Genomic DNA, 72,089 nt, shown 5'->3' on the forward strand with positions numbered 1-72,089 from the left:
ACCTTTCCATAACTGTGCTAAAAAAATCCACGCGTTATGGTGCTGTGTAGTCAATACACATCTCAAAATAAGGGATTTAATATTGGAAAAATATGAATATTCATAGCTAATCGCTTATGTTTATTATATTTTATATCAAAAGTGATAATAATTGTAATTTAATTGCTGAAAACATGAAAAAACCATCGGCAGATGCTAAAAAAACGTGCGAGAAGTCCATATCTAACGACGGCCCACGACCAACTGGCTGCCGGGCGGCTGGCACAACAGGAGCTGGATGGGCACTTGACGCACACACGCAGCTATGCGGTCGTAGGTATCGATGGTCTAAATCAAAATACAACTGCGGACGTGTGAATTTCTCATGTTCCCGCATAGCGAACTAAAGCGGGACATCAATAGCGTGTCATTTCCTCGCACACTCTTTGCATAGCAGTGTCACATGGTTGATTGTAATTGAATTTGAAAACTATGTAAAATATTATTTTTTAATTCAGTGCATAAATGTATAACGGAGGAATAGGTACCTAAAATCTGAACCCAGAATTTATTATATTTATAGAGTTATTAAAGTTATTAGAAGCAATGTGTAGTAAATACACACCACAGATGAGGAAAGGTTAACAAAAAAACCAAAAAAAAACGAAAAAAACCAACCATTTGTTAAAGTCAAAAATTTTACTCACATGCTAGAAAAATATTTAAAAAAAGAAAAGAAAATGTTAAGATACATCAGTTCAGATGTTACAGCAAGTAAATGTTTGTATCAATGGTATTTATCCAAGACTTCATTACATTTTTGTATTTTTTGTAGGAGGATTTATTTTTACATTCAATTTCTGTAGTCTTATAGAGAGCATTATACATTTTTAGTGTTATAAAATACGCATGTTTTTGCGCAAGTCTGGTTTTACACAGAGGAACTTAAAAAACATTATTTAACCTATTACTAAATCGGTTTTCATTTGTGGTCTCGACTTGCCTGAAGATAATCGAGACATAAGCACTGGATCGTCTGATATTATTTTTCCGAGGAACTGGCTATTTTTGGAACCAGTTCCTTTTGGATTTTATAAAATTTGTAAATTTAAACTGTGCCATTCCGCGGTTGCGAATAACCTGACAATATTTGAAAATCTCTTACTACACTACACAGTAAGCGGAAAATGTTGCTTGTGTTGTTATGGAGGACTTAGCCAGCCGAGGAATTAAACACACTACTCCTGGGTGGGATCCAAACGCGATGTCAATTCAGCCACAGATAGGTCATTGCGGCTGTACATACAAAGAGCCAAAACTCCACCATTTAAAACTTTACTGAATTGGGTAAAGCCCAACAAAAACTACTTTACTAAACCACAAAGAGCAGCTTATTCATTTCCGTATGTTCGGACGCGTGATTTATGAAATGAGCGCGGCAGTATCTAAAACCAGAAATCTCTATCGCTCAAGGGTTTTTTTTTATTTACTAAGTAAACTATCGTTCTGGAGACAATCAATATCATTTACGTCAATATAGGTCATCGATAGACAATTGATGACTGATCGTTTACAGAGTCAATTGAGCGATTGTCATTTACGACGTTGAATTTTAGGTAATAATTGTGATTAAAATTAGTTTTACAAAATATATTATGATAAAACTATACTAACAGACCGAACGATTATTCATAATAGACCCGATATAGTTTTACATGACAACATTGAAAAAATAACTTGTATCATTGATGTCGCTATTCCAAATTCCTGTAATATTCAAAAATTTGTTAATGAAAAAATAAGAAAATATACAGATTTAGGAAATGAGATAAAAAGTATTTGGCATTCTCGGACTATAAAAATATTACCATTTGTTATTTCGGCTACTGGCATTATACCTAGCTCTCTCACTCAAAATTTAGGCGTATTAGATCTATGTATCAACAAATTTGTATTTAAAAATGCAAAAATCAGTCATATTAAATACATGTAGGATAACGAAAGATTTTTTAAATATTTATGTTGAGGGATCAGTAGGATTTATAGGCCCTGTTAGGAGTTCTACCGAGCCAAACCCTCTGATATGAAAATATCTGGAGTCGGTGAATTATTTTCCCATTTGATATCTGGTGAGTTGACGTGTTGTTCTTGTATTGTTTTGTATTTATTTTACTTATATAATGCACTTACATAATGTTGATTGACTAGATGATCATTTGTGGAAAGTGTGTGGAAGGGTTTAGTTTTTCCTATGGGGAAGATTTAACCCGGACTTAAAGTTGGAAATATATAACCCAACCAAACCTGTAGTGTTAATTTAATTAAATATTATATTAAACATAAAACACAGTAAAAAATGGCAATTTAGTTTTTATGACAAATTTGTGTTCCAATGTAAATCAGTTGATTATAATTTAGATCTATGCCAGTCAAAATAATTTTTTTAAATATTTTTTATTTTATACTCGCCTACATATATCCGACGCTGCTTGGGGATTTATGAGTGGTTTGGGGTAATGTTTTGAGATTTTTAAGGTACACAATTCCGTAGTACGTTATTTTGATGTGCAAAAAAATTAGTTGGAAGATGATACTGTAAATATGACGCTTCATAAATAGGTCCCAATGGTTGAGTACTTTAAGACACCTCTCCCGGTAAGACAAGATACTAAAAATTGATAACGTAAACACAGAAAGGGTGAATAGTGTTAAATATCTGGGTGTAATATTAGATGAAAAATTAAAATTTGATGAACACTTAGAATACTTAACAAAGAAAATTGCTAAAAAAGTTGGATTCCTAAAAAGGATCAGAAATAACTTGGATCTAAAGACAACGCGCCTTGTTTACAATAATTCTATTGTTACTCCGCATTTAAATTATTGTTCTAGTGTTTTATTCTTATGTAACGAAGCCCAAAATAATAAACTACAGGTTATACAAAATAGGGGGATGAGGATGATTTTAAAATGCAACATTTTTACTAGAGTTAAAATTATGTTACAAAATATAAATATGATGACAACCAAACAACATATAATATATAATACGTTAACAATGATGTATAAACTTCAAAATAATATGCTCCCAAATTATCTGCAAAGAAATGTTATGTACCATGAAAATGTTCACAATAGGCCACTTGCATCATATTTTTTAATTTTTTTTTCCGGTTAAGGAAAATATTCTAAGACATTCTGTATTATTATTATTTTTTTAATCGTATTTTTGAAACCCTGGGGATTTTTTGAAAATTTCAATCCGAAAAATCAGACCTTTTTTTATAAACCGGAAAGACGGGACATAATTTTATAGGTGAGAAAAAACAATGATTACATAGCCGAAAATCATTTTAAAAAAAAGAACGTTTTCCACACGAATGACACAGAAGAATAAGAATAACGAGGCATACCAAAAATATTACATCTCATAAATATTTTTTTCCTTGATCCATCTTATTGATCATAAATCATTATAATGTACAACGTCTATATTAATAAATCCAATGTAATATACTTGTACTTGTAAATTATAATAATAATAAGAATACTATAAAATTTGATTTTAATAAAATCAGCACCATAACCATTATACCTCTAAAACACGTACCGACATCTAAATTGTACGGGGTTCTCTTCACATCTGTCAAAAATTCAAACCAAATGAAAAGTTCGCAGAGAACAAACAATAAATCTAGTGAACGAATTCAAAAATTCGCCTGAAATCAAAGTGATGCCATATAAAAAAATTAAATCAGTGTGGAATTTTACAAAATTAATAGGAACATTTTCAGTAGACGGGACATTTTCATGTAGTGACGACACGAGCCCAAATAATGGATTTATTTATTTAAAAATAAAAATAAATGTACATTTCTACAAAATTTTACTAACATTTTCGTAATCTTAGTAAAAAGATCTATCCACACGATTTTTTCCAAGTCGTTATGAAATCCATGCAAGTGGCCTATTATCCTACGAGAAGACGCAGAGATTTTAGGCTTCCCAAAACTAAACTTTCATGCTTTCATTTCTGATGTATGAAAAAATTTGCGTACAAAAGATTCAAAAACAAAAAACAAGAGATCCTGGGTTCGATTCCTAGTTGTGACGAAGATAATGATATTTTTATTTTTTTTTGTCTAATGTTTCATTTAGACGAATTAGTATTTTCTTTTTCTTCAATTAAATTTTTAATCGATGAAGAGAATATACAACAGAATAAGATTCGGTCGCATCTAGGATTTGAACCCAGGACCATTTCCTTGCCGGGGAAGTGCTCTGACCACTGAGCTAAATCGACCATATCATATTTAATTGTATTATACTTCAACTGAGGGCTACCAACATTATCTCCATTTGGTTGATTCATATTTTTTGGCTGGTACAGTTTGTTGCTACATTACATAGAATATTGTGTTACAAAATGACATAGTTGAAGTCCTTCGTGGTGGAGGGATAAGTCTCCGTTTGAGTTTGTTTCCAGGTCCCGTGTCATCCAGGCCTGTGTCGTCTTTGGTGATGCTGTGCGGAGGGTCGTTCATAAACCTCACCCCGTGGCCCCGGGCATCCCTGCTAAGTCACCAAACGTAGCAAACCACTGAGGGTGAACTATGGCAGGGGTGTTGGGTATCCAATAAATGGTTTCCGGGGCGGCGGTTATGGATATTGGATATTGAACACAAGAAGGCAAACTTCCAATACTTTGTTCAGTACCTATCCATAATTCCATTTAACTATTGTGCTGTATTCACAAGTTTTGTTTATTTGTATTTAAAATCGGGAAATGGGCAGTTTATCCGTGTGTAGTACATCCAAAATAAAACTAATTATGGATTTCCTCCTTGTAACTGTTCTTCTAATAAGAAAGATTAAAATTTATTAGTAGATTATATAAAAACAATATATTGCTCCTAATAAGAAAATTATTAGAAGATTTTATAAAAACAATATATTGCTCCCAATAAGAAATATTGAAATTTATGAGAAGATTATATAAAAACAATATATTGCTCCTAATAATAAATTTATTAGAAGATTTTATAAAAACAATATATTGCTCCTAATAAGAAAATTATTAGAAGATTTTATAAAAACAATATATTGCTCCCAATAAGAAATATTGAAATTTATGAGAAGATTATATAAAAACAATATATTGCTCCTAATAATAAATTTATTAGAAGATTTTATAAAAACAATATATTGCCCATAATAAGAAATATTGAAATTTGTGAGAAGATTATATAAAACAATATATTGCTCCTAATAAGAAATTTATGAAAAGATTATATAAAACAATATATTGCTCCTAATAAGAAATTTATTATAAGATTTTATAAAAACAATATATTGCTCCTAATAAGAAATATTGAAATTTTTGAGAAAATTAAATAAAACCAAAATATTGCTTGTTAAAGTAAGAAAAACAATTATTTCATAGAGTTTATTAATTAGTATCCACTTACTGTGAGAAGTCAGTGCATTTTTTTGTTCAGTTTCCAAATTTTGCTCTCATAAAGTGTCCAAGTGTAAATATGTACTTTTCCTGTTTATAAAATCGTTAATGAAACAGTTCTATTTTATTTTTCTAATTGCTTTATTCACGCCTCGAAGGATTTTACATGCGTACATTATTACAGGTAAGTTGTACAAAATACATATGTAATTCTACTATTGAAAATATGGTTTATAAAATGTGGAACACTACTTCACATATATCATAAAATTGAATAGTTGAAATTGTATGAAAGCTCCTACAATCACAGAAGGACTTAATCAAATAACCAGGAATGAGGCAATCTAAAATACTCCTAAACGGATCAGACCCAAGGCAAACCAGACAACTACTCTATATGGACAGAAACTCACTGAGAGAACAATCTCAAGAGACACATGCAGTTGTTGGAAGTGGAAAACACCAACAGATGCAAGAAATGTGTAAAGGATGAAGAGACTCCAATTCACCTATGGTGCCAATGTCCTGCTCTGGTGGGAACTAGGTTCAGATACCTGGAGAGACATACAGTAGAACCAGAAGACATAGTCACATATACAATGACAACCCTGGTGAACTTTATAAAAGCGACCGGATTACTATTAACCCATTGGCCTCAAACGACGCCGTCCAGGCGTGTGTACGGCGATGTGTCTTAAAATCAAACGACGCCGTCCCGGCAGGTCTGATGTCTGTCGACTTAAAAACAAAAAAGGGATACATTATTGACATCTGTGTTTAAAATTTTAAATGCCAATCGCTCTGTAGATAACTAAGCATTTATTTCGTAGTAATTAGCAGGACTCCGTTGGTACAATTTTTTCCTGATATTTATGATTGAAATTTTGTTATATTTCAGCTTCATTGAATTTTTTCAAAATGGCGTGTGGTTTGGGATTGACAAGCTTGTTCGTAAAACGCATGGTGGGCTGCTAACAAGAGCCCCAATGGCTAAAAATATATATTATGGTAATAAGTATGATAAATGTACAACTTTTCTTAAACCAATTATAAAAAAATGAAGAAAAAAAATTGGTTTTTGAAAAAAAAAAATTTTCATATCCTTGTTTAATCATATTATTATTTTTTTTTAAACAATTTATATATTTTTTACATACCTTGATTCAATGCACAAGTAAATTAAAAAAAGATTGTTTCGTTTGCATGTTTAGTTTAAAAGTTATGTAAGATTTAGAACACCACTGCACTTAAAACTTTTGGTACAAAATTAATTCGGATGTGAAGGACAATTTTTTAGCCAAACAATTCGGAGGCCAATGGGTTAAAGGAATGAGGTAAAATGGAGAATCACTATTTGATTATTGTTTGATGGTTATAATAATAATATAATATCGATATATCAACTGCTAGATATGGCGTAACTTACAAATTCGGTCGAATAATTCGGCCCACCGATGAGTAATTTCATAACCAAACTCCCCATCTAATTTCGCCGCCTCGCTTGGAAAGCATAACATCTTGAGAGATCGTTGCCATTTGTCGTTGTCACACGTCCAGTCTAGACTTTGTTGGTCGATGATTATAACTAAATATCGGGACAGACAATCTATCGTAAAGTTACTTAATCTAAATTAATAATGCTTTCGAAATGAAGAAATCTTAAGTAAACTGTAATTGGTGTTTGAAAGAGAGAGTACGAAAACAGTGTGCAATATAGTTGTTGCTGAGGAATACTTGGAGCAGGTGGATGAGTTTGTGTATTTAGGAAGTATGTTCTAGAGAGATGGGAAGGCTGACAGAGATATTGAAACAAGGGGAAATGCAGGTAACTCCATTCATGGAGGACTGAACGCAGTTGGCGCTAACAAAAAATTGTGAAAAGAAGCGAAGTTAGCAGTCCACAATGAAGTGCTGGTACCTCCCCTGATGTATGGAAGTGAGGCATGGAACTGGCAGAGGAAGATGCAAGTAGACTGAATGCTGTAGAAATCAGATCACTGAGAATGCAAGGCCGATCGAAGCGTAATGAGTAAGATTAAGAAAGGAACGCTTAGATGATTTGGGCATGTATAGCGAATGAATGAAGAAAGGAGAATATATGACACAAATGTGAACGGTAGCAGAAGTCGGGGACGCTCGATGAAGACATACATACGTTAGAGACCATTGACAAATTAATATTAAAATAAAATGTGCACATTAAAAAAAATAGATCTGTTTTAAATATTGTAAGAGACTGAATTTTAGTTTGGACATTTGGTGGCGGCAGTAAACATAGATCAAACTATACTTATTACCAAGTCTGTGTAAAGAAATCCCAAATGCGTGCTTTACATGTGTTATTGCGCTCAGTCATTGAGACTTGGGTTTTGTTAATTAACCTTTCCCTTACTGTGCTAAAAAAATCCACGCGCTCCAGTGCTGTGTAGTCAATACACATCTCAAAATAAGCGATTTAATATCGGAAATATATGAATATTCATAGCTAATCGCTTATGTTTATTATATTTTATATCAAAAGTGATAATAATTGTAATTTAATTGCTGAAAACACGAAAAATCATCGGCAGATGCTAAAGAAACGTGCGAGGGGTCCACATCTAACTACGGTCCGCGACCGACTGGCTGGCGGCTGGCACACACATAGCTATGCGGTCGTAGGTATCGATGGTCATGACGTGTGGATTTCTCATGTTCCCGCATAGCGAACTAAAGCGGGACATCAATGGCGTGTCATTTCCTCGTACACTCTTCGCGTATTAGTATCACACGGTTGATTGTATTGGTGTATTTGTTCACGATTTTTAACAAAAAACTCTGATTTTTAATTGAATTTGAAAACTATTTAAAATATTATTTTTTAATTCAGTGCATAAATGTATAACGGAGGAATAGCTAAAATCTGAACCCAGAATTTATTATGTTTATAGAGTTATTAAAGTTATTAGAAGCAATGTGTAGTAAATACACACCACAGATAAGGAAAGGTTAACAATACAAAACTAGGGGATCTTGGGCATTTCCGACTTATTCCACCATTCACTACTGTATACCACAATGTTACCGTCAAACAATTACTTTCATCGACTTTAACATCTCCAGCGTTTGAGGGTCATATATGACCGGGGGTCCATATTTTATAAAAGTATTTTTATCTCTTTTTCTATCACAAGGAAATACTTAATTTTTTGACGTTAGAAAGAGAAATAATAATACTTTTCATTTTGCCCCAAATATTTATACTGGAATCCATTAATAAAGTACTAAAAATAGGCAAAATGAATAATTCATATTTCGCGCCGCTATCGTTTAACTTTAAAAATTATTTCTTATTATATGAAGGAGATAAAAGTGAAGTTACAGTTTTCTTACAAATTCCCCAAACAAAATGAATGTGTTTTCAAAATATAGAGTTCTAAACTTTTCTATGATAGGAGTAAAGATTTAAGTAAATAAGTTGTTTAAATTTTTCGCATTTGATATTAAAATTTAATTATTTAGAAACAGTAATGTTTATTTTGAATGCATAGAAGATGTGTACAATGCTTTTGAAATACACAGAAAACTTTGTACAAAAGTGATAAAAGTTCTGAAGGCTTAATTCGAATCCGTATCTCGTTCCAGTGCAGAGATATTAAGTATTTCTCGGGCGTCCCCGACATTTTCTACCATTCAAACCCATCTCTTAACACTCCTGGCACTAATAAGAACATAGTGTAAAATTTTCAGCGATATCGGTCAACTACTTTTCGAGTTTTGCAAGCACAAACATAAGCAGACAAAATACAAACATACAAAATGTATTAAGATGATCATAAATGATTTTACGACGTCATACATATGTAAAGGTATGTCTATACACAAGAAATTGTGTCGAAACATACGTAGGAGTTACATAAACACATTATACATACATAAATACTAAGGTTAAATACAATAATTACACATAATTTCAACAAGGTTTTTTTTCCTATTTTTTTTCCATATATTTTAAATATTTCTATATTAATATTTATATTTCTATATGTTAAGCTGCAATTAAGCAGTTTGTATACAGGATGTTCAATTGCAACGTAAATAAAATTATACATAAAAGTATTGAAAATCATAAATGCACAGATTATTAACATACACAATATACTAAAAAATAAAACCACACAAAATTTCACTTCTTAAAGACAATATTACATTACAATACCATAACTTGCTTGATGTTGTTTTTTAGTGTTTTATTTTGCTTAAAAAGTTTATTTCCATTCTTATTTCATTAGTAACTAGCAGTACCACGCAACGCGTTGCTGTGGCTAAAGCTGTCTGTGCAGATAGAGAAACAGGCGCTGTTTAAAAAAACATGTTTTTACTTATCACAGCGGACATTTTTATAATTTAGATATATAAAAAAACACGCTATTCGAATGCAACAATGTGTCAAAATTTCGAATTTCGAAGCAACCGTTTAGAACTTTCGGGGATTTATGATTTTAAACAAATGAACGTTAACATTTTTGTTTATATATAGATTTTTTATATTACCCATGCACAGGCAGTGCCTTTGTGGGGTTCCTTAACTTACGTTAAGCGTAAAAAAATAAGGGGAAAAATACGAGATCCACATGTTGCATTGAATATTATGACAAAAATTGATTGACATAAACGTCTAGTATAAATAATTTCTATTGATCCATTTTATCAACAAATATTTGAATCTAGTTTATAATTCAAAATTCTTTATATCATTTGGTAACAAATTTTAAATTATATTGTGCACGGTATAATCCAGTGATTGTTGTCCGTATTTATTGTCCTATTATGGTACAAGCATGCCTTCATTCTCTGTGACAGAACGAGAATTGTGGGTAAATCCTATAAATAAGAATTATTTTACAAATGTATTAAAGAAAATATGAATTAAAATAATACTATAATATGGAAGTTAAGTTTTACGATATTATGTGTATAGCTATTGTAGTGGTTTGGTTGTATGTAAACTGATATTCACATATACGTACATGTTTTACAATTGTTTGCAATAGTGGGACGATCTATTTTAACAATCCAATTTTTCATTTCGTGTTAGAAATAAATTACGTTTTTCTCGACTTTGGCACATGAAAAAGGTTTTACTTAAGAATATACAAGCATGTGACGTTTTAAAGTTTCCTTTAGAGAACATAAATAACTGCAGTAAGAACATGCAAAAGGTTTTCATCCCCAGTGTGTCAAAATGTTGATATAAGGTGATCCTTGCGAAAAGAGTTTTAGTCAGAACATGAAAAAGGTTATTCGCCACTGTGAGTCCGCATGTGAATATTCAAATAGTCTCTTCGAGAACATGAATAATTGCAGTCCAAACATGAAAATGGTTTAACTCCACTGTGTGTCCGCAAATGTCTTATCAAAGTACCCCATTGAGAGTATGAAGAGTCGCAGTAGGTACACGAAAAATGTTTTTCACCACTGTGAGTCAGCTTGTGTCTTTTCAAATCTCCCTTTCGACGACATGAATAGTTGCAGTCGGAACATGAAAAAGGTTTTTTTTCACTGTGAGTCAGCATGTGATTCCTCAAATCTTCCTTTCGAGGACATGAATAATTGCAGTCGGAACATGAAAAAGGTTTTTCTCCACTGTGACTCGCCATGTGTCTCGTCAAATTGCTCATATATGAACATGAATAGTTGCAGTCGGGACATGAAAAAGGTTTTTCACCACTGTGAGTCCGCATGTGAATCTTTAAATAGTCTCTTCGAGAACATGAATAGTTGCAGTCCGAACATGAAAAAGATTTATCTCCACTGTGAGTCAGCAAATGTCTTGCCAAAGTCCCCCATTGAGAGTATGAAGTGTCACAGTAGGAACATGAAAAAGGTTTTTCTCCACTGTGAGTCCGCATGTGTGTCTTTAAATCTCCCTTTCGAGAACACGAAAAGTTGCAGTCGGAACAATAAATAAGTTTTTTTTCTCTGTGAGTCAGCATGTGTTTCTTCAAATCTTTCTTTTGATCATAAGAATAGTCGCAGTCGGAACATGTAAAACATTTTTCTCTAATGTGAATCAGCATGTGTCTCGTCAATTTTCCCTTTTGAAAGGATGAATAGTTACAGTCGGAACAAGAAAAAGGTTTTTTTCCACTGTGACTCAGCATATGGATCGTCAAATAGTGTCTTCGAGAACACGAATAATTGCACTCAGAACATGAGAAAGGTTTTTCTCCAGTGTGTGTCAGCATATGATTCTTCAAATATCCCATCTGAGAACACGAATAGTTGCAATCGGAACACGAAAAAGGTTTTTCACGACTGTGAGTCAGCTTATGTCTTGCCAAATCTCCCTTTCGACGACCTGAATAGTTGCAGTCTGAACATGAAAAAGGTTTTTTTCCACTGTGACTCACCATGTGTTTCGTCAAATATTCCAATATAGAACATGAATAACTGCAGTCGGGACATGAAAAACGTTTTTCTACACTATGAGTCCGAGCATGTCTATTCAAATCTCTCTTATTATAAGATGAATAGTTGCAATCGGAACATAAAAAAGGTTTTATTCCGCTGTGAGTCAGCATGTGTTTCATCAAACTTTTTTTATGACCATATGAAACTTTGCAGTGGGAGCATATAAAAGCTTTTTCAGTATGAGTGCGCAAGTGTCGTTCGAACTTTGACTTAGGAGAGCAGAAGTAGTTACAATGGGGACAGGAGAATTGTTTTTCCACAGGATGCGTCTTCAGATCTGTCAATATGTATGAAAAAGATTATGGATAAAGAAAGCTAATTAAGATTAGCTAAGCAGAGATAATCGACAAAAACGTACAAAATAGAATAGCAGTATATTATATGCTCATTCTAACAAATGATATTCGAAAATCAAGGAAATGTTGAAGGAGTTAAATATCTTATAATCAGTTTTACCTGTTCTTTCGGTAATTCTTTCGGAGCATTCCTTTTTAACATCCGGCAGGTCTACGTCTATTTCCACATTACGAATTCCAGTTTCATCTTTTTCTTTGAGTTCAGGTTCCGCCTTCATGGTAACTTGATGGTTAATGCTACCTGGAAAATCAAACAAAATACGTATGTTGATTATTTATACGCCGAGAAGAACAACGTTCTACAATACAAATTATGGTCGTCGATCTCAGAGTGTGCACAAGAAAACGTGTAAGAAAAAATATTGTTGAAGAAGAAGAAAATACTAACAAATCTAAGCAAATCATGAAACAGAACAAGACACAGAAAATAAAAAGACAACGGTCTCAACTGGGAATCGAACACAAGATCTCTGCCTTACCGGGACAACGACTTTATTCACTCGACCATTGGTTGATAGGTTGTGTTCATGTTCAAATTTCTTTCTATATTCAGGGTCAGATTTATGCTGAATCAATATTTTATGCTATAATGAGGCTTGTACAGGCAAGATAGTTAAAGTCCGATAAAGCAATGATATATGTTTCATCTCCGTGAATTTTTTTGGAACTAGTAACTTAATCACCGATTTTCGTACTGATTGTAGGTAATTTTAATTCGTTTTATCACCAAATCGTAAAGTTGTTCTCCGAGCTGTAAGTATTTTTTTAAATATTCACAGGAACGAAAAACTTCTCTATCACCCTTAGCCCTTTAATAACCATAAATTTTGATAACGTAATCATTTAGCAGTTCAATGATACAGGGCTACTACAGGGCTGCAAAATGTTTTGATGAGTTGCATTGTTATGAGACATTATTTAATCATACGACCATTGTATTAGGGACATCAAGTCTTATTGCATACATTTAACAGAAATTGATCAGATCATCAGATTTGACAAGAGCCGTGTCGTAACACTCATTTTTATAATATTTTTACAATGATATGTCTATTAAATAATTATATTTTAAACATATTTAGCAGGTTTCCTCTTATTCCAATTGCTTCTAAGATTTTTGTGGTTCAACTGTGTCAAACGCTTTGAAATTATCGACAAATAATACTAAACATGCATTTAATCCCATTATACCTAGCTCTCTCATTAAAAATTTAGGCGTATTAGATCTATCAAAAAAATTATATATAAAAATGCAAAAATCAGTCATTTTAAATACATGTAGGATAACGAAAGATTTTTTAAATATTTATGTTGAGGGAACAGTAGGATTTATAGGCCCTGTTAGGAGTTCTACCGAGCCGAACCCTCTGATATGAAAATATCTGGAGTCGGTGAATTATTTTCCCATTTGATCTCTGGTGAGTTGACGTGTTGTTCTTGTATTGTTTTGTATTTATTTTGCTTATATAATGCACTTGCATAATGTTGATTGACTAGATGATCATTTGTGGAAAAGTGTGTGGAAGGGTTTAGTTTTTCCTATGGGGAAGATTTAACCCGGACATAAAATCGTAAAATAATTCCTCTTTTATGAGAAAAATTATTTGATTTCAATTTTTATGTCGTACATTCTAATGTGGTCCATTTTTTAAGATTTGGAATTATTAATTTTTTTAACAATATTTATTTATATAAGTGAGAGTTGCCTTGGGTAAAAACGTGTTAAGGTAATCATTAAGGCCCCGTAGAAAGCGTTCATGGATGGCTTGAAAAGGAGATGTGTAAATACGAATGTAAGAGGGAGCGCGCTAATATTAAAAAACGATAATAATTAAGTGAAAATATTCAATAAAACCGACTCGTTTGAAATACAGCAAAAATATCTCGACGAATACTTAAGTTGCATTTAAAGATACACCGTGAATTTTTTTTGCCTAAAATATATAAAATAACAGAAAAAAACGTGCTTTTAATAATTTTCGGAGCTTACTTTGCGATTTTTTTCTATCGAGGGAATATCATATAATAACGTTTCGGCATAAAAATAACACATATTTATTTTGGAACTTATAAACTTAAAGAGTTAACGAGAATCTTGTTATAAATTGGTAGATACTGGGTATGCGGGGGCCTAAAAAAGCACTCCTAAACATCTTCAGTACGGAGATTTATTGTTTATAGCAAGAGAAATAATGTTTTGTTTACTTGAATATTACACGAATTTTAAATGCTGGGTTTTCCAATAAGAGGTGTTATTTTGATATTCAAAGAAACTTTTCCCGTAAAAGATCAATGGTTTCGTTGCTTGTGTGGCACGTAGCGCCGTCTTATTGAAAGTAAACGTTGTCAAGATCAATACCATCCTATTCCGGCCATAAAAAATCATAAATCATCTCTCGATAGCGCAATCCATTCACCGTAACTGTTGCTCCAGCCTCATTTTCGAAAAAGTAAGGTCCGATGACTCCGCCGGACCATAAACCGCACCAAAAAGTCACACGTTGAAGATAAAGAGGCTTTTCAACAATAATTCCTGGGTTTTCCGAGCACCAGATGCGAAAATTGTGCATGTTGACGAAGCCAACGAGGTGGAAATGGGCCTCATCAGTCAAGATGATTTGCATTTGATTCACTCAAGTGAATTTTAATAATTTCAATGCGTTGTTGAAGCGTGTATCGTTCCATTTTTATTAATGGCGTAGTTTTTACTTGACAAATGTCAAAAAATGACAGCTTCTAAAGTAAAATCTACCGAAATAGCGGGATATTCAAAATAACACCTCTTATTGGAAAACCCTATTGCTTAGATCATGTCCCAAATAAGAAGATATTGAAACTTGAGGAATCGGGAACTTTTGTAAGAACTATAATTTTAACTAATTGTTTTTTGACTAATTTTAAATAATTCTGTATTTTGGCATTTTTATGTAAACCTACATTTTACGGTTAATACCAAAGTAGCTTGAGGACGTTTTGAACAAGCATATTCCCTGTCTGCGATACGTTACAATTCAGTTTCCAAACATCTGAATTAAACATTCTACTTTTAAAAAATAAACAACGCAACTTACCGTCTGTCTGTGTACTCTCAGCATACTGCAAACATTCCACCTTTACAATTGGGATTTCGAAATATACATCCGTATGCGGCATTTGATCTCCGCCTTCTTCCAAGAGCCCTGGTTCCGTTTTGATGAAAACAGTCTCTAGATTTACTAGATCCATGGCACGGCTGTTAACGTTACGTTCGGTAATTAGTTAAAGCCCTAAAAAATCAAATAATATAATATAAAAAAAATATATAAATAATATAAAGCCTGGATTTTGATTTATAATTTTTTAATTTTTATTTTATTTAATATATATAAGTGGGTACAGGATATAATATGAGTACATAAAAAATATATTTACATAACAAAGTATATTTATGTTCGCAATCTCACCAATGAAGAAAATGGTTCTTGTGCTTGGTGAGAGAGTTACACTAATTATAAGAAAAATAGAATATCATTATGCTATAATTAAGTATATATATGATAGGAACAATATATAAAGAGACAAAATCTAAATACAGTGGAGATGAGTATAGACTGATAATAAATATCAATGAATGAAAAAACAGGCAATTATTTAGTTAATTATTTCTGAAAGATTAACTTCAGTTTTAGTTTAAGTATGTTAATATGCTTTAATTTCTTTATTTCAATCAGAAGGTGGTTGGGGGTTTCAAATTTGAATATGTATAATTTATTTAAATCATCCATTTTGGTTGCTAGTTTTTAAATCGATTATTAATAATTATTTTCAAAATTTTAAACCTAATTTCTAACAAGGGTCATGCGTGTAAAGCTCTTGGTTGCTTTTTTCTAGGTTGGCAGTACCTACCTGCATATCAAACCTCACGTCGATCAACTTCACTAACTTAATATGAAGAATTTAATAATATAGACACCAAATACAGATTGAAACAGAATCCACTCAACTGAACAAAAACAGCTTGTAATATATTTATAATTATTTCAGAAAAAACACTATTTAATATATTTATAATTACTTTATATTATCTATACGACTAAATTTGATAAATATATTGTAACGGGTTAGTTAAGTATCCTGTTATTTTTCATTACTGGCTAGTTGCTTATACGTGGGAACAGTAACGGAGAACGATTGCAAGCTGGGCTGACAAGATGACAAGAGGAATTTCAGTGTTCTGGTAACAACGCTTGTGTGCTGATGTACGAGAAAAGGGACCACGCAATTTGGCGTCCAACATAGACGCGTGATATTTTACCAAACGAGCATTTCTACAATTAGCTTCATATTTCATTATAATTGGTTTACTTCTATTGTATTTTAAATTCGTTTCATCTTCTTTATGAAACTGGCACTTAAGGCAATTGAATTAATTACGTAAAATGAAAATTTGCTTCCGTTGTATGGCATGACAGCTAAAATAATTTCTGTTGATGACATTTTCTTATGTTGGTATTCCTGATACCAAACGAGTGGCAAAAGTTACCATTTACTCTATGCAAATTAAGTAGGAACTATTTTGGCCAAATTCTGAAAATAACTAAGTAACCATCACGCCGTTTCCCCGCAGGGGTAGGCAGATAGGACGGACCGCCAAACAACTCAATCTTGGAACACACTCCTTGTCTCATTCACATTCATACATCGTCTCATACATACTCTTCTATTATTCTGACTCTTGACATGGCTCGACTCAATTATCTGATTCACTTGGTCGTTCCATGTCTTCCTCGGGCGTCCCCGACTTCTGCTACCATTCACATTTACATGTTATATTCTCCTTACACTCCTTTCTTCTACATGCCCAAACCACCTAAGGTCCCTTCCTTGATCTTACTCATCACGCTTAAATCAGCCTTGCACTCTTTGCGGATCTACACATTTCTCACACGATGCACAGTTTTACCACACATACGCCTCAGGGATCTAATTTATACAGCATTCAGTCCACAACAAAATATAGGTTATTAGTAATTAAAATGCTAATATTAAAAAAATCCCAAATGTAGTCGCTTTCCTTTTATAGTAATTAAGTTAAATAAAAAGGTTTTCAAATAATTATAAAAAATAATTAATAATAACAAACACAAAAATAAACTTTAATTAATTTACCCAGCGACTAATAATACGACGAATAATAAATTCGGGTGTTTAGAATTCATCGGACCGACATCTAATAAAATTGCCAAAGTCCTCAAAAAGTGTTGCTTAGATATTGCCTTCCGCACAAATAACAACTTAGGATCATCTCTTAAAAACTCAAAAAGTAAAGTACTCAAATTACAAAATAGCGGCATTTATAAACTCCAGTGTGACGAATGCAACGCTGTTTATGTTGGACAAACTGGCCGGTCCTTTAATACTAGGTTCAAAGAACATATAAGATCTTTTAAAAATAATAATAAAATACAATCACAATTTGCCAAACATCTCCTAGATGAAAATCGCTCACTTAGTGATAATAATAAACCAACTCCGTTACACGTACAAAATAAAGACTACTAGATATCTTTAAACCTAGTGCAAACATGAGTGCGTTATAAAGTACTTAATTATGCTATTAAAATAACCCTAAGAGTCATCGTTTGGGAATAACTAACATAAAGACATTCAGTCAAATTTAAACATTCCAGTAATTGGGGAAACTTTACTGGGGTAATAACCATTAATAATTTCTAACATTTTACTCAGAAATCTATTAAAAAATCAGTAATTGAAATTAAAATACCTATCTACAAATAATATGAATTTATCGTCTGTAAGTGGGCTACCCACATTGATAATGCCTTCAGAGGGCGAAACAGCTGTCACGCGTAATAATAATTACATAGCAGAACTTGTTTAAAAATAAACTATTTTTATAAACCCAATAGCAATATTATTGAATATATAAAAAATAAAAATTAAAATGGAGTTCTACAAATTAAACTTAATAACAATAAAAAAAGCAATAATTAGTCATCCGAAATACTAATACAAATTGAAAATATCTCCCCAGTAAAAAATAAATGCCGCCAACGGGAATTGAATCCGTGCCTTCGGCTTATTTCCAACCGACATAGCTCAGTGGATACTGAGCACCTGACCGGACATCAGAAGGCACGGGTGCAATTCCCCGGGTGCAATATTGAGATAATCGTCAGATTACTCTACATCTCTATTTATTCCGATATTATCGTATATTGGGTCTGCTAATATGCTTTAACCATAATCTCGGTACTCCAAATTTACGCACTTATGTCGAAACACTAACCTAAAAATAGGTAAACGTCAAATTGACAGTTCTGAAGTTTCTCAAACCAAACATCACATGGATTCCCTAACATGGGTGCAAATGGGTGTACCGATTGGCGTAAGTTAAGCTAGGTCGTATTAGACACAAGGCAATTGTTTGCAATGGCATAAATTAAAGAACGGAGTTTGCAGTTTCATTTGATACAACAGCCGCTACCAAAATGAATAGCATGATTAATATCAGCATTATTACTTACCAATAGCTGGAAAAAGTATGGGATGATAAATTTAGCTAAGGAAAACACTTAAACAATGTGAGAGATGTTGTGTAGAATTGAGGTTGGAAACAATTAGCCGAACGCAGGTATCAGCTGGTCAGAATATAGTATAGTTTTACATAGATAATTACGAAGCCATAGACAATTATTTCATTAAGTAGGTACTGAACACAAAGTCGCCCACAGAGATGATCAAATTTTATTTTAATTCTTGTAATTAGATAATTAATTTTTATTAAGGCAATGCACTACGTCGTTTAATATTTTGAATTGAGCCGCTATCAATAACAACCCTTACGTCAATGGCGATAAGGTTTAAATTCCCGCTTAACACCATCCGCCTGTTTTGATTTATGCAAGAAAAAAACATGGCCAAAAAGTGCCTTTTTATTTTATTTTGTGTGTGTTCAGGCATAAATATTTATTTTTTTTCGATAATTTTATAGATAAATTAATTTGCCACATTATAAAAAAAAAAACATAACCGAAAATGGGTTCGTAAGTAGGAGATTTTGAACTTTAAAGCAGTTTTCATAGGCTTTTACATTATTTTTTTCTGGGCTTATAAAAAGACTTATCTAAAAAATACTCGATTGTTTCAAAGGTCAAGATGTATTCTACTCGCAGTATTCAATTAAAGGATCTGAAACATTTCTAGGCGACCAAATTTTCAAACAAAAAACACATGATTTTGCATTACTACGTATGGCATCGCCTTAAAATGTAGCGTATTGTGGTACTCGGTACCTACCTACGGGCCGCGAGGTGCGGGGAGCACTTCGGCGGTAGTCTGTATTGCCATTCGGTATTCTGTAGTCTCACAGTTAACAAGCAATAAACGATCTCTGTAAATATTCAACCAGCCTTACGTATTATAACAATCCTGAACCCAAGTCCCTTTTAAGGTGAATCTACAGGATACTACAGTGGCGACGAGGAAACTTGGTCACTAATTATTATAAAACAGTGGCGAAGTTAAAAGAATTTACGCGGCAAACGTGTTGTTATAATTCAAGAAATTCGAAGAGTATTCACGTATTGGCGGTGCTCTTTTTAATGTTACGGACGGGGAGTCTCGCAACATTAATAGAACAGGATCGTAGAATCTTTGTAAAATAAGATTGGAAATAATTCAGCGGGGAGCTGAATTGCGAAACCGGAATCAATAAAAATAGTTCCAGATAACCACGCGGGAGCGGAGTTATCGTGAAGAGGATAAATATTCGGCGGGGAGCTGAATTCATCTTCAAACCATAAGAACCGGGGGCTGAACAACAGCAGCACAGCGGGGAGCTGTATTTGGAGCAAGGAGCAGCTGAGAGCGGATCCTTGGGAACTATCGGTCGAGAGCTATTCTTGGAGTACAGCCGAGGTTAAGAAGGAAGATCTGCAACAGGAGGGAGTAGATGACCAGAACCAGAGCTACAACATCATTAGCCTTAAGTTAAGTCCATAGTTTAAGTTTTGTGTTGATAATTTTTTTTTAATAATATTGTTGTAATTTTGTTGTAAAATCATGGCTCAAATCAAACCTTTAGAGACCTTCAGTCACAAGTCAGATTGTTTCGGGGTGTTCAAAGCAAGATTGGAGAATTACTTCATTTTATATGATGAGAAAATTTCTGCCGAAAAGAAACGGGCTATATTCTTGAACGCTTTGGAGGAGGAAACTTTTAAATTATTGATTGAGTTGGTTACTCCTAAAAAAATAAATGATGTCACAGTAGAAATTTTGTGTGAATTTTTGGGTAATTATTGTGAGAATGTTACTTCGTTGTTTGAAGAAAGATCAAAATTTTATAATGTAATTAATGAATCGGGTGAAAGTGTAAAAGAATTTGCGGCACGGTTAAAAAGTTTATCCATTAATTGTAAATTCGGTACTAGATTTGAAGATAATTTAAAAGATTTATTCATTTGTAAAGTGAGGAACCCTAGAATTAGAGAACGGTTATTCATTGAGGGCGAAAAAAATTCGTTTGAGAAATTAATTTCAATCGCAGCGTGTTTAGAGGCTTCAGAAGCAAATTTTAAAGATGAAAAAGTGTGTTATCAAGTAGCTAGTTCACGTTCAAGATCAAAAAGTCCGAAAAATAATCCATCAGTATCGAAACATCGAAGTGTTTATTTAAATTCGAGGCATAGTAGAAGTTCATCGCGCGATAGTAATAATTTTAAACCGAAATTGAAGCATCTAGATTCGGAACAGAAAAAGTGTTTTAATTGTAATAAATTCGGGCACTTTAAATCAGAGTGCAAGGTTGTGAATAATAAATTTTCGAAGTGTTTTAAATGCGGTCAAAAAGGTCACATTGCTAAATTTTGTAGAAATATTTCTTGCATTAAAAAAAAGATTTTTGTATCAAGTATTAATAAGAGGATTGAACCGTATGTAATTAAATTGAAAATAAATGATATTTCATTCGAGGCAATGATAGATTCAGGAGCGGGAATTAGTGCCATACCCGAACGTATCTATAAATTATATTTTAAACATGTTAATTTAATGCAATTTAATTTACACTTAGCGAGTTACGATAACAAGCCGCTAAAAGCGAGCGGTAAAATAAATTTATTTGTCACATGTAATAATAATCAACAAAATTTTGAATTTGTGGTTATTGAAAATGGGTCGGATTTAATTTTAGGTAGGGATTTTATGGAATTATTTGGGATTAGCATTAGTTTTTTGAATAATTGCACGGTAGTAAATAATTTTGGTGCTAATGAAGAAATCAATTTAGATGTCGATAAGTTGAAAACACAATTTGGTGACGTATTAACGAATAAATTAGGGAAATTTAATAAATATAGTGTTGAGCTGGAGTTAATAGAGGGATTTCAGTCAAAAATGTGCAATGCAAGGCAAATACCTTTAGCTATTAAAGATAAAGTCGAACATGAAATTAATAGACTAGTTTCAGAGGGAATATTACAATCAGTAGAAACGAGTAGATATGCATCTCCCATTGTTCCAATAATTAAGAAAGATGGATCAGTTAGGATCTGTGGAGATTATAAATTAACAGTTAATCCAGGTTTGGTTGTAAATAAATTTCCAGTACCCGTAATAACGGATTTATTGACACAAATCAGTGGAGCGGTAATGTTTTCTAAATTAGATTTAAAAATGGCATATTCACAATTACAGTTAAGTGAAGGTAGTAGAGATATAACTACCATAGCTACGCATATAGGTTTATATAGATATACTCGACTGGTGTATGGTTTGAATGCAGCACCAGGTATATTTATGCGGGTTATGTTTAATTCATTGCAAGGTTTAAACGGAACAATTATATTTTATGATGATATTTTGATTACGGGCAAATCAGTTGCGGAACATAATAAAAATTTAGTAGCAGTTTTGAATAGATTGAAACTTTGTGGTCTCACGGTAAATGAAGAAAAGTGTGAATTTTTCAAAACAAGTATTGAATACTTGGGGTATTTTATTTCGAAGGAAGGTTTTAGACCATTAGAAAGTAAAGTTAAAGCAATATTGGAGTCTAGTAGTCCATGTAATATTAACCAGTTAAGAAGTTTCTTAGGTTTAGTTAACTATTATAGAAATTTTATTCCGAATATATCTAGTTTGTTAGGACCTCTATATAAATTATTAAAAAAAGATTCAGAGTGGATTTGGTCAAAGGACTGTGAAAATGCAGTTTTGGAACTTAAAAAAGATATTTCTTCGGATTGCGTATTAGTACATTTTGATTCACGTATACCAGTAAAATTAGTAACGGATGCATCCTTAGAGGGATTGGGAGCGACAATTTTACATACTTATTCAAATGGTAGTAGTAGACCTATAGCGTTTGCATCAAGGAAATTGACAGACACAGAAAGTAAATATAGTATTTTAGATTTAGAAGCAACAGCGATAGTGTTTGCATTAAAAAAATTCTTTGTATATTTATACGGTAGGAAATTCAAATTAGAATGCGACAATCAAGCGTTAGTACGAATTTTGTCAGAAAAGAAGGGCATTCCTGTGTTGAGTGCTAATAGATTGCAACGTTACAGTTTAATTTTGGCAGGGTTTAACTATGAAATTGAATACGTAGCTTCAGAAAAAAATTGTTCAGATTTTTTATCAAGATTACCAATAGAAGAGACAAATAAATCGGAGGATTTATATATTGAGAAGCTGAGTTCCATTAATTTTCAGGATATTGAAAAAGAGTTGTTATTTTATGTTAGTGATAACTCTCAGGTTCCATTAAATGTTGATAATTTAAAGGAAACCACTATTAAAGATGACGTATTATCATTGGTAAAACAATATTTAAGGCAGGGTTGGCCAAGGAAAATTCCAAAAGATAGTGAGTTATGGGCTTTTTGGAAAATTAGAGATGAGTTGTCTTTAGTAGAAGATTGTATTTTTTGGGGACATAAAGCCATCATTCCAAATTCTATGAGAGGGGATTTGTTAAATATGTTACATCGTTCACATTTAGGTATAGCTAAAACTAAAGGGTTAGCAAGAGGGTATTTCTGGTGGCCAAAAATGGGAAAAGATATAGAAAATTTAGTTAGATCATGTAAAGAGTGTCTGGAAAATCAGGCGAATCCACCAAAAACTCCTTTACAACATTGGCCGATTGAGGAAAAGCCGTGGACAAGAATTCATATTGATTTTTTTGGTCCGATGGCTAATACAAATTTTTTAATTATAGTAGATGCAAGTACCAAGTGGATAGAATGCATTAATTTAAAACAAGCTAATACGGATAATACTTTAAGGGAATTAAAGAGGATGTTTGCTCAATTTGGTACTGTAGAAACTATTGTATCGGATAACGGGTCTGTTTTCTGTTCAGAAGAATTTAAGCGTTTTTGTAAAGATAGAAAAATCCAGCACATCACTTCTCCTGTGAATCATCCGCAGAGTAATGGGTTAGCTGAAAACGGAGTTAAAATGTGTAAAAATTTTTTAAAAAAGATTTTACATAATGGGGGGTTACCGAGAGACGTCGATGATAGGTTAACAAAATTCCTAATTGATTATAGGAATACCCCAAATATCACGACTGGTGTAGAACCAGCGGTGGCTATGTTAGGACGACGATTAAGGTCCGTGTTTGATTTCATTTCTCCAGTGATTGCGGAAAGGAGGGGGGAGAGGTGTATGTCGGATAAAGTAAAGAGTAAAATATTAGTTAGTAGAGAAAATCAGAAAAAGAGTTATAAATCTAAGAAAAGAAATATGAATATATTTGTGGTGGGGAAAAAGGTGATGACTAAGGATTTTAGAGGAAAAAAAGGTTGGGTGGTAGGTATCATTAAAAAAAGAATTGGATTTAATACCTACTTAATTTTCATAAAAGACACAGGGCAAATCTGGAAAAGACATGAGGATCAACTGACACCAATGAGTGTAAGGTGGAATCCTAAAGAGCGTGAAAAAGTGTATAGTGACGATCTAGGCTCTGATATGAGAGTATCAGACCTAGACCTTTCCCATTATTTTCGGAAAGGGGCTAATGGGTCTTCTCCTCTGTTTCAGGAACCACCGTGGCAGTCTCCTTGGACTGGAAGGCTGCGGCATAGAAAAAACTAATGTGTAACAACCTTTATTATAATTTTGCTATATATGATAACTCTATAAATATGTTGTAAACAGGCTCAGGTAAGATGTAAACCTGGTAGGAGTTCTCCTCTTAAGTGGGGGAGAATGTGGTACTCGGTACCTACCTACGGGCCGCGAGGTGCGGGGAGCACTTCGGCGGTAGTCTGTATTGCCTTTCGGTATTCTGTAGTCTCACAGTTAGCAAGCAATAAACGATCTCTGTAAATATTCAACCAGCCTTACGTATTAAAACAATCCTGAACCCAAGTCCCTTTTAAGGTGAATCTACAGGATACTACACGTATTATACACGGTATTCAAAAACTCGATAAATATGATACATAAATGTAAATACTGTTTGCAGACTATACACTGATGTATATTGCAAAAAAAATTATGACGAAGCAATCATAAAATATTGACTTGAATATTGTGTCAAAATGGCTCAAACTAAATAAACCATAATCAAATGTTAGTAAGACCAAATACATGATTATAGACAGAAAAAATACGCACTACGAACTAAAGCTGTATATTAATGAAGAAATTATTTAAAAACGTGGGAGAATTTAAGTATCTAGGCGTCATTAATAACTCTAAGCGGAAATTTTCAAATAATGAAGACTGTACAATTAAAAAAATTGCTAAAAATTTTTCATTCCTTGGCAGAATACGAAATAAAGAAACATGTCAGATAATATATAATACAATTTTTCCGACATTATGTCCAGGTTAAATCTTCTCCATGGGAAAAACTAAACCCTTCCACACACTTTTCCACAAATGATAATAAATACAAAACAATACAAGAACAACACGTCAACCCACCAGAGATCAAATGGGAAAATAATTTACCAACTCCAGATATTTTCATATCAGAGGGTTCGGCTCCGTAGAACTTCTAACAGGGCCTATATTTCCTACTGTTCCCTCAACATAAATAATTAAAAAAATCTTTCATAATCCTACATGTATTTAAAATGACTGATTTTTGCATTTTTATTCATAAATTTTTTGATAGATCTAACACGCCTAAATTTTTAATGAGAGCTAGGTATAATGCCAGTAGCCGAAATATAAAATGGTAATATTTTTATAGTCTGAGAATGCCAAATTCTTTGAATTTCATTTCCTAAATCTAATTTTGTCATGTAAAACTATATTGGGTCTATTATGACTAATGGTTCGGTCTGTTAGTATAGTTTTATCATAATATATATTTTTTAATTCGTTTTCTAAAAATGAATTTGGTTCGTATTAATAATGTGGATTTATTTTACGGCAGTCAATCAAGTTATCTTTAATTACCAAACTTTGGTGAATTATTTTTAAAACTTGATTGTTCCTAAATGTATACTCGGACGGTGCTAATATAAAATATCCCGATATAATATTATGTTCTATAGTTTTGGGAAAAGCCAAACATTTTCTACATAGATGATCAATTTGATAAATAAAATAAATTCATAAATCACCACATTTTAATTACTGTTCAAGTATTATTTGTCTTTGCAACGAAGAGAAAATGAAAAAATTCAAATACTGCAAAATAAAGCAATGCGAATAGTATTCAAGCCCAACATATTATACACACGGATAAGTGACATGTTTAATTAGCTATATTTTATAAAGGTAAAAAAACTATATATTTTAATGTACTTATTTTTATACATAAAATTAAAATACGGATGATGTCTAAGGAACTGAATAGATAAATAAATTACAACCACGAGATACACGGAAACTGGACGAGAAATGCAAGGAAAATCAGATTGACAACAAGAATAAAAGCAGGCACCCAGAAATCTTTCATGTACCAGGCCGTCAAATTATATAGCAAAATCCCTAAGGAAGTGACTGAGATTGAGAAGATGGTTAAGTTTAAAAAGGAATTGAGAAAACATATTTTCCTCAAATAATGATTTTTTTGTGTCATAATATGTACTTACATGTAAATATTTAAAGATCCATTGTTTGCCAATAACTGTATTTTTTATATGTTTCAAAAACTATAAGCACATACTAGTTCATTGTCTGTGTCCTGCAAAGCGTACCACTGCTATTGAACTTCGTGATAATGAAAAACTTTGAATCCGAAAACGATTTTATTTTACTATTGAAGATGAAGAAAAGAAAAAAAAACTAGGTGCAGGTATATTTGGTATAAATAATGTTCTGAAAGATAAGGATTTGGGTACACAGTATTTATAACATAGTGATGACGACTGTGATTAAAAAAAAATGCTTTTATGCACACTCGAGTGATTTTAGACAAATTATGCAGAGTTTGCAAAACGTCTTGAGTAATCGAACGCCATAATAAACCACTTTGACTCGCAGAATTTGCGCATTTACGATGTTTTAAAAATATTGGTGTGTTCATCAGTTTAAATGTCTCCGTTTTAAAATTCAGATGCATTATTTTTTTTAAATAAATGCGAGAAAACACCCAACTTTTTTTCTTTTAAAAGAAAGACAATCACTTTGAAGGTACACCCACCCTGTCCCACCCCGGTATAGGTGACTTATGGTCACCCCTTCGGAGCTCTCGCATGAATCTAATTTTTTTGAATAAACGGCTCTACAATTTATATAAATGAAGCTAGGCCTTCAATGTCCCCGCATACGGTGTTATGAAGCGGTATGCAAGCGCTTACAAGTACTAAACTAAGGACAACACAGAAAAATAAACAACAAAACAATCAAGTTCAAGTGTCAGGCAGATAGTTAGTGGAGGGGACCCACACTCCAGTACCTGTAAACACATAAAAGTAAAGAAAACAATAGAGTGACGGGGGAGTTTCGCCGAACCACGACTGGCTGTCCTGTTGAGAAATTGGTGGTGGTTGGGGCGACTGGTGCAGGTCAGGACTTCCACACCCCTTAGCCGACCACCCGGTGGTGCCCTGAAGATAAGTATTGGAAAAAGAGGGATAAAACCCTAAAGAACCTAGGGGAAAGAAGCGTCAGGAGGTCGGAGGCAGGGTGGAGGTTACCCCAGCCCGCACAGTCACCCCTCTGACCACCAACGCTCATCAGGGGTGGCGCAGGTGATTGGCGGAGTCCCCAGTAAGAAAGAATAATAAGAAGCTCCAGTCGTGCATGCGGGGACGAGGCCCGTTATCCAACCCCTAATGGGGAAAATAAACAAAACAAAACAGACAACGGAGTTCAGTTCTCGCCTGTAAACTCGTTGCTGTTACTAAAAAAAAAGAAAAGAAAACCGGAAAAAATACATGCAAAAAGAAGAGAAAATAAGAGGAAAAATGAAAAACAATAATCAATCCAAAAAGTGCCCCATAAGGGCAACGGTAAATAAGTAAAAACAAAAGTAAAGGTGTAAAAATAAGATCTGCATGGTCTGTAGAGAGGACAGTAAGTATTGAATAAGAATAAGAAGTAAGAGAGATAATTAGTAAACACAAATATATAAGAGTGCTTACAGTGTCTGTAAAAAGAAAAACAGTGTGTTATCCTTAGACAGGGAAAAAGAAACATATGAAAAGAAAACAGAAAATAAGAATTAAAATTAAGTTAGTTAAAAAAAAACAAAAAACAAAATATAAACGAATGGAAATCATCTGCAACAGCTGGTACAGTAAGAAAAAGAAATAAGATAAGAATAGTAAAATAAGAAAAACTGAATAGCATATACAATAATGAAAGAGTTGTAAAAGAATAAGTCATGGAGCAGGAGCAGTACACCGGGGGTTCCCAATTATTACACTAGTCAACGACTCTAAGCACAGGCCATCTCTCAACCCAGATCCTAGTAAACTTCCTCAAACATTCGAAATTCACACTGTTAGAAACAAGATCGGTGTTCCACACCGGTCTAATGGGGACATTCAGACCTTCTATCATTTCGTCTCTGGCATCCTTCAAAATCTCACAGTGCCACAGAATGTGCTCGGCCGACTGGTAATTATTGCCACAAGCGCAATTGGGGTGGGTGGACAGGGCAAGGCTGTGAAGCCTTCCCCTGAATTCCCCATGTCCTGAAAGGAGCTGCGTAACGTGATGGTCCAGTTTGAGGAAGGCCCCTTCCATTCTGAGTTTAACTGAAGGGAAGAAGGAGAAGGTCCATCTTCCCTTGTTCGACCTATCCCAACGGAAAGATATCCAGGGTTACGAATAACCTGAAAATCTACTACTAACACCACAGTAAGCGGAAAATGTTGCTTGTTTTGTGATGAAGGACTTAGCCAGCCGAGGAATTGAACAAACTACGCCTGGGTGGAACCCAAACGCGATGTCAACTCGGCCACTGACAGGTCATTTTCCAGTTGTTGACGCGATCATCAATCGTGGTTGTGTACAAACTTTGCCGTCGAAACTAATTAAAAAAATATATACATAAAGAGAGTAAAAAGGCGAATTCAATTATTTTTTTACAATATAGATGTAATGTATGGTAAATAATATTTTTGCATTTCAGCAAAAAGATATCCTGTCTCAAAACACTGGAAATTATTTGCGTGTAGCGTTATTGTGTCAACATCAATTGATCGAAGCCTCCCGTCCGAACGCTGTACTGATAGCGTTTACAGGGCGCGTTTGGTTTGAATACGTCACTACAAGAACAACTGCAGTAACTGACCGGCAATTAGAAGGCCGCGGGTTCAACTCCCTTCGGCGGCATTTATTCCTAAACAAGTTTTTACTAAATGAATAGATGTAAGAATTAATTTAATATTATTTTTTATAATAATAATAACTAATTAAACACATCTTGTGATCGAATAGGCGAATCAAGAGTGGACTGTAAAATATTAGTTGTGAACTTTGAAGTTTACACAACTATGGTTGGAGATGGTGAACATGGAGTAAGGAAGGAATCCGACTTACCTCTTTGATGTTCTTCAAAGATATTTATGGTTGGTTTCACTCACAGGAGATATGATTTATTTCACGCACAAGCTTCCATAACATCCAGGTTAGATACGAAACACACTGAGGGAACCGAATATGTTCACTGCACAGGCCTTCTACCCTGAGTTGATATCATTAACAGCACTGATCACAAATAGATATTCATTAAACAGGCTCCATCAATAAACTCGTTTGATAGTCGCTTTTATTGTTGTAAAATGTCACACAAATACGTGGGTAAAGCCAGATAATGATAGGTGCTTGTAGGTAAATATGATGGGAAATGCAAGGACAATGTAAAATGAAGGTTAATACTAACACTTCTCACTGTAATATTTTGGTATAGACGTACTTATATTTATCTAAAATTTCTTTATTCAGTGGTTTTTTTTACATACTTTTACAAAACTGAGTAATTTTCAGTTTGATTTTAAGAAAGCTATCATTTTTACATAAATTAAATCTTATCAGTAAGTTTTGTTTCTAATACTTAAGTTTCTATCGACTATTTTGTACCATATGCAGTTATGCATATTTTACAATTTTTATTTTATTTTATTTAGGTAACAAACAGTCGTACATTTAAGCATAACGGTAATTATTCATATGTTCTAGAATTCTAGACCAATAAAGTTCAATTAAGTTAAGTTGTTGATTTAGTATTTGTACCTACACAATATATTTATAAATGACAAAGAAATTGATAAATTAATATAAATATGATGAATCAACAAGATTTTTCACGATTTTGTGGGTAGAATAGGGCATCAGGAATCTTTAATATTATACATTCAAAGATACATAGCTATTTGTTTTCAAGTTCTACGGAGGTAGAGATACTTGACTTTTTTTTAACTTTCGAAATATATATGTATATGTTTAATGTCTTCGGGTAATGCGTTAAACATTTCAGGAATTTTATGTTTCTTTGGGTTCTTTCGGTTGGGTAGGAATCTAGAGATTAGTATGTCCAGGACTGACGGACGAATGATATTTCTCTCTGGCTCTGGCGCGAGGCGATGGGTCTAGAGAAAACAGTTGGAGAGGTCAAAGGATCTCCCATAACCAGCCTCTCCCGAACCGGTACGTCGAGCAGCTGGTGGGTAGAGACGCATCCTGAATATACATCATCCGATGAATACGGACACCCCTGCTAAATCAACAAACGTAGTTAACTACAGGGTTTTCCAATAAGAGGTGTTATTTTGATATTGAATAGTAAAAGATCAATGGTTTCGTTGCTTGTGTGGCACGTAGCGCCGTCTTGTTGAAAGTAAACATTGTCCAGATCAATACCATCCAATTCCGGCCATAAAAAAAACATTAATCATTTCTCGATAGCGCAATCCATTCACCGCAACTGTTGCTCCAGTCTCATTTTCGAAAAAGTAAGGTCCAATGACTACGCCGGACCATAAACCGCACCAAACGTTGAGGATAGAGAGGCTTTTCAACAATAACTCTCGGGTTTTCCGAGCCCAAGATGCGACAATTTTGCTTGTTGACGAAGCCACCGAGGTGGAAATGGGCCTTATCACTCAAGATGATTTGCATTTGATTCACTCAAGTGAATTTTAATAATTTCAATGCGTTTTTGAAGCGTGTATCGTTCCATTTTTATTAATGGCAAAGTTTTTACTTGTCAAATGTCAAAAAATGACAGCTTCAAAGTAACATCTACCGAAATAGCGGGCTATTCAAAATAACACCTCTTATTGGAAAACTCTGTACTAGGGATGACCTATGACAGATGTTTGTTATCCAATAAATGGTTCAATGGTGTCTTCCTTTGGGATGCTGTGGGGAGGTTATTTTTTTAACTGAAGGAAGGAGATGAAGTTCTGGGAAGGTAAAAGGTATGAGGGTTGGATAGGAATCTACGGAACAGTGTGTCCAAGAGTGACGGACATATGAATATATCCCTCCGACTGCGGTGCAAGGCAATGGGTCGAGATTGGAGAAATCAAAGTGTCTCCCCAAACCAGCCTCTCCCGATCTGGCACGCCACACAGCTGGCGGGCAAGCGCATTCTGAACACATTTCACCCGAGGAACCCGCCCCCCGTCTAGATTACCAAACGTAGCGAACCACTTGAGGTAGCCGATAACAGAGGTGTTGGTTATCCAAAAAATGGTTTATGGTTTCCAGGGCGGCGGTACCCAAGCCCGCCTCCAAAAGTATACATTTTGTGATTAATCGGTTTGAAACATTTATGATTATCTATGCTTAGTAGGGTCGTTGTGGTCCACAGTTAAATGGTAATCTACCTTACAAATGGGAGCAAATTACAAAATGAAATCATTTTTTATATAATCGCCTTCACATAATCGGATTTTTTTGCCTGAAATCAATTTTAAGAAACGGTGATATATTGATTATATTTTATTAAGTACGTGTTGTACGTTACTCAACAACTATTAACTCCGTATCCTATACTTGATTCCGCTAATGCGTTATATATACAGCATAATATATTTTTGCTAACAAGATTTTTAAGGAGATACAATTTTCCTAATATGGATGTTTCAATGTGGTTTGACCAGTTGAAATCTATTTTAGGAGCAAGGTACTTATATTGGTACACTTTTTCAACGTTTGGGCATATTAATTTTGATAACTGCAGACTTCCTGAACTAAGACCGATGATTGCTAGTTTTGCTAGTCGTCTATTCTGTGAATGAATTCTTAGTTAGCTTATTAATATGATAAGTAACGGAACAATAAAGAGATTTTAACGACTGTGAATCAGCTTGTGTCTCGTCAAATTTCCCCTTCGAGAACACGAATAGTTACAGTCAGAACATGAAAAAGGTTTTTTTCCACTGTGAGTCAGCACGTGCCTCCTCAAATTTCCCATTCTATAACACGAATAGTTGCAGTCGGAACACGATAAAGGTTTTTCTCCACTGTGATTCAGCATGTGTTTCGTCAAATACCCCTTTTGATAACATGAATAGTTGCAGTCGGGACATGAAAAGGGTTTTTCTCCACTATGAGTCATCATGTGTTTCGTTAATTTTCCCTTTCGAGAACATGAATAGTTGCAGTCGGAACATGAAAAAGGTTTTTCTCCAGTGTGAGTCCACATGTGTATCTTTAACTCTCCCATTTGGCGACATGAATAGTTACACATAGAACATGCAAAAGGTTTTACTCCACTGTGAATCCGCATGTGTTTCTTCAAGTCTCCTTTTTGAGAAGATGAATAGTTGCAGTCGGGACATGTGAAAGGTTTTTCTCCGCTGTGAGTCCGCATGTGTTTATTCAAATCTCCCCTATGATGACATGAATAGTTGCAGTTAGAGCACGAAAAAGGTTTTTCTGTAGAATGGGTGCGCAAGTGCAGTTTTAACTGTGACTTGGAAGAGCACGGGTAGTTACAATGGGAGCACGATAATTGTTTTTCCACAGGACGCGTCTTCAGATCTGTCAACAAATCTGAAATGAGACCGGATAAAGAAAACTCATAGGTAAAAACAGTCAATTCTCAGACGTAAAAAGTAGGATTGTACGATTTGTTAATTCTAAAAAACGAAATTGGTTTTACCTGCTTTCTTGCTGGTTCTTTCAAAGCGTTCTGAGCGATCCTTTTTAAAATCCGGCAGATCAATGTCAATTTCCTTATAAGAAATGCCCCCTTCATAGTCGTCTCGGGGGCCTGGTTCTGCCTTGATGGTAAGAGTCGCCACATTAATGCCACCTAGACATACAAAACAAAAATACTTGAATATAAAGTTTTTCGTCACCGAAATCCTTAGTCCCGTTTACAAAGATCTTCTGCGGATGTCTAAGACAAAGGCAAAATAAATTGATTTTAAATATATCCGTTGAAAGAATTTTGCAATTCGTATGGGACGGCTTTAAAAGTTCGGTTGAACTTACTTTTAATTAAACCTGTACCTTATACTGGTTATGCGAGAGTATAAAAATTTTATCAAGGAAATTTGGTTTACCCGCCGTTTGGTGAATTCTTTCAGATGGCTCAAAATATTCCTTTTTAATACCAGAAACCTCGCGATCCATTCCATTATGAGAAATTCCACTTTCTTTGATGGTGACTTCCTCTAAATTTGAAGGCCCAGTTAAAATCAATTCACCTGTAAAGAGAAAATACTTTTAAATAAAATGAAACCAATAAATGAAATGATAGTCGCAAAATATAATTGAAAGTATGACTTTTTTGCGTGATCTTATTGGGCTCAATATCGCATTGTGCATGTCCATCGCAAAAGGGCTCGTATGTGAATTACTCTACCGGTATCTACTTTTCCTACAACATTGATGTTGATGTGACAGGCCTCTACAAGGACCGAATTACAGAAGTTCCTACAAATACCATCGTTTCAGATCCCTCTTTTCTGGGAAGGAAAAAGTCACTAGTGGGTAGGAGGCTGGGGATCAGTGTATCCAGGAGTGACGGAAGTAAAAATTCATCCCTCCCACTGCGGTGCACGGTGATGTTCCTAGAGAGTCCTGCTGGAGAGGTCAAAAGGACTCCATCAACCAGTCTCTCACGATCCGCCACCAAGACCTGGACAAACCTCACCACATGATCCCGGACACCCTTATTAAGTCACCAAACGTAACTATCCACTTGGGGGTGACCTCTGGCAGAGGTGTAAGTTATCGAGGAAATGGGACTCGGGGTGGCGGTATCTATACCTGCCACCCAAAACTTGTCGATATAGCCTAGCAACAAGCTGCTGTTTTATTTTAGATTGTATTTTTTGTTTGTATAAAAGCTCTACACTAATAAAGGCAAAAAATACCTGAATTGTTTTCGGAAATTGATTCCGGACATTCTTTTTTGAAAAAAGGATATTCTATATTGATTTCCGTAAATATCACCGCAACACTATCTTCCGCACTTGTGCCTGGTTCTAACTTGATGGCGGTGGGATCCATATTACTACGTAGTTCTGTTACACTTAAACTTTGTAACAAGGTTGAAGGAATCTTGAGAGAAGTAGTGATTGTTTTCGTCCAAGGTGTACAAGTTGACGAAAACGGAATAAAGCCAATTAACATAACCAACAAATAATGACAGCAGGCATTTGGAGGAAGTTTAACCATAGATACTAAAGAAAAGAATTTTTTGTTCGAGTGCTGCCATTTCGAATCTTTAACAACGTTATTGTAATCTGCTTGCCTTATTATATTCATTTTTTATTTGTCCTGAAGAATTAGCCCGACATAATATCACTCAGTCCGTATCCTCGCTATGTGCGACATTCCTCGCGTAAATTTAAACTGGCTTAATCGGCCGCTTAAGCATTGTTAAGCTGCAGAAAATTTTATCTTAAGACACCGTGGCGCTAGCAGTAACAAATGTCAAATATGACGTTTACGTAAGTATTTACGCACTCCAATCTCATTAAAATATATGTAAATTGCATAGTTTTATCAGTATGGGAACAGCCCATACTGATAAAACTATGTTCATTAATTGATTAAATTCATAGAGGGATGGGGGATATTGATGTTAATACAATCGATGTCAATAATCAATTGCTGTCAATAATCAATCTAAAATATACAACTAGTATAGTAAGGTATTTCTTAACGTCTAACGTTCGTTATATTTTAGCATACAAAATTATGTAGGTACCTACGTAGAAATCCTTCGCGCTTATACATCTACATTTTTATTTATCTATCGCTGAATGACATTTATTAGCACACCATAAAGATTGGATTAGTAAAAGTTCATTCGGATAAGAATTGCTTTTCACGGCGCCCTTCAGGTGAGTTTTCATAAAAACGGCGGTTCACAAATCAGTTAAATATGAATATAATTCTATTTCTGAAAGACAATGGAAGATGAATATCCTTGGATTCAATTTAATTCTTGTATATGCTCCGTTATTGTTGACGTCTGTCAGTCTTTACTTTCATACATGCGTTTTCATTGCTTGCACACAGATCAAATAGAACTGACGCTATTTATTGCACCGTGTACTTCCACGCATCTGTTCCGGTAAAACTGAAGCAGTCTTGTTTAATAGTATGAACACCGATTTCAAACTGACGGCGCGTGGTCTCGCATTTCATACAAATACATAATCTTATTATATTCACTGATATCGGCCAATCACTATTAGCAAGAAAAGCATTACAATATTGGAGTAAGTAGGTACATTTAACCTTTTAGTACTTTCATCAAATTTGTTCAGTGTTTTCTGCGTATTTCAAATGCGCTATATACATTTTTTTTTTAATTTTCCGTAAAAACAAATATTGTTTTAGAAACTAGATAAAATTATCTTTCTGGTGTATGCACTTAAAATAAACATTACTATTTCTAAATAGTAAAATTTTAATATGAACGTGAAAAATGTTGTCAGAAACGCCAATTACATTTTTACTCCAATCATAAAAAAAATGTAGAGAATTTGATATTTTGAAAACACATTTGTTTTTTTCTCGATTTTTTTACCTTCACTATTATCTCGTTCATATAATAAGAAATGATTTTTAAAGTCCAAACGATTGTTACGATGTCGGCACGAAATGTGAATTATTAATTTTTGCTATTTTCAGGATTTTATTAATATATTTAGCATAAATATTTGAGGCAAACTAGAAAGAATTATTATTTCTCTTTCTAACGTCAAAAAGTTAATTATTTCCGCATAATATATGGATGCCCGGTCATATATAACCCTCAAACGCTGGAGGAGCTAATGATAACTGTAAAAAATGTTATCCTTTGACAAATTTTGGTTATATTAAAGACTTCATAATTATTCATTTTGTGTATTTAAAAGAATCTGTACCGTAAATAAATAATGCCTAATTCATCCACGCATCAGACGATTTCATTAATTTTATTCGACAGCGAATGAAATGGCTTTCTTCTATTCTTTTAAATCATTGCTCGACCGACCCAAACAAAAGAGACCATTAAATATTCTTTAAAATGTTGAAACACTGCTAAAACTTAGTTAAAAATACTCCCACGAAGTTTGGTTAAACGTACAAAGTAACTTTTCCCAGAAAAGCATGTTTTTATTTCATTTAAACAACTGCTAACTAAGAAAAAATAATTATTTTATCTTTAATATGAAATTCTTAAAACACATTCTTTAGCATACTACGAAACAGTGTTCGGCAAGGTTCCTTTATGTCGTGCGACTATGAAACACGCGAGTCCGCTCTGTACGCAACCTACAATAAAATGAAACACCTTTTCAAGTTACGTTTGTATAGGCTGACTTATGGGCTGATTTCTTTCATGTACCTTTGTGTCCCGTAGACTTTGTTAACATATTTTTTTCTAGGTATCCATTTGTGCGCTGGTTCCACAATTCCAGCCGGCAATTGTATCCCTGACTGAGAGATATTAGTGTCGCGTGCTATGGATCTTCTTGATACTGACAGTGTGACCATCAAGGCGGAACCAGGGACTCGAGGAACAGACGGAGGAGTATTGTCACATCAGGATATAGATATAGATCTTCCAGACATTAAGCAGGAATGCCTGCAGTATTCAGAGAGGGTAGCATGTACGATTGATATTCTTTTCTTACTAGCTTATTCTGCCACTCGTTGCTGTGGCTCAATCTGTCTGTTCAGATAAAAAACAATAGCGCTTGTTGCTTTTACGTCAAACAGATGGCGCTGTTTTATTTATAAAATAACATGTTTTTATCTTTCACAATTGACCTCTATATAAACTCACTCAAAAATTTAGATTGCTTGTGGAATCTTTTTTTACTCGCTTATGTTTTTGGGTGTTTAAAACTCTCTTTTGTTATCATTCCATCTTATATTAGAATAAAATTAAAATAAATTAATACTTAGGATCGATAGAACAATCTTCATTGTTTGCCACAGTCCACACTGGAAGACCTGATGGAAATATTTTGACCAAAGTTATGGGATCGATGAAACACAGGCCGGCAAATCATTTCACGGCCGAGCCGTTGAACTTAAGAACGATAAAGTAAACTAATAATAAGATAAGAAAAACCGGAAGTTACCATCGTATGGGATCTACCCAACCCTGCATAGTTGGATAGTGGACTTTTTCAAAGGAAGAACAATTCAAAACCGTAGATGACGGTACTTCTCCTTCTCCGCACCAAATCATTGCGGGGATGCCACAAGGATCTGTGCTGTTTTTGTTGCTCGTCAACGATATCGTTAAATGTGCACCAATTCATTGCTACGCTGACGACAGCACCGTTCACGGGGGTTTCTTTTTGAAGAGTCCTCTTCCACTTACGATATCCGAATAGCTCCAACGGCTCGGAGGGCTTTGAAGCAGAGAATGGGCGGTTATCTCGAGAGTATTTCCTCCTGGGGTAAAAATAATCTCGTCGAATTTAATGTTTCAAAGACCCAATCCTGTCTGATTACGTCTAAAAGGGATCCAAATGATAATCTAGTCTCCTTCAACGGAAGCAATCTTCCGAACAGGCCTTCCATTGATATGCTTGGTATAACTATAAGTGACCAGCTCAGGTATGGGGGCTCCATCGAAGCCAGAGTAAAGTTGGCCTCTCAGAAGCTGGGCGTACTGTACAGGGCCCGCAGATACTTTAATAGTACACATCTGCTGACCCTGTACAAATCGCAAGTGCGCCCTACTGTCGAATTCGGCAGCCATCTCTGGTCCGGAGCCCCTAAATAACTGAAAAAAACCCTTGACTCTGCAAAAACGGGCGGTCCGTTTGATAGATTCCTCAATCTTAACAAACGGACTGCAATCTTTAGAGCACAGGCGTCAGGTAGGTATGCTGTCCTTGTTCTATCGGTATTACAATGGAAGATACTCTGAGGAACTAGCGTCATTGATCCCTTCGGCACCGGTGCGTAGTCGGGATACACGTCAAACGCGCGCCCAACATTTGTAAACGGTTGACATTTGTCACATGAGAACGGGTCGCTTCTACGATTCGTTCTTAAGTTCAACAGCTCGGCTGTGGAACGAACTGCCGGCCTCTGTGTTTCCTCCCTCCTACAACATGGGACTCTTCAAGAACCATGTTCACTCCTTCCTCTCCACAAAAAGACCCTCCACACAGCATCCTCAAAGATGACACAGGCCCTGAGGGAAATTATTTTCTTCAGGGCCTGTTGTGTGGAGTTAATATATAAAAACAAAAAAAAGCTCGAGAAGTTTTGATACTAAAAGTTGACCACCATCTCGAGAATGTTCATGCCTAGCGGAAGGCCAACCTGGTCAGTATCTATGTCTCAAATACCCAAACATGTGTGATTTCGGCAAAGAGGAAGATCAATGACTGTCTGGTGCAATTTGATGGAAGCACCCTCCCCAGTAAATACTTCGTTCAAATGCTTTGAGTAAGTATATCAGACCAGCTCAAGTATCAGGGCTCTATAGAAGACCGAAGAGGTCTGGCTTCCAAGAAACGGGCGTCTTGTATATGACTAACAGATTCTTCAATAGTAACCAGCTGCAAACCCCATACAAATCTTAAGTATGTCCCCCAATTGAATTTGGGAGCCACATCTTGGCTGGAGTCAAATAATACATATTAAACCTACTTCATTCTGTGCGAAGGAGGGCGGTCCGTGTGATTGTTAACAGATCGATTGCCATCTCTAATGCACAGACCCAATGTGGGCATGCTGAGTCTGTTTTACAGGTGTTTTAATGGAGCCTGTTCTAAAGAGCTAGCAACACTGAAACTCAATGTACACAAGCGGAACACCCGTTCACAGATGATGTTGGATTCGTGAGAACGGGCCGTTTTTCGGCTCGTTTTCATGTAAGACGGCTCGGCTCGTATGTGGAACGAGCTACCGGCATCTCTTTTTCCTCCTTCATATAATCCGGGCCTCTTCAAGATCCGCATTAGTAAATCCTGTCTACAGCACCTACCTAAACCGGCCTCACAATGCTGCCCAACCTAGTGGCGATGTAGCTCTCCTGATTTTAACATTATAGACAAGGGCGCTCGTGTGAGGTGCCACATAAAAATGGTAGTTTAGCTTCCTTTTCAGATTGTTGTTTCTTTATTTATACATTTATAGCATATGCTTAGATCTAAGGTTAAATAATTATACATAATGCGTTTAGTTTATTTCGTTTTATTATTTTCTTCACAGGTCAAAGTGAACCCGGTGACAGTTCTTCAGCGATATCTGGAAAAACAATACAAGATGCAACGAAAATTGCGACAATGTTAAAACTGTTAAAAAATGTTAAAACTTACAAATGTTCTGAATGCGAATACGTGTGTTCTTATAAGTCTTATTTGAAGAAACACATTCTGACACACTCCAGAACAAAACCGTTTTCATGTTCAAATTGTAACTTTTCGTGTGTACTTAAATCTAATTTGATTAGGCACATATTTACGCATTCCAATTTAAAACCATTTGAATGTTCCGTGTGTTTCTATTTGTGTTTACGGAAATCAAGTTATATTATGCACATGCAGACGAAGCACGTACGCGAGTACAACTCTTTCCACAAGAAACTGTTCACATGTTCCGAATGTGGTTCTTCTTTTGTTAGAAAAATGTCTTTTGTCACGCACATGTCGACACATTATGGTTTGGGGGCATTCTCATGTACCCAATGTAACTATTGGTGTATTAATAAATCGTCTTTAGAAACGCACATGTCAGTACATTCCGATTTGGGGGAATTCTCATGTTCTCAATGTAACTTTTCGTGTGTTAACAAATCGAATTTTGTCGCGCACATGTCGGCGCATTCTAGTTTGAAAAAATTTTCATGTTCCGAATGCAGCTATTCGTGTTTTCAAACAACACATTTTATGAATCACACGATAACACACTCTTTACCAAAATCCAGATTTTGCAGTCCGGTGAAGACATACTCTAGAAAAAAACAATAATATCCCAACTATGATTTTTGTGCTTGTAGTGTCGTTTTGTGATGATATAATCTAAGGGGCGCTTAAAATTTAAGTTTTATTTGTAATTATAAAAACTAGTTTCTGACCCCAACTTTAGGTTATTCCACGAATGTGGATTCAGTGCGTTGCCCTCAAATTTTTGCTACAGGGCCAGTTCGTTTAACGCATCAAACAAGACTTGGCCGATCTAAGTGTGAGTTGCCTCGGAGTAAGTTTGTCCTTCGTGATTAAAATCTTTTATTAATTTTTTTTTTTAGTTAAAAATAAAAATAAAACATTTGAGTAATATGCATGCATAATTAATTTAGCGAAACCTATCGAAATCACTCGTTCACGTTTACTTCAACATGAGAACGCAAGTGTCTCGTTAAGCTTGAGTTCTGTGCACATGAATAGCTGCAACTTGAACACGAGAATGGTTTTTCTCCACTGTGGGTCCGCAAATGTTTAATTAAAGTAGACTTTGTTGCACTTGAATAGTTACACTTGAAACAGGAGAACGGTTTTTCTCCACTATGAGTTCTCAAGTGAACCGTTAAAGCTGACTTCGATAAACCTGAATATTTGCAGCTTGTACAAGAGAAAGGTTTTACTCCGCTGTGAGCTCTCAAGTGCATTTTTAAGTTCGATCTGTGCGAACACGAAAAACTGCACTTAGAGCATGCGAATGGTTTTTCTCCGGTATGGGTTCGAGTGTGTAGTGTTAACGACGCTTTTCGTGGGTATGATTTACCACAGCTTACACATGAGAAAGGTTTCTCTCCCGAGTGAGTGCGCTCGTGTATTGTCAAAGACGCCTTCTGAGAACACGAATAGCTGCAGCTTGAACACGAGAATGGTTTTTCTCCGCTGTGAACACGCTGATGAACTAATAGCTTATACTGAGTACGGAATTCTACCGTGCATTCAGAACATGTCAAGGATTTTGAATTTTTTTTGCTTCCATCCCGATTTCGGCGAATAATTTCATCATTTTTGATTATCAATTTTTTTCCTGGAACAAAAAAAGATAACTGTAAAAATTTTATGCCACTCGTGTATGTAGAATTTTTTAATTTTTTTATAAATGCTTTATGGGACATGTGGAATTAGGCTACCCTCTCCGCATTCTACATAAGGAGACAAGTTTCTTGTATTTGATGAGGGAATTTACACTCTAAATGTTGAAATCGAATAACGAAATTAAAAATGTCTTATATTTGAATAATTGTGCTACCAATCTGGCGTATCCTTTATATTTGCTGTTTAATCAGTCTTTACGAACAGGATGTTTTCCTACTAAATGGAAATTCAGCTTTCTTACGCCTATTTTTAAAAAAGGCGATAAACACGAGGTGATTAATTACAGACCGGTGTGCCTTTTATCAACAATTCCTAAAGTTTTTGAAAAAATTCTTCTTAAAAAAGTTATTTTCCGATTAAACCACGTCATTTCTCCTAAGCAACATGGTTTCTCTACTGGAAAATCTACCCTTACTAACTTGTTAACCTATCAAAACTATATATCTGATTCCATGTCTAGTAAATGTCAAGTTGACTCTATTTATACCGATTTTAGCAAGGCGTTCGATAAAGTCAATCATGAGTTATTGCTGAATAAACTCCATAAATTCGGTATAGGTGGTTCACTATATAAGTGGTTTAATAGTTACTTGACCGACAGATTACTGGCTGTTAAAATTGATGGCACATTTTCATACAAATTCACTGCTACGAGTGGTGTTCCCCAGGGATCACACTTAGGACCAATCCTGTTTTTATTATTTGTCAATGATGTATTGTATATTTTCAATGATGTTCAAGTGTTAATGTTTGCAGACGACCTGAAATTATTTAAAGCAATCAGAAACATTAACGATTGCCATATATTGTCAAATAACTTGTCAAGATTAATTATATGGTGTCGTGATAACCGCTTGCAACTTAACATAAGCAAATGTCAAATTATGAGGTTTCATCGAATAAAGTATCCAATATTTTTTGATTATTCCATTAACAACATGTCGTTAGTATCTGTCTCGGAAATTAAATTAATGACTTAGGTATTTGGTTTGACACGAAACTTAACTTTATCAAGCATATTGAAATAATAACCAATAAAGCTTTGAAAATGTTGGGATTTATTTTAAGGGTATCTAGTGATTTCAATAATGTAAATACTGTAAAAACATTATATATGTCACTAGTAAGGAGTCATGTAGAATACAATTCCACGGTTTGGTCCCCAAATTATGAGGTTCATTCACATGCGATTGAAAGAATCCAAAATAAATTTTTAAGATATGTAAATTTCAAAATGGGCATTCCTAGAGAAAACCTAAATTACGATAACTTACTTTGTTCATTAAATTTAATAAAATTATCTGATCGCAGAATTATTTCCGATTTAACCTGTTTGTATAAAATCATTAATTCAATGTTTGATACCCCTGATTTATTATATGTAATCTCTTTTCATACTCCAAGCAGGTCGGTTTCAAGACAGTACCTACCATATTATTGTAGCAATTCTATGTCAACGTCCCAATATCATACTCCTATGCGACGGATTCAACAGCTAGGAAACAAATACTCAGATGTTGTTGATATATTTAGTACATCAATTTCAATATATAAGCATACCCTATTGAAGTTTTTTTTTTCATCGAGTAGTGGAATATTTGAATAAAGGTATTTAATTTGATTTGACTAACATATAATAATTTTGTCAACTGAAATAGAAAAAAATATTTTGGATTTTTTATATGTTGTGCCTGCATTCTGTGTAGATCAAATCAAATTGAGTGATATTTTGACTTTATATTTATTTTTCTGCAATTGTTTTAACTGTCGTTTCCTGCACTATTTTCATGTATAATTTCGTAAATATTTTTTATATATATGTATGTAAAAGCCTTAATAGGCGTGAAATAAATAAATAAATAAATATGAAGTGCTACCACATTAGAAACAAAAGACGAATGGCATGCCAAAAAGGGTAACCCTTATTTCACTCATTCTTTGTTAGATCGAGCTACAAGCATTGCTTTTTCTTTCCTCATGTAATCCAGGCCTTAAGACTGGAATGAAAAAATCCTTTACTGTACAATAGAAAAGAGAGGTCTGGTAAGATACACATAAAATAAAGATACACATAAAATATTTTTACACGCAGCACTGAAAAATACGAAGCAGTTGTGTAAAATTAGTTATAAATAAACTTAAGTAACTAAATGAAAGCAAGATTTTTGTTGTTATTCTGATTTCTTGCAGATATATTAACTTGTATGCTATTTAACCATTACCCGTTAAAAAAATGTAAAATTAAATCTTAAACTTTGAAAATTGTAAAAAAAAAATAGTTTCAGTATTATTTATTCTGTTTTTATTTATCGTATTTAAAAAAAAAATCTAATTTAATTTTAAGATCGTATTTTCTTTTCTAATATTATGTAATTTATTTCAAATCTCTTGACTACCATTCTAGGTCAGTGCTCGTATCATGGTAGTCGTAATAGAGGTTACACCGTGTTCTAAACAGTAGTGGTTCGTGACTTTTTGGTGTACTAGAGTGTTAATATTACAAAAATGGCATTATTGATGTTTTTGTAATTGAAAACGTCTTTTTTATATGTAGATTTTCAGGAAATCCGTGCAAAAACTAAAATTTCCTGAAAATCTTCAAACAAAAAATGGAATAAATTTATTTTTTTCAGTTACAACATTAATAATGCCAATTTTTGTAATATTAGCACTCCAGTACACACAAAAGTCATGAGCCGTCACTGGTTTAAAGCCAAAACTGCGAAACTTTGGGGTTTCTTTAATTATTCACAAAAAGATAGAAAATTAAGATTTTTTATGTATTGGACAGCCGTCATATTAAAGTTATACAATAATTTTTGTCCATACTGTAATATGTAAACGCAATATCTCAAAGTCTGTAACCGGTCAGTTCCCAATAAACCTTCTTGCAGCCAGATGTGCCTTCAATCACCTCCGTACATATTATTCATACCATTACATCTTACATCAGTATTCAGGATATTTTTTACTAAACATAAAATAAATAGTTATTATTTCTAAGATAATTTTTAATATAAAAACTTGCCCAAAAACCTATTGTATATTTAATACGAAATTTCAGGAAAATACCGAAAAACTGACATTCACAAAAAACATGTCACAGCCTGGATCAAAAATCAAGATATTTTATTTTTATAATAACTCCAAACCAAACATAACTAAACCATAAAAAGTGTTTAGTAAATAAACACGTTTTTCGAGATTTACCCACTATACTCACACTTACAATACAAACATATGCACTTACATATATGTTAATATATATTTATATATTTATTATGAATATTCAATCTACAAAAACCATTAAAATTTTATGAATATTCAATTTACAAAAACCAAAAAAAAATAATTAAAATTAAAACTTATAAAAAATAAAAAAAATTCTTCTACAACACATACATACTTGTCACACCTATACATAACCACGTAAACACCTCAGCACAGGTTCTCCTAGTGAGGTGTTCACGAAACATACAATATTACTCACATACAGTTTCACCTTCTCAAACTTACCTTACACACAACATATTATAGTTATAAGTTTGAAATATATCATGTACAAATATAAATAATTATTTGAACACTGTAAATATTGTGTAGAAATAAATAAAAAAAATTAAAAAAAGAAATGCCAGCATGGCGGTTGTTCCATAAAAAAGCAAATTTTCATTTTATGTAATTGTAATTTTAGGTGTAGTATTTTCCATTCCCCGCGAAGTAAAATTTTGTTTGGGCAAATAACAGAAAATGGGAACACGCTTTATACACACATTTTGTTTTGAAAACACCTTATATTAGTTAGATAATAATGAGAAGTAAGTATTTTAGTTTTCGGAAAAGGAAAATAATGCAAATTAATAGTTATTTCGTTAAAATTAAAACCGATTTTTACTTGGCCGCCATTGTTGATGATGATCTCAAAGTTTTAAGGTTAGTTTTTTTTCCTTCTCTTATTTAAACAAAAATATTAACCCATGACCTTAAAAATAGGTTCTAAGGTTGACGGTTTGGAATTCATTAAAAAGATAAATGAAAAACTAGCTTAAAAGCTTCACTAGCTTAGTGAAGAAAATAGTAAAATTATCCGTTTTTTTACGAAAACGCTACTAAAATGCACTCTTTTTCATTTCCGTAAACTGAATACTTACTTCTCATTGTTATCTAACTGATACAAAGTTGTTTTTTGTCCCAATTTTCTGTATAATTATACCTTAAGTTGAATCAAAGCGTCTTTTCAAAAAAATATTTCGTTTTACGCGTGGCCAACGATCCTAAAAGTTTTTGGGTAAAGTATTTTACCTTGCAATTGATTAGATTTTTCAGAGCGTTCCAAACACTCTTCCTTGATGTTTGGCAGCTCGATATCAATTTCGTTGTATGAAACATTAACCTTCTGTTCTTTTAGGGTCACTGGTTCCGCCTTTATGGTAACTTCTCCTAGACTTGAATGATCCATTGAGACCTCAAATCTGAACATATTGTGGATTCCTGAAATTGTTTGATAAAACAGATGGGAATGATTGCTATATAAATTTCTTCTTCAATTCGATAAACGCCAGATGAAAAGTATTAGTAAATGGTAGAGTCGTCATTTTAACAAAGTTTTGAACACTAATTTAGCACAAAATATTGATAAAAATATTACCGATGGAAATGCTGAGCAGCTAAATACGTGAGATGACAAAACCGATATGTCAGATAGTTTAACCATAGATAAAAGCTAACATCAACATTAGTGATGGGTGTGTAAGTCAACATTTATTTCTAGTTATATTTTTACCTATGGAAAAACATTGAATCTCAGATACAAGCAAACGGTATCAACCGGACGACAATTTAAACGAAATGATGAAGAATGTTGCATAGGCTATCAAGGGCGTTAGCAAGCTTTTAAGTCGACATCCTGTGGGTCGATTCCGGTAAGCAATGGAAGACACTGCGCAGAAAAGTAATGTTCGCCTAGGTTTGTAGAGCAGCCATGGGAATTTTCAGCTTTTCCGACAGAACGGGGCTGTGGGCATAAGTTCCTGCTGTCGGGCGGTTTTCGTCTTGATAAGCTCATTCATACAAACACATCGGAGCGACGCGACGGTTCGAATTCGTGAAATGGAGTAATGAATGTTATTTCAAACCAATTTATATAAAGAAACTACGTATATGAATATTGATCCCTCCCGATACAAAAATTAGCTACAAGTAAATTGATGTATTAAGAAAATATAACATTTTATTAAAGAAAAACGAACAGGTAAATTTTAAAAAAAATCTGCAATTTGTATTACGTACATCTATCCTTCTCCTGGTAGGTACGTCTAATTGGAGGTTGACTAACATCAAGGGGGAATCTTCATCTTGCAGGATATTTTAAAACCATCTCTAAGTTGAATAAAATCCTTTCAGATTTTCACTACTTATTGTATTTTGCCTGAGAATATATATTATTTTATATATATTTATATATTTTATGGTGACCTATGTCAGTGTTGGTTACCCCGCCTCTCAAACTATATGTTTTGTTTTGTCATGGAACCATAATTTACGTGTGGAAAATGTAATATACCAAGAAGGATATAAAAGAGAATTAAATAACGTATAGAAGAATGGTTGAAACAAATATTTTTACTCTCCGAAAAGCAATGAATTGCACATGAATTACATATAAATTACATTGGGGGATTTTTATAAAATTTATTTACACGTACATAAATACATTCGGTTGAAGGGAGTGGTTCCTATCTCGAATGGGTCATAATGTGCCTATTATATCGAGATTTTCGAGTACATGAATAACTGCATTCAGAACACGCGAATGGTTTAACTTCCGAATGCGTCAGAATGTGCCTTTGCAAACTAGACTTGCAAGAACATCTAAAGTTGCACTTAGAACACGAGAATGGTTTCAATCCAGAGTGAGTCAGAGCGTGCCTTTTCAAAGTCGACTTCTCTGAACATGTAAAACTGCACTCAGAACATGAGAATGGTTTGGACCCCGTATGTGTTTGAAAGTGCCGCTTTAGTTTTGATAAGTAGTAGCAAGTATAGCTGCAACCTGGACATGTGAGGGCTGTCAGATTTTTCTTCAGTTTTGGTGCGTTTTTCGTGTTTTTTGGACGAGATTCGCTTGACATGTTGTCGGTGTTTGCAGCTGCTTCTGTGGAAAATTTAAAAAAAAGTAATTGAATAAAAGTGACAAATAAAATTAGGCCGCAGTATAATTAATTAATTAGAATTATTTCCGTTCATCGGTACAGCCAGTCAACAATTGCTCCGCGTTACCTCTTCTATTTCTGGAACCGTTACATTCCCATCTGCGCAATAGCGTCTTTTCAGTGTTCTATTAACTGATTTTTTTCTGACAATAGTTGGTGTAACTCTAAGTTATCAGCTCGGGCAAGGGGGCTCTATCGAAGCCAAAGTCAAGTCAGCATCTCAGAAGCTGGGCGTTCTGTACAGGGCCTGCAGATACAATAGTACACAACTGTTGACCCTGTACAAATCGCAAGTTCGCCTCACTGTTGATTTTATTTATTTATTTATATATATATACGCCTAAAAAGGCTTTTTACATAGAAGTGATACATGATGCAGTGTACACAGGAGAATATCTGTATTATGCAGGAGATACTGACAGTAAATAGATGTAATCCATTTTAAAGAAGGTACAAAATACACAATTGTATAATTGTGATTACAAATATAATGAAAAAATATTAAAAAATAATTTTAAAAAAAAGTTAAGTTAGTAAAACGTAAGAGTAACATAAAGTAAAAAAGAAATTACAACAACACTACATATAAGACAAATCATCTATTTTACCAACGCTACTCTAATTTGTAGGATTCGACAAAGTGTTGGTGTAGATTATGCTTAATTCTATATATGGAGTCAATAAATAAATCAATAGCACCCCCATACTTATTGCCCAGATCATGCATCCTATTGGTCAGTGAGTGTGTCTGATAGTTGGTCGAGTATGTATTACAGAAGAATTTGATTTAGTTTAAGAACATTTTGGCAGCTTCCTCTGATTTGGAACCTCCAAATATTCGAAAAAAACTTCGACTGTTCGCAGAAACGGGCGTTTCGTTGATATATTCCCCTTTCTTAACAAACATATTGCAATCTTTAGAGCACAGGCATCAGGTAGGTATGCTGTCCTTGTTCTACTGCTTCAATGAACTAGCGTCATTGATCCCTTCGGCACTGGTGCGTAGTCGGAAACACGCCAAACGCGTGCCCAATAAACATGCATAGTTGAAATTTGTCACATAAGAACGGGTCATCTCTACGATTCTCTCTGTGTTTCCTCCCTCCTTTCATCAAAAAGACCCTTCAACCAGAATCCCCAAATATGACATAGGTCCTAAGAAAAAATATTTTCTTCTGATTCTCTTGCGTAGCGTTAATATAAAATAGATTGAATAGTTATCACAATAAACCAATCGTTACAGTCTGAGTCGGTTGAATCCTTTTAATCACCATACAACCTTTGCACAGGTAAACATCATTTATAATTATACAATCATTTACAAGCTTTCAGTAAATTGTACATCCAACCTCTTTTCTTAGAACCCCTGGGTTCACTAACGCCTACGAATCGGAATAAGACTGGACTATTGCGTTAGTTTTAAAAACTTGGTTCGATTTATAAAATTTCCTCCGTACCTGACACTCCCTCATCACTGCCGGAGTACTCAAGGCATTCTTTTTTGATATCCATGTGGTTGACATCTATATCTTGATGTGACATTTCTCCTCCATCTGCTCCTCCTTGAGTTCCTGGTTCTAACTTGATACTCACACTCCCTGTGTCTTCATCGAGATTCATCGCACGACACTATTAGGGCTGTCAGGTAGACAACACGTGGTGCTGGAATCAATTAACAAAGGGATGCCTAAAACAAAACATATTATATCTTTGTTAACACTCCCACAAGCAATCCTGCGGTGATTTTTTCCGGGTCATATTACAATTATTTCAGCCTAAAAAAATACACCGATGCGGATGAGACAGTCCCACAAACTTTTCCCACAGACAAAATCCCCACTGGAAAAAAAAGAAAATAATCACAAAAAAATCTAATTAATCTTGTCCGTCTTACTTTACTTACGTATCTATTTCAAACTAGTGAAGCCCCCAATATAAACTATTGTAAAAACGTTGGCAAAAATTGATTTATCTAAATTTAAATTTTACAAAACTCACTGATCAACTGATTGGAACGGGAATAAAAATTGTATTAAAAAAATGCCAATAAAATTATTGGGATACACCTAGGATTCCGTCAACATCAAAGCAGCTTTTTAAAGTTCCGTAACCGACAAAGTTTGAGAACGGCTGGTTTGGACTAGGTGCATTGTAAACACAAAAATGTTTACAAATAATGCTTTAAGCTATTAATAGGTGCAAAATTAGAAAAGTCTTTTTCAAATTGTACCGATTACTAGGAAAATTTATCCCATTTTTTTATACGTAATTTTTTTATTTCAACTAAATGAGTACAAGAAACAACTACTTACGTCGGGAAGATTAAAAAACATGCACAAAATGGGTTATTTGAATGTCTTTAAAATTAATATCGATTGTTCACTTGGCGGCAGTTATTAATGTTAAAGTTTTTACACTAGTTTTTCTTTTCCTCTCAAAACAGTTTCTCAGTTTTGGTTTTGTTAGAAAATAAACAAATTAAATCAATCTTATTTTAATATGATAATTATTTAATTTTTGATTGTAGCTCGAATTAGTTCATATAGCATTGTCAAAACACGGCGAGAAGGAAAGACGTCAGATTATCCGTATTCTAGGCGGAATAGCTACTAAAATGCATATTTTTCATTTTAGTAAACTGAAATACTAAAGTATTTTTAAAATTCAATCTGCGTATAAGGCAAGTCTCTTTTTTCTGGATATTTACCTCAACAAATACTTAATTTGGCCCTAGGTTAAGATCGGAAGATAGAAAACACCTGTTTAAGGTTAAGAAAATCGTAAATCCAAGTAACATTATTAGCAATACGACATGATAAAACCGTTAACTGATTTCCAAGATTGAATGAATTGATTACAGTTTAAAGTTTAAAAGCACACCAAATCCATTACCAACTCCATCGAACACGACAATCAAATTTTGTAAACGCTTTGACAGCTGTCATTTGGAATTGGTATTGCAAGGGTAATAAAATATTAAATGGAGCCAAATAAAAAATAAAAAAAATTCTTGCCATTCAGGATAGAGTCATTTACTAAAAATTATAGGAAGCATTTAATCAAAGGTACAAATCAAATTGATTATTTATGTAGAAAATTTTTGGCTTTTCCGAAAACTATAGAACATATTATATCAGGATGTTCTGTATACATTTAGGCACAATCAAGATTTAAAAATAATTTAACAAAGTTTGGTAATTAAACATAACTTGATTGACTGCCGTAGTATAATACCATATTATGAATACGAAACAAATTCATTTTTAGAAAATGAATTTAATAAAATATATTATGATAAAACCATACTAACCGACCGAACGATTAGTAATAATAAACCCGATATAGTTTTACATGTCATAATTTAAAAAAAATAACTTATATCATTGATGTCGCTATTCCAAATTCCTGTAATATTCAAAAATCTGTTAATGCAAAAAAAAAAATTACACAGATTTAGGAAATGAGATAAAAATAATTTGGCATTCTCAGACTATAAAAATATTACCATTCATTATTTCGGCTACTGGCATTATACCTAGCTTTCTCATTCAAAATTTAGGCGTATTAGATCTATCAAAAAATTATTTATAAATATGCGAAAATCAGTCATTTTAAATACATGCAGGATTACGAAAGATTTTTTATATTTATGTTGAGGGATCAGTAGGATTTATAGGCCCTGTTAGGAGTTCTGCCGAGCCAAACCCTCTGATATGAAAATATCTGGAGTCGGTAAATTATTTTCCCATTTGATCTTTGGTGAGTTGACGTGTTGTTCTTGTATTGTTTTGTATTTATTTTGCCTATATAATGCACTTGCATAATGTTGATTGACTAGATTCACTAGATGATCATTTGTGGAAAAGTGTGTGGAAGGGTTTAATTTTTCCTATGGAGAAGATTTAACCCGGACATAAAATCGGAAATTAAAATAGTTCCTACTCTTATTATTTGATATTTGAAACACTTCGCTCCGACTACCTGATATCAACGTCGTGTGCGCAAAATTTTCATGTGACTTGTATACCAGATAATGTGATGAGGGATGAGGGGTGTCACAAGACCAAGTTGTTTGGCGGTACGTCATTTCTGATTATCCCTGCGACAACAGCGTGTTAGTTAGTTAAGTTAGGAACGTTTGAAAAATAATTTATCTCCTCAATTATTTATATATTACTGGCAATACTAAATCCAACTGACAGCTGAGACTGACAGACAGAAAGAGGTCAATAATTATTCAGCATTACTCGTATTTATTGATAGAATACAATAATAGTCCGTATATTAGTTAAATTACTCACTTTGTAATACATACATTCAATAATTAAAATCAAGCAATCATTTCAGCTGTTTTCTTCGACTTTTGAACATTTAGGTATTGAGATATAACTATGCAAAAAAATCTACATCTATAAGAAAAGTATCCATTTCACCTAACAGTTACACGAAGTATTAGCAAAAATACTGATAAATTGATTTATAATTAACTAAAAATAATCTTCGTATGTAAACAAAGCATTTTTTCAAATATTCAACATTATTATATCATACGAAAAGTGTCGAGACTTGTGGCTTCCTTTACGGCTTTCGTGTGGATATTAAAAAGTTTATATTCTTTATAAAACACACTGTTTTGTGTGCACGTAAGTTTAGTTTTGGTCATCCTAAAATCTTCCAAACTTCGCCTAGGATAATTGTTAACATTTTCGTACGTAATATTGTTGGTACACACAATTTCTGTCTAACACATTTCTGGCGTGTATTTTTTGCTTTGGCGCTACGCTGCCTCCAGGCAAAAATAAAGGTCCTGCCCGAATTTATTTAATTTGTTTTACTTCGCCTTATCTCAAAAATAATTTAAATATTTTAATACAAATTTCTACGTGGTAAATCAGCATACCCATTGGAATATCATTTGAAATTCAACTCAATTTACCTTGTAATATGTTTATTAGGGTCCGCCTATCGGTATTTGCCCATTCCTGCTTTCTTTGAATACATCCGACATCTCTCGCTCGCTCGCACATAGGAGTTGAGTGGGGCGAAACAGAGATAAACATTCGAATCCGGTTTTACGATCATAAAAACCCTCATTTGAGGAATTGAATTATTACAATAACAAATAATATATTATCCTTTTGTTGAAATACCCATGTAAACGAAAGGCACACATATAAATATAAAAATAATACTTGCATTATGATTCGATAATTATGTACATATAGTTGGGAGGTTTACTCTAATAATTCCGTCTTTTCTGCCATTGAAATGACGCCTGCGCAAAAGGTAGAACTACCCTTCCCGCCCGAGTGTGCTAATCGACCTGTAACTGTTGCACAATATTTATGTACACACAACCTCGAATTAATATAATATAATATATTCTACTATATTTTTATAGGAATTCCTCAGTGAGTTGATTCCAGCCACCAAGTAGTCCAAGTAGTAACCCCCGAACTTATAGTGTCTGGTTCAATGAATCTCCCTGACACAGACAGTGTGACCATTAAGACGGAACCAGGGACTCGAGGTACAGATGAAGAGGGAACTTTACATCAGGATGTTGATATAGATCTCCCAGATGTTAAGGAAGAATGCCAGGATTACTCCGACAGTGTTGAGCGTATCGCAGGTACGAAGAAAATTATTTTATACTCACCTGTTGTGAAATTAGGTTAAGATCCAAACCAAAGTTTTGTTTCTTAGGTTAAACCTGAGTTTAGTTGTAGTTCAAATAGTTTAGGTTTTTTTTAAGATACATGGCAGGTGATCATTTTTTCTCCCCCCAACAGACTGAGCTTAATGAAACACATTGTAATGCCATAATTTACTCTCTTCTTCATTTAACTTCTTTAAAAGGAACATCTCAGTCCGTCGGGGGGAAATTACTTATCGGGATTATATTGTTGTACGGTGTAAACAAAAAGTTATACTTGTTCCGAAAAAGTAAAGTGTCTCTTCAAAGTTATCCATTCTATCCTCAAAGTTAACCTAAAACCATTAAACATCCAATTAAATAGTCCAAATTTTTTCTGACGCCGCTTTCGAAGGTTTTTTTAACGTTAACTGAACACAGGAGGCCTTGATCAAAGTATTTTACCTCGGAGCCCATGTGTTCTTTGGAGATGGTGTGAGGTGGGCCTGTTTGAGGAGAGGATGGAGGGTACACGGGTCTTGAATATACACATCTATTAATGCCTTCGTGCTTAACCCTGGATAGCTAACGTTTGTTAAAATGGCGAGCATCAATTGCAAATGTACCTGTTTCTTTGGAATTCTTTTACCGAGAGTATAGTCGTCATCAGTCACACGGGCAAGGCCGGCCTTGTGCGGGCGAATTTGAAGCAGTCCACTCCGTGCGCTGAATTGCGAAGAAGCCAATCCGCTGATAAAACCTTACTAAAAACAGTACTAACACAAAAAACAGTGCTACCCAAAAATACAAATCATCCCAATGATAATGATTACAGTTATTACCCACCTAGGCGGCTACTGGTTTTGACAAGGGGCGCCAAAATTTCACTCGCGCCAGGCGCTGTTTGGCTCAGCACACGTGTCAACTTAGTGGCCACTAGACTCGTGCATGGTGTTGTGTTTTGTCAGTTTGTCGTCATAGTCATTTTGTAGAATTTTCAATTCATTGGTTTTGGTGGTTTTAGTGATTAAAATAATTCGTCTTAGATTCATAGTAATCCAATTTTCATAGTTGATTTATTTGTTGTATCTTCACAATGTCAAAAAACTAAGACTGTTTTTCCCATTTATCATAGTTTTGCATTTAGTGTTGTCAATTTGAAAAATTAAATATGTACGTAGCATATTTGCGGCACTTTCTAGAGTGGTAGATACTTCCATCGCCGTTATGTTGAAAGATTATCATAATGATGAAACGTAGCTTGAAATGGTTTTAGTCGTGTTTAAGATCTGTCTTCCCCATTTTCCTCTCTCCCATCTCCTTCAGCCTCACGACATACTCCAATTGGAGATCCCATTGTTTCTCTGGTTCCAAACGGCTGGGAGCATACAGTAATAATTTTCAAAATGCATTGATTAATTGTTTTTTTTTCACAGAACAAGCCAAGAAAAATGAAAAATTGTCGAAGAAATCTCGCCCAACTGACCAGAAAGGTGAAGAAAAGCGGTATCTCAAACTTATTGCTTGTCCTGCGTGTAGTTATACGTGCTATTACCAATCTAGATATAAAATGCACTTGCTATCTCACTCTAATTCAAAACCATTCTCTTGTTCCGAATGTAGTTTCACTTGTTTGCGAAAAGAGAATTTAAACAGGCACAAAATGACTCACTCCGGTCTTAAACCAAACCATTGTTTAGAGTGTAACTTTTCTTGCCTTGATAAGTTCAACTTTAAAAGACACATGTTACGGCATACGGGTATAAAAGCCTTCTCTTGTTTAGAATGTAATTTATCATTTAAACAGAATGCACACTTAAAAAGACACATGCAAACACACTCAAGTTTAAAACCATTCTCTTGTTGCGAGTGTGATTTTACATGTTCTGATAAAATGTATTTAAAAAAACACATGGTAAAGCACTCAGGATTGAAACCTTTCTCTTGTTCTGTTTGTAATTACACATTTTCTGATAATTCACATTTAAAAAGACATATGGCGTCGCATTCGGTAGATAAAGTATTCTCTTGTTTAGAATGTAGTTTTAAATGTTCGTATAAAACCAGTTTAAAGAGGCATATGTTGACGCACTCAAAAGAAAAACCGTTCTCGTGTTCTAAGTGCAGTTACATTTGTTCTATTAAACCTAATCTGAAAAGGCATTTACTGACACATGCGGAGAAAACCCCATCAGGATCATTTTCTCAGGAGTAAAACCACTATAATTTTTATTTATGTTTTTTTTGTCTGTTTTCTGCCGATCAATCAATGATATTACTCATATTGTGGTGTGTAAGAAAGAAATGTTGGGTTCATTTTTATACAGCATCACACTCTTTGGAGATTTTTTTTACATTAGCTCACAATGCAGTGACGAAAATAATTCCCTTCATTACATGTACACATATACCACCTTTGGGGATGCTGTGGGTAGAGTCTTTTTTATGAAAGTAAGAAGAAGATGTTCTGGGAAGGAAAAAGGTATGAGGGGTAGGTAGAAATCTGGGGGTCAAAGTGTCCAATAGTGCAGTGTAATGCGAAGTTCCGAGAGAGTCAATGGTCATGTCTGTTGGGGAAGCTATCTTGCTTTTGAACAGAATCATTTCAGATATCGACTTATTTATCATCAATGAACTGCCTTTAAAAGTCTATTATTACTAGCATATTTGACACCCGTTTTTAATGTTTATGTAATTCTCCTTTCTTATTTTAAAAAAAACGCATTAAAATTACATTCTTTTAAAATTTTTGAAACAATACATTGAATGGTATTGAATTGAGTAGTCCTTCATCATTGCACACGCAACATTCCTCTAAAATAATGTTAGTAGGAAAGATTTATATATTATCAGATTATTCGTTACCTGTCACTATTTATATTCAATTAATAATTATTTATATTTCACGCCTATCGGGCTTCAACAAGCATATGATATACTTATAATAATTTTGTAGAAGATTATCAAAGTGGTAAAATTTGTTAAAAAAATTATAAAACATGCAAAATAATAATAAAAAATAAAATTTATTTTGATTTATGAGGTATATTATTATAGCCTTATTGTTACTCGATTCCGTGCAGTTGAACATATCTACTATTTCTGATAAAGTATTACCAACTGCGTGGAATCTAGGTACAAGGAGTATCCAAAAGACGCAGTCCTGATATTGTTGTAATTATTGCCATTCAATTATCAGGTATGGCATACTAAGTTGGGTTGGTGCAGCCAAAACTATACTAGATCCGTTAGCCAAGGCACAAAACGCTGTAATAAGAGTGATGGATAAAAAATCTTAAATGTATCCATCGACAACCTTATTTAAGGAAACAAAATTTTTTGTTCCAATCTGCACACTTCGAATAATTTATTTATCTCTAGCTGAATCTGTTATAAGGTATGAAATAACAGCTTGGGGATTTTCCTGTAAAACTAATATCGACCATGTTCAATCCGTACAAAATTCATTGTATAAATTATTAGCAGAAAAAAATTTATACAAATAACGGCATCATATTCCATACTTCTATCAGTCTCAAAATTCTTTCAGTGAGAGATATTCTGTGCGTACGAAATTGTATTTCAGCACATAAATGACATTTTATATATAAACAGGCTAGAATCATAATACTCGTTTTAACTTTAAAGAAGGACTTGTACCTAAGCATACAAATAAATATAGACAAAGAACGTTAAACTATATGATTCCCAGTTCCATGATAACTCAACACAGTGACAATTCAACACACTTTTAAAAAGTGATATAAAGTCATTAGAAAAGATGAATTTTTTTTTTCACCTAACCTAACCTAACCTACATAACCCAGTTAACTCTTAAACCCTACCTGGGGTACTGGAGTACCCCCCTGGTGTTTAAAATTTCAACAATTTTAACAATATTGCACTGTTGCAAAAATCGCTCTAGCTAATCTACTCTCGATAATTAGCGCATAAGTACGTCAGTAAGCCGTGACCGCCCGGCAAGTGCATTCGCGTCCATAGGTGTTCCGGGGTACCCCAGTACCCCAGTAACAGGAATAGTGTTAGTTAATCCTTCCAGTTATACTTGAATTACTGAAGTTATTTTTTGACATCTCTCTGGTGAGTTTACACATTATTCATGATTTACTTTACTTTGTGATAATGGTTAGTGTACAGTGTTGATAGGCAGGGCCTGCGCCCAATAACGAGACATTCATGGACTAATAATGTGTTATGAATGTAATGAAATTGCAGCTGCTTTGTTGGTTTCTGACGACGAAGAGCTGATCATAGGAGAAGATTCAGAAGATGAGCCCGACGGTGTTATCGAGTATTTCCGGGACCATTTTGAAGTCGCATCTCACGAAGACGGTTATTAAGAAAGTGTGGAAGGAGATGAAAAGTATTTAGTGCCTGGCAATGACGTGGCTGGTATAAAGAAGGTAGGCGCTTGGTTCGTGTGCTAAATTCTCCATTAGTTCTGTAAGGAAAAGGTCATAATAATCGACTTAAGTGGACTGGTGTTAAGAATGCCTCGCCGCAATATTTTGTTGCACCCACCTGGTAACGTCTTAACAGAAACCTGACATGTGACAATTGGTTCACGTCTATACCCACAGCCAACAAGTTACTGGAAAAAAAGTATAACATTAATTGGAACTGTAAAGAAGAATAAACGAGAAATTCCTCCTGTTTTCTTGGATACCAAAAATCGGGAGAGATGCACATCAATGTTTGCCTACGACGGACCTCTCACACTTTTGTCGTATTTTCCTCTGAAGTCAGCTAAAAAGAAAGTTGTAATCATGCTGTCTACCATGCATGACAGCCCTGACAAGGATAATGAAGTGTACCTTCAAGAAATGTACTTACAAGTACTTGCAATCATTATAATAAAACTTATTTTGATGCTGATATCCTGTCGTGTACCTTAGGAGATTTAAAAAAAATTGTTAACAGAGTATTGTAATAATTAACCCTTTTCTAAATTTAATACATTGCATTCATCATTTATTCATTATCACTCTTACATATTATTTGTATTTAATATCAAATGTACGTGTGTATATGTATGTATGTATGCATGTATGTATGCGTATGTATGTATGCAACTATGTATATGTATGTGTGTACGTATGTATTTATAAGTGTATATGCATGTGTATGTATATATATGTATGTATGTGTTTATACGTGTATATATATATACATTTTCTCTTATTATTTCTTTGTTTTTAACATTTCTTTGTTTTTAACCTTTCTTTGTTTGTTTTTTGCTTTTTAACCTTCTTTATCTTTATTGCATGATGTGAACATTGGTTATTGGGTTGTAACCTAATTCTTTTACTTATTTTTTCTCTCTCTCTATGCATGTTATGTTATAAACCTGTTAATGTTCCTAATAAAATAAAATAAAAATAAATAATACATTTCTGTGATAAAACCAAATGCGGGGTGGATGTGTTTGACCAACTTTGTAAGAAGTACTCGACGTCTGGGAAGACCAAAAGGTGGCCCATGTGTCTCTTCTACTGGTTGCTAAATGCCGTTGGTGTCAACTCTTGGGTCATATTCAAGCTGTCAACTAACATTGATAAAGAGAAAATAACCAAGCGGCGTGAATTTCTTCAGAGTTTGTCAATGGCACTCATAAAGCCTCATATGATAGCAAAATTACAATAGCCAAGTTTACCCCGGGATATCAGAGAAACTATACGTGCAGTCTTGAATATTCATAGTGAGGATCATAGGCCGGTCCCTGATAATCCCAAACCTGGTCGATGCTGCTTTTGACCGCGCACAAAGGACAGAAAATCTCGATCTGTCTGTAATACTTGTCGCAACCATATTTGTGTTGACCATCAATACAAAATCTGTCCTTCATGTAACGACAAAAATGTCTATTAGTTTTTATTAATAAATTTTATTTTCTTTTCTGATTACTTTGCCATAATAAAAATAATATTAAAAAAAATATCAAAGACTTTCATTTTATTCATTCTTTTGCGCGGGGTACTTCAGTACCCCGTGGTAGGAATATTTACATTCCCAGAGTGGTAGGGTTTAAGAGTTAATAAAGTTTTTGTTTCATCACTTTCCATGACTTTATATAACTTTTTAAAGATGTGATGAATTATCATTGTGATGATTTATCCGGTTACCATGATTCCCAGTTGTTTTAATATGTTACCTGCTGAAATTAAAAACTGTGCCTAAAACAAACAATTGGTGAACTTACTGAAGACTTGGCTTACTAAAAGAATTAATTTGTATTAGCTAACTATGATTTTATTATATTATTCGCCTATGTAACACTGTGTACTTATAATCTCATGTATCACATTATTGTAAAAGCCTTTTATGACGTTTAATAAATAATAAATAAAAAATTCTAAAACCTTTAAAAATTGTTATTTATGTTTTTCATTATTTTATTTTGCTATATTTCTGTAAATTTTTTATTTTTTTGTTTGACTATGAAGATTGGGATTGTTCGTATAGTACATTATGAGTGCATGCATATAAATCTGTCTTATGTCTAATTTTTTTATTATATTTTATACAATTTATTATATATATATAATTGTAAAAATGTAACTTTAAACTTACTGTCAAATTATAATGTAAAATAAAAATTAATTTTTTAAACAAATTTATAATGTAAAGAACCCGTTAGACAAACTGCTAAAAATCAGTTTATTTTGCCTTATATTTTTAAATTGTATAAAATATAATAAAAAATTAGACATAAGACAGATTTATATACATGCACTCATAATGTACTATACGAACAATCCCAATCTTCATAGTCTTGTAGATCACAGTTACACAACAAGACTAAGATCAAACAAAGGATGATAGTACCAAAAATGAATACATCATTTGGATAACGTTTCCATGTATTCCTAACTTCTAGGGTATAATGTGTTCAAGCAGCAATGCAGTAAGGTTAAAACTGACCCTATTCAAAAGAAAATTTCCGTATGGCTGATAGAAAGTGGCAGAAGGAAATCGGAAAGCTTCCTGAATTAAATTATTGTATGACTGAAGAAAGAGTTAAGTGAAATCATTCCAAATTTATCTCTAATATCGTATATATTTATAATTTTTGTTTTTGTATTTTGATATATGTACAACATTGCATTATTCTTTTCATATGTTCTTATTTATGTTACCACCATAATACGGGCATTTGCCTATTTTGGGGTATTATTAATAATAAATAAATGTAACATAATTTTAGATCGAGTATTTCTAGTTGGTACCATGAAAGGTAATTAGGTTAAGTAAATCAGGGCTGTCTATAATACCATTAACAATTTAAAAATAAAGTGAAGTCGGATATAAAAAAAAATGTTTAAGATCATATATTATTTGACTGAAACCGAATAATTAACTGAATAAAAATAAAATAAAGGTTAACATAGCATTTTTTTTTAATAAAACAAAAAAGTCGGTGGCAGTGCTCTGTAGTCCGACAAATTCGATTATCCTATACCGCCTTGCAAAACGTTTGTCGGATTACAGTGGGTCAGTTGTAGTTCGGTATATAGTCTCACACATTTTAACTAGAAAAACATATGGTATTGCGTATATTTTATCAAAACCTTGCTCAGAAATCATAGATCTAATGTAGGTTTTTGTACAATCAAAATCAACCGCAAATATGGCTGCCTCCTGTCCGGGTTTGACCCGGAGTCTACGAGTTTGCATGTTGCATGTCCGGGCTACGGGTTTAACATCGATATCTCCGGGTCAGACCGGGCGGTGGCAGCGAATCGACAAACGACCATCACTGCACGGAGCGCGTGACTGTTTGATGAATTTTATGGTGCCAAAATAATGAGAAACATAAAGTTTTTTAGGCCTTCTGATCAGAATCAATTAACAAAAAAAAACAGCCAATGAGGTTTGCAGGAGAACTGTCGAATGCATACAGAAATATTATGATTTTGAGGATTCTGTATTCAAAATCTTTTCCAAATTCGATCTAACAAGTGCAGTAAGTTACGAAGATATTGTAGAAGCTGTCGAATCACTTGGTTTGAAAAATGTCGACGAAGATAAACTTTATGACCCGAAAATTAAAAGAAGTATTTCCTCAGTTCGTAAATTCAACATTGCTTGTTGATTTAGGTACGATGGGTTCAGTTATTCAAAGTCACCTCAACCTTCACCTAACTGCCAAAAATAATTGGATTTTTTTTTCCAATCCCTATAAGCAATGCTTTTGTTGAACGCGTTTGTTTGCGAAAATTGTGGACAGACGAGTGGAAACAGCTTGTGGACATGGTGAAGTCAGACCTAATTGTGAAGATTAATTACAATATGAATTGCCAAGAATTTTTGAAGTTTTTGAAGAAATCTGAGCAAGAAAAAATGCTTAAACAGTCCCTTCAGAACGAAAAATATAGTTTTAAGTGTCAAGCTTGTCCAAGTCAGCTTAGCACTAGCTAGGTCATTTATATTTAAAACATTACCAATGGTAATTTATCATGACATTTTTCCTTAATTAAATAATTCATACTAAAAAAGTTTTATTTTAACAAAAAAATATATATTTCTAAAATCTCCGAGTCTACTGTTTTTGAAAGGTGGCAGCCCTAACCGCAAACCATATTTGACGGTTGTTAGAGTTGATTTATCAAAAATATGTTATCGTCTTCCGGTACCTTATCTACAGTTTCGTGCATTTGAACAAGAAATCAAATTAATGTAACAATTAATGTCAGAGGCGAGAAGAGATGGTTGTTACTGGAATTTGGTTGTCACTGCGGTTCCAGTTACCGTTGCCCCATGGGGAACCGGTTCTTTCCCAGTTACTTTTATAACCGGCTTTTTTCAGAACAAAGAAAGGCGCGGTGCTTCAAGGTTTGTATAAATTGCATGCATTCTTACAACAAAATTATGCCCACCTTAAAAGTGCAGGGTGGGGCAAAAGTAATCACCTTATTGGAAAACGCTATAACTTTTGCAAATGACGCCAAATGTCAATTCCGTTTCGACATTTGTGAAGTAAACAAACGCAGAATACAAATCAACAAGACATAAATCGGTTTTCTTCGCAAGAACGCGAAATAACAAGCAGTACCAAAGTTTATCATAAAAAAATATATTACAGCAAAAGAACATCGGGTAATTACTTTTGTCCCAACCTGTACATCCATTTTCAGATACACTCAAATTCACAACATCAAACTTTGCTCCAAATCATTGATGACCCCGAGCTACGCCAGCCATCAAATATTATTTTTGGTAACGCACTCATATAGGTTTGTAGTTTGTACCTACCACTAAATACTTTCAATAGATCATCATTATAATTACATACTTTAAGCCACTGTTGAATTTGACAGCCACCTCTGGTCTGGAGCCCCAAAATACTAGGAAAACCCTTTACTCAGTGCAGAAACGGGCGGTCCCATTGATATATTCCCCCGTATTAACAAACGGATGGCAATATTCGATCACAGGCGATAGGTAGAAATGCTTTGCTTGTTCTACTGGAATTTCAATGGATTAAGCTTCAACGAAATAGTGTCATTTATACCTTCGGCAACGGTGCTTTGTCGAGAAAAACGAATAACGCGCACCTGATGTACATATATTTATTTTTATTTACATTAGCTATACACAGGAAGCCCTTCTCTGGAAAATCTCAGGGCCTGTGACATTTTTGGGATTGCTGTGTGGAGCCACTTGTTAGGGAAAGGAAAGAGATTACTCTCCTTTCTGAAAATAAAAAGTTATGAGGTGTTAATAGGAATCTGGGGTCAATGTGTCTAAGAGTGACGGATGTAATTCATGAACGGTAGAGAGAGAGAGAGAGAGAGAGAGTCCGGCTGAAGAGGTCAAAAGATCTCCCTTAACCAGTCTCTCTCGATCAGACCTGCCACGCTATGGGTGGGCAAACGTATACACCGCTAAAACCTAGCCAAACCCCACCCTCATGAACCCGGGCACCAAACGCAGTAAACCAATTGGGGTGATCTATGGTAGGGGTGTTGGTTATATCCCAGGTTTATAATTGGGTGAAATTATTTATCTCCTGAGAACGGGTCGTTTCTACGATAAGAATACACAAAATACCATTTTTATTAAGCTTAAAATTTGGCTTATTTTATTTTTTGGTATATTTATGTTGTACTAAAATAAATCATATTTTTCCTTATGGCAGAGATGAATACAATTTGAGCCGTTTCTGTATGAGGAAGGGAAAGAAATAGTGAAGAGGAAAGTAAGGAATTACCTGGCTATTTACATTTATGGTCACCAAATACAGTTAAAGCCATTTCAAGCAATGTTTCAATTCTGAATGGTTGTCTTTCACGACTTTCACTAAGGAGATACTGACAGTATAAACCACACTGTATGAATAGTGTGACTCATTTTATGAATAATAATTATTCTTAACAGTTTCCCCAATATATTCTAGTACAACTAAAGTTTTTAATAGAATATCTACAAAAGCATTTTATCCATGGCGCCACCATCATCAATTTAAGAGTAACACTGCAAATTTAATATTCTTGGGTTTTTTTTTCCCTTTTAATCCGAACATTAGTTTTAATATAGTAAATGATATTCAACGTAGGTACTATAAATAAATCATTTTCAAATGCTTTCAGAGTCGCTTTACGCCACTCGTATTGCAGTAATTTCAAATGCGCCGGTGGAAAATGAATTTTAAGCTACTTGAATACTTTCTAATCTAACTTCTTTTTCTCGTTGCTCTACCACCTCGATGAGCCAACCTTGTATTGTATATACTATGTATATATATTCGTAATGGGAGATCATTTACTAATGGAATTGCAATACGGAGAACATATGAAGCATTTGTCCGCAGAATCCTGGAATACAACTCCATTATTTGGGCCCCTTCGGAACAAAACCATATCTTAGAAATAAAAAAAGTACAAAAAAGGTTTATGCGTTACCTGTATATGAGGGAATATACATACTATCCATTCCTGTATCCATCCTTGTTCTTAACAGGAATGCTCAATTTCAATACATTAGAAGCCCGCAGAAAAATATTTTTAGGCAAACACTTCTTAAAGTTAATCTCTGGTACAATACACAATCCGCCTATGTTGAAAGAGGTCAAATTTTATGTCCCTAACAATTATACTCAAGGGAGATCCCATGCACTCTTATATGCTCCAAAAGCGAGGACTTCTGCCTATCAGAACGCGCCAATAAACAGAGCGACTCAACTGCTAACGATTCTGCATTAGCCATCGACATTTTCAATGTCACCTACAGATAATTCAGTAACTATCTTTTAACACATGTCACAAAATAGTAAAACTGCCTCTGTAAACTTTTTAATTTATTATCTTCTCCATGATATATTGGTGTATAACTGTTTTATGGAGAACATGAAAAAATAAATAAATAAATAATAATAAATAAATAAATACTTTCCATGAATCTTAGGGTTGGCGACTAGAGAGATTCCGAGAAAAAAACGGTTCCAAAAATAACCGGTTTCTGAGAAAAACATTGACGGTTCCAGTGACAATAATTGAACAGGTTCCATGTAAGCATCTCTAGCTAGAGGCGAGTGACGCATGACTCGAGGCATCCATCTTGTTCCGAGTTGTTCACGACGTAAGTGGTTTCTTTTGGGTGTATTTATGCATGTCATTGTGCTCACGAAATAAATTTATTACTGTGGAGAAAAACATTTGTATTGAGGTAAGAAAAAGATACTTCAAACTCTATTTTAATTAGGTAAACTTTTACGTACAATTACCGTTTGTATTATTTTTGTTACCGCTGGTAACTCCATTAATGGAGGACTGAACGCAGTTGGAGCTAACAAAAAATTGTCCAAAGAAGCGAAACTAGCAGTCCACAATGGAGTGATGGTACTTACCCTGATGTACGGAAGTGAGGCATGGAACTGGCAGAGAAATGATGAAAGTAGACTGAATGCTGTAGAAATGAGATCCTTGAGGCGTATGTGTAGTATGGGATAACAGCCAAAATGATTTCCGTTGATGACAACTTCTTATGTTGGCATTCCTGATACTATACGAGTGGCTAGATGAGATCTTGTTACCATTTACTGTATGTAAATTATGTGGGAAATAAAATAAAATTAAATAAAAGTATTTAGACATGTTTTTTAAATATTTTTTTAAGGTTAGGTTATTATAGGTTAGGTAAGTATAAGTTAGCTTAGCATATGTTATGTTAGGTTATGTGAATTTAGTATAGGTTAGGTTAGGTTAGATGAGCTAAGGTTAGGTTAAGTGACGTTAGGATAGGTTAGGTTAGGTATGGTTAGGATAGGTTAGGTTAGAATCGGTTAGGTTAGTATATGTTAGGTTATTCTAGGTTAGGTTAGTCTAGGCTAGTTTAGAATAGGTTAGGTATGGTTAGGATAGGTTAGGTTAAAATCGGTTAGGTTAGTATAGGTTAGGTTAGTCTAGGTTATGTTAGGTATGGTTAGGATTGGTTAGCTTAGAATCGGTTAGGTTAGGTTAGGTTAGGTTATTATAGGTTATGTTAGTTTAGTTTAGGTTAATATAGGTTGAGTAAGTATAGGTTAGGTTAGTATAGATTAGTTTAGGTTAAGTTATTTTCAGTTACGTTAGGATAGGTTAGGTTACGTATGGTTAGGATAGGTTAGGTTAGAATCGGTTAGGTTTGGTTATTATAGGTTCGGTTATTATAGGTTCGGTTAGTATAGTTTACGTTAGTATAGATTAGATTAGGTTAGTATGGATTAGCTTAGGTTAAGTTAGTTTATGTATGGTTAGGATAGGTTAGGTTAGAATCGGTTAGGTTAGGTTATTATAGGTTCGGTTACTATAGGTTCGGTTAGTATAGTTTACATTAGTATAGATTAGGTTAGGTTAGTATGGATTAGCTTAGGTTATGTATGGTTAGAATAGGTTAGGTTAGAATCGGTTAGGTTACGTTAGAGTAGGTTAGGTTAGGTTAGAATAGGTTAGGTTAGAATAGGTTAGGTTAGTATAGATTTGGTTAGGTTAGGTAAGATAAGTAACGGTTAGTTTAGGTTAGGTTGGGTTAGAATAGTATGTTAGGTGAGGTTAGATTAGATTAGGTTAGGTTTTTTTACAAAAATATTTTGAAAAATGTTAAAAAAACCTTTCCTTAGGACGGGTTGTTTCGGAGATTTTGAACAATTCTTCAAATTTTATTATTTATTTTAAATTAATTTCATTTAAGTTAATTTTCAAGTTCTGTGAATGAAATTTTCAAGTTCTGTCATTATTTCAGTTCTGTCATGCAACTAGCCTATACTGATATAATAACAGATTTTGAATAGTATTTTCACAGAACCCGGAAATGAACATTGAAATTTGATGAATTGTTCAAATTCTCTGAAACATCCAGTCCTTAATGTTTTTTAATCTAGGTAATTATTTTCCAGTTTTCCGCCAAAATAGTGCCAACCGAATATCCATGAATTAAATGGTACTAACGTTTCTTCTAGCCCCGCGTGTGGTATCGGGATTACCAGCATAAGAAAATATTGTGGATAGAAGTGATTTAAATTGGCTGTCATCTCATATTTTATGAGAGACAGTTTTTTTAATGTGTGTATTTTTAGAGTATTCTATAAGAAATGATATTGTAGGTCTTTTAGTGGGATATCTATAAAGGATTTTACGTGTTTACGAAGATAATATTAAACATCACTATTTTAAATAATCGTAAACGCAAAAAGTCATTCATTATTGTGATTAAGGCGATGCACTACGTCGTGTAATATATTAAATTGAGCCGCTATCAATAACAACCCTTACGTAGATGGCGATAAGGTTTAAATTCCCGCTTAACACCATCCGCCTGTTTTGATTTATGCAAGAAAAAAACATGACCAAAAAGTGCCTTTTATTTTATTTTGTGGATGTTCAGGCATAAATATTTAATTTTTTTCGGATCATTTTATAAATAACTTAATTTGCCACATTATACAATAAAATCATAATCGAAAATGGGTTCGTAAGTATGAGATTTTGAACTTTAAAGCAGTTTTCATAGGCCTTTACACTATTTTTTTCTGGGCTTATAAAAGGACTTATCTAAAAAATACTCGATTGTTTCAAAGGCTAAGATGTATTCTACTCGCAGTATTTAATTAAAGCATCTGAAACATTTCTAGGCGACCAAATTTTCAAACCAAAAACACATGATTTTGCATCACTACGTATGGCATCGCCTTAAGTTGAATCAAAAGTTGGTTTAAAAAATGTGTATAATGTGACACAAAACACTAATAACGAGAGTTCTAGAGGCTTACATTTAAATTAATTCTGGCGTATTTGTAACGATAATAAACATTATTTTTAGAGGCATCCCTACGGACGTAATTTATTTATATATAATATTAATAAAAACCTTACCACTAAAATATTTTATGCTAAACGATTTGAAAATTTTACAATAAAATTAGCGATAAGCATCAAAGTTTATTTTTCTAGACGATGAATTATTAACTTTCCGAGGGATCCCTCTAGAAACATCTGAGATTTTACTTAAACGTTTATCAGAAATAATTTCAACATACCCCACGGAAATATCAATTTTCTAGGCTCGCTAGGGAAAATTCCACCGTAGGTATGTCCATTACACCGGGCCACGCGCCATATATTATTTTACACGACTTCACCACTTATGTCGTTAAGATTCTCACATTATTTTAGAGATTTGCTAGGGCAAAATCATCCGTAGGTTTGTTCAATACACTGAGTATATTTTATTTTATTGTATTGTCTAGCCTTGATAACGGTAGTCGTAGGTAAAAGTTCAATTATTCAATGTATGAACTCGGTTTATGATGTCTTAATTCGTTAAATCGATTTTAGATTGTAACAATTACTTATCATCTCATTACAAATTTCAGCTTTTATTTGTTTCATGAAACTTCCTAACACAGATAGTGTGACAATCAAGATGGAATCATGCAATCAAGGAGATGGAGATGAAATGTCAGATATCCTGGATATTAAGAAGGAATATTTGGAACACAGTGATAATGTGAATCGTATGACAGGTAAGAAGAAAACTTTGGAAAAATGTTAGTTACCATATTTCTACTCAACTGGCATCTCCATAGGTGCAGAGGCAAACACGTATATTGTCCCTTCAGGCTTTTGGCATATTGACCATTATTTTTCTAAAATGTGCAGTCGGAAGACTAAAAACTGTTTTTGAAATATTTTTGCAAATTTTATAATTAGAAATTATCATGTTAATTTTGAAATTGTAACCTCACTTTTTGCCGCTTCGTATAAAAATAATTAGTAAAAAAATCAAAAAGTTTCACAATTTTTTCTCAAATTGTGGTCGTAACCTTTTGTTTCATAGAGGTGTACACTTTAATTATTCTGTGGTTTACTTCGATATTTGAATATAAAGCTTGGTGTTTTTTTCTATCTTCCACCAAAGTTGTGATAAATGCAGGATAATAAGGTTTGTTCAAATATTAACTATTATTGTTTTCCGTCTCAGAATAGACATCGTCTAGTGAGGAGTGTAACGTAAATGCACATTGCCGGCAATGAAAAATATTAATTTTTCGTAAATTGTTTGTATTAATTTTTCGTCTATTTAAATATGTTCATAATATATTGTTATCTATTCTTTCAGAAAAACTCAATCAAGAAAAGAAAACGACTCGAAAGAAATCATTTCCGGCTACTTACAAAGATGTTGCGAAAAAGGGTAGGGTTTTGAAACCATTCCCGTGTTCGCAGTGCCACCGTTCATTTTCTCAAAGTCGGGATTTAAAGAGACACCTGCGTACACATTCTGGGGAGAAACCATACTCATGTTCAGAATGCCAATATTCGTGTTCTTTAAAACAAGGTCTAAAAATGCACTTGCTCAAGCACTCTGGGGTGAAACCATTCTCGTGTCCCGAATGCCAGTATTCGTGTTATTCTAATAATGATTTACAAAGACACTTGCTTGTGCACAGTGGGGAAAAACCATTCTCATGTCCCAAGTGTAGTTATTCGTGTAATTTAAAGTCAAATTTACGGAAACACATTTTATCACATTCTGCAGTGAAACCTTTCTCATGTACCGAATGCGAATATTCGTGTTCTATTAGACAGAGTTTAAAGTTGCACATGCGCACACACTCTGGGGAGAGACCATTCTCATGTCCTGTCTGTAATTCTAAGTTCTCTTTGAACTCGAATTTAAAGAGACACATGCACACGCACTTTACAGAAAAACTTTTCTCTTGTTCCGAATGTATTTATTCGTGTTCTCATAAATCATATTTAAAGAATCACATGCTAACGCATTCTCGCGAGAAACCTTTCCCATGTTCCAAATGCAGTAATTCATTTTCTTCTAGATATGGTTTAAAACAACACTTGGTGACGCACTCTGGCGATAAATTATCGTGCTCCGAATGTAGCTATTCAAGTTTTCATAAAAAGTATTTACAGAATCACATGTTGACGCACTCTAAAATGAAACCATTTTCATGTTCTGAATGTAATTTTTCATGTTCTCTAAAATCATACTTAAAACGACACATGATTATGCACTCGGGCGAGAAATTTTTTTCATGCTCCAAATGTCAATATTCAAGTTTTTATAAATGTTCTTTAAAGGCGCATATGTTGAAGCACTCTTTCAGAGAAAAACCTTACTCTTGTTCAGTTTGCAAATATTCTTGTTCTGTCAAGTCATATTTGAAGATTCACATGCTTACGCATTCTATCCAGAAACCTTTCTCATGTTCTGAATGCACGAATTCATATACTTCTAAAACTGCTTTAAAGACACACTTGATGACGCACTCTGACGAGAAAGCTTTCTCTTGTTCCGAGTGTGGTAAATCATTCTTTTTCAAATCATCACTAAAGGGTCACATGCTGATACACTCTGGAGAGAAACCATTCCAATGTTCAGAATGCAACTATGCATCTTCTAACAAATCAGGTTTAAGGATGCACATTAACTCTCACTCTGGCAAGAAACCTTTTTCGTGTTATAGATGCAAAAGTTCGTATGTGCGTAAAAATCTTTTAAGGGAGCACATGTTGAAACACTCTGGAGAAAAACCATTCTCATGTTCGGAGTGCAGTTATTCATCTTATAATAAAGCTTATTTAAAATATCACATACGTAGTCACTCCGATAAGCTATTTTCCTGTCTCAAATGCAGTTCTTCATATTTTTCTAAAGGAGCTTTATCGAGACACTCCTTGACACACTCTCGTGAGAAATCTTTCCCTTGTTCCGAATGCAATTACTCAGGTGCTCGTAAAGACCTCTTAAAGTCCCATATGTTAACGCACTCTGGCGAGAAACCATTCTTATGCTCGATGTGCAATTATTCATGTGTAAGTAAAAGTCAAATAACTAGACATATACCGACGCACTTTAGAAAAAAATGATTGTTACGTTTCGAATGCAAATATACATGTACTACTAAGTCAAATATGAGGAAACCCTTGGCAACACACTACAAACATTAATTAATTATATGTTTGAATGGTTCTAAATTTCATTTAAAGTTGTTAAGATTAAATAATCGATAATGCAGAATTTTATACAGGTTATTAGTAAGAGAAAATGCTTTCAATTTTAAATGTATATATATAAAATATAAATAAAATAGGCAACTGTGCATCAACACTTAGTATGTTAAATGTGATGCCCTATTTGTTCAGGTATGTTTAATGTGGTGCCGTATTTGTTTAAGTATGTTTTGTTTGCTTTGTGTTTTATTTCTTCTCTGTAGGTACTCATTTTCCCGTACGAATTTTATTATTGTTTATCTCAAAAATGTAAACGGTGAATCTTTTGATTTTACCCTTTGCGTAAAAATATGTACAGTGATTTTCATTCTATGCTTAGTTTATTAGTTACTCTATTCTGCCAAGACACCTGTGTATTGCTGCTAGTCGTGCTACTAGTAGACTGGTCTTTTTATGGGGACCATTTCGTCTGCTGTCAATCGCTCAATTCTATGCTGTGTTGCTTAAAGTATTACAGACATTGATACAAAGGAACCAAAACATTGTCGAAAATTATGACAACATATTATGCTATGTGTTTATTTTTATTTCTATAATTTGTAATACAGATTTATATAATCTTATTAGTTCTTGCCTGAAATGATCTTTGAAACCTTTGAGGCCAATGTTGAAAATGTCAATAGACCTAGACATTTTTTTTTGCAGCAGCATACCTCTTATGCCTTCTGGGCAGGGCGTACGTTATGCCAGGTGGAATATAGGGCATATCGGGATGTCGACCCTAGCGGTAGTTGTTCGTTTCATTCATTTATAGCATTCCAAGAGGTATGGGCTGTCAATGGAATAGTTTATTATTTTAAATGCTGTTACTGTAAGAGCCCCATTCCTCCTAAATTGAGGCTTTCGTTGCGCGTTTCAGATAGGAAATCCACGTGAATTGCTGGAACTCGTCATGCAAGCTCATATAAAGATAAACATTAAAACAATTGTTTAAGTAATTATATGTATTTTTCTAGAGGGACCAACCCCGAAGAAGAATGTGAAAGTGCACAGAATATTGTCTTTGTTTTAGTATTTATGTTATCCCCTTTTTTCTTTCATTTTTGTTAAATATGTTTGCAGTAGGTAGGTACCTTTTAAATTATTGACAATGTAAAAACCAATGATGTTACAATATATATAGACGCGCTGTAGAAATCTAAAAGTGGCAAGTAAAAAGTACGTCAATTGTAGTGCTTTCGATTTCGTAGTTTTAGTACTAGTTGTCACGCGTCCAGTAAGTTCGAGTGCTACCCTTTAAGTAAATTGTGTTTAAAAGTTCCAAATTGCCTTCGTGTGTCATGACAAATTGTTTTAGTTACTTCCCAAACGCTAGTAAAGGCCAAAAATAAAATTTTATTGATAAATACATGAAAAATTATTTATTTCTAGCATACGTGTACCCGGCGTTCCTTGAATTTTCTCTATTTTCAATAGATATAATATCCATTTATTTTATGTTTATACCTTCCGGAAGAGATTCTCTAAATGATTGTGAAAACCCTATAAGTTCGTTAAATAGTTAAGAAGAACAAAGCGCACGAACAGACACACGCGGATGACTTTGTTTTATACT

General features: G+C 34.0%; 1 protein-coding gene and 3 long non-coding RNA genes across 8 annotated transcripts in view; 2 read left to right on the forward strand and 2 right to left on the reverse strand.

Moving 5' to 3' along the window:
* Window positions 1-31,145: 31,145 nt before the first annotated feature.
* LOC149416238 (uncharacterized) lies at window positions 31,146-34,300 on the reverse strand. The gene is made up of 4 exons (XR_016303668.1): window positions 34,011-34,300; window positions 33,195-33,338; window positions 32,789-32,941; window positions 31,146-32,679 (listed from the first exon to the last, which is right to left on the reverse strand). It is a non-coding gene; the product is annotated as an uncharacterized LOC149416238 (long non-coding RNA).
* A 264-nt stretch (window positions 34,301-34,564) lies between these two features.
* Window positions 34,565-40,405, forward strand: LOC149416239 (uncharacterized). 2 transcript variants are annotated; one of them, XR_016303669.1, is made up of 3 exons: window positions 34,565-34,589; window positions 36,522-36,746; window positions 39,319-40,405. It is a non-coding gene; the product is annotated as an uncharacterized LOC149416239 (long non-coding RNA). The 2 variants fall into 2 exon arrangements; XR_016303670.1 differs by lacking the exon at window positions 34,565-34,589 and adding an exon at window positions 34,834-34,985.
* A 6,389-nt stretch (window positions 40,406-46,794) lies between these two features.
* On the reverse strand, window positions 46,795-50,310 carry LOC149416240 (uncharacterized). Of its 2 annotated transcripts, none has more exons than XR_016303672.1 (3): window positions 50,264-50,310; window positions 48,829-49,033; window positions 46,795-47,313 (listed from the first exon to the last, which is right to left on the reverse strand). It is a non-coding gene; the product is annotated as an uncharacterized LOC149416240 (long non-coding RNA). The 2 variants fall into 2 exon arrangements; XR_016303671.1 differs by having other exon boundaries at window positions 50,079-50,284.
* Window positions 50,311-64,571: 14,261 nt separating this feature from the next.
* The window catches only part of LOC149416241 (uncharacterized), an 8,610-nt gene continuing 1,092 nt past the window's right edge, over window positions 64,572-72,089 (forward strand). Inside the window, exons 1-4 of one of the 3 annotated variants that reach the window (XM_089642105.1) lie at window positions 64,593-64,691; window positions 67,876-68,025; window positions 68,622-68,696; window positions 71,491-72,089. The exon at window positions 71,491-72,089 is cut by the window's right edge and continues 1,092 nt beyond it. In XM_089642105.1, the coding sequence (XP_089498231.1) occupies window positions 67,890-68,025; window positions 68,622-68,696; window positions 71,491-71,546 (267 nt within the window). In that variant the 5' untranslated portion in view covers window positions 64,593-64,691; window positions 67,876-67,889 and the 3' untranslated portion in view covers window positions 71,547-72,089. Of the gene's footprint in view, window positions 64,692-67,875; window positions 68,026-68,621 lie in introns of all 3 variants that reach the window. The other 2 variants (XM_089642104.1, XM_089642103.1) reach the window with 2 other exon arrangements.

Source organism: Hesperophylax consimilis, chromosome 17 (genome assembly GCF_061612785.1).
Source record: "Hesperophylax consimilis isolate HC1 chromosome 17, BYU_Hcon_1.0, whole genome shotgun sequence".
Lineage (NCBI taxonomy): Eukaryota > Metazoa > Arthropoda > Insecta > Trichoptera > Limnephilidae > Hesperophylax > Hesperophylax consimilis.